We start from the raw sequence: 71,208 nt of genomic DNA on the forward strand, positions 1-71,208 counted from the left end.
AACATCATTGTGTCTTGGATATGAAACTTAAAGGCTAGGGTACAGCGCGTTAACTCACTGCTTCTTAATAGATATGACTTCCGTGGTGGTGGGGTTCACAGGGGACTTAATAGTTAGTTCTTTGTAATTCCGACATCTCATTCAGGCCATCCATCACACAATTGAATTTTAAAATTAGATAAGCCTCTTTGTTTAGGAGCATGGCATCGATGTTTCCTCCCCTCGGAGGAACCTTCATGGCTTGTAGTATTGTCCATTTGAAGTCATTTTCATTGTGGTTCTGTTCCACAAAGTGCTGTACCATGGGCGCGGACAGCACTTTGTTCTTGATTCTGGATCTGTGTTGAGCTATTCGTTGGTTGGCTTTTTGAGTGGTTTTTCCTATATACAACTTAGGACAAGGGCACATGACTGCATATATTACATTCGGTGTTTTGCAGTTCGAGAATCCTTTATGTGTCCATTTCGTTGTCTTGAATGAGAATTCATCACCTTCAATTGTATTGGGGCAGGAAGCACACGAACCACATTTGTGGTGGCCTATTACAGGTGGTAGTTTCCACAACGTACGTAAGTCAGCTTTGACTTTACTTACTCCCAGATCGGCTCTTACGATGCGCTGTGCTATACTTCTGTTTTTCTTTAGGGCAAACAAGGGCTGCTCCATCGGGACTTCTGAGTTTTTAATCAAACGCCAATTCTTTAAGATAATGGATTTCAACTTGTTGGTGTATGGCCCAAAAGTGGTAACACATACCGGCCTTTCTAAGGGTTTAGTGTCTATGTTGGTTCTCAATAATTCTTCTCGTGGAGTGTGCCATGCCCTAGTGGTTGAGTGTTTTAGTAATTTATGGGGATAACCCCTCCGTTGTAATTGATCACTCAGTATTTGGGAATGGATCAAAAAGTCTTCCTTCCTGGAGCAATTCCGCCGGATTCTCAACATTTGTCCGTACGGCAAGTTAGATCTTAAGCTTTTCGGATGATAGCTCGCATAATGCAAAATAGTGTTCTTGTCTGTGTCTTTACGATATAAAGTGGTAGTCAGTTCATTTTCATATGGAAAAACCACTACATCTAGAAAAGTGAGCGATGTTCTGCTGAAAGTCATTGTAAATTTTATATCTGGGTGTCTGGTGTTGAGCCACTGATGGAACTGGGCCAGCGTTTCTTCTGACCCATTCCATTGGCACCAGATATCATCAATGAAACGATACCATTTGGTTATATTTTGTTGAAATGGATTATTTCGGTAGATGAAGCGCTCCTCATACAGGGCCATGAAGAGCACCGCCATTTCTGGGGCATAAGGACACCCCATGGCGGTGCCCTTCACCTGCACGTAGAACGTGTCCATAAACCGAAAGTAGTTCCTTTTGAGTGCTATTCTCGCTAGGTCAATAATAAAGTCTGTGGGGACTCTATGTGGTCTGGGTCGCGTTTCTAGAAAATACTCCATTGCTTCTAATCCCTCTTGTTGGGGGATTTGAGTGTATAGGGAGGTGACATCAAAGGATACCATCACCTCTTGGTTTCCATCAAATGCAGTCCCTTCAATTTTGTTAATGAAGTCCCTAGTGTCTTTGAGGTATGATTTTACTTCAGACAAAAAAGGTTTTAGGAACACATCCACGTATTTTGCTAGTGGTTCCAGTACCGAATCACATCCGGAGACAATTGGTCTTCCGGGTGGTTCCAATAAGCTTTTATGAATTTTTGGTAAAAAGTAGATTACCGGAATGCGCGGACTTTTTTTGTCTAGATATTGGAACTCCTTCATTCCTAATATCCCCTTGTCCCGACCCTCAGTGATTATAGTCTGAATTTCAGCCTTTATTTGTGGAGTTGGATCCTCTTTGACTTCTCTATACCACTCGGTGTTTTTAATTTGACTATTGGCTTCAGTAATGTATTTGTCTCTGTCCCAGACCACCAGGGCTCCCCCTTTGTCTGTGTCAGAGTGAATGAACCCTCTAATCTCTCCAATAAATCCACATTTGTACCTCCAACATATACCATTCCAAAGGAAATAGTAGCCTTTGAACAAATCGTTCTATCCTCCATCACACAATTAAGTAAACAAAAAATGTTCCTCAAGAGGAACATCACTAGAGACCAAGAAATGGCTTTGAACAGTTTACGCAATGACTATTCTATAGTGATAAAACCCGCAGACAAAGGGGGAGCCCTGGTGGTCTGGGACAGAGACAAATACATTACTGAAGCCAATAGTCAAATTAAAAACACCGAGTGGTATAGAGAAGTCAAAGAGGATCCAACTCCACAAATAAAGGCTGAAATTCAGACTATAATCACTGAGGGTCGGGACAAGGGGATATTAGGAATGAAGGAGTTCCAATATCTAGACAAAAAAAGTCCGCGCATTCCGGTAATCTACTTTTTACCAAAAATTCATAAAAGCTTATTGGAACCACCCGGAAGACCAATTGTCTCCGGATGTGATTCGGTACTGGAACCACTAGCAAAATACGTGGATGTGTTCCTAAAACCTTTTTTGTCTGAAGTAAAATCATACCTCAAAGACACTAGGGACTTCATTAACAAAATTGAAGGGACTGCATTTGATGGAAACCAAGAGGTGATGGTATCCTTTGATGTCACCTCCCTATACACTCAAATCCCCCAACAAGAGGGATTAGAAGCAATGGAGTATTTTCTAGAAACGCGACCCAGACCACATAGAGTCCCCACAGACTTTATTATTGACCTAGCGAGAATAGCACTCAAAAGGAACTACTTTCGGTTTATGGACACGTTCTACGTGCAGGTGAAGGGCACCGCCATGGGGTGTCCTTATGCCCCAGAAATGGCGGTGCTCTTCATGGCCCTGTATGAGGAGCGCTTCATCTACCGAAATAATCCATTTCAACAAAATATAACCAAATGGTATCGTTTCATTGATGATATCTGGTGCCAATGGAATGGGTCAGAAGAAACGCTGGCCCAGTTCCATCAGTGGCTCAACACCAGACACCCAGATATAAAATTTACAATGACTTTCAGCAGAACATCGCTCACTTTTCTAGATGTAGTGGTTTTTCCATATGAAAATGAACTGACTACCACTTTATATCGTAAAGACACAGACAAGAACACTATTTTGCATTATGCGAGCTATCATCCGAAAAGCTTAAGATCTAACTTGCCGTACGGACAAATGTTGAGAATCCGGCGGAATTGCTCCAGGAAGGAAGACTTTTTGATCCATTCCCAAATACTGAGTGATCAATTACAACGGAGGGGTTATCCCCATAAATTACTAAAACACTCAACCACTAGGGCATGGCACACTCCACGAGAAGAATTATTGAGAACCAACATAGACACTAAACCCTTAGAAAGGCCGGTATGTGTTACCACTTTTGGGCCATACACCAACAAGTTGAAATCCATTATCTTAAAGAATTGGCATTTGATTAAAAACTCAGAAGTCCCGATGGAGCAGCCCTTGTTTGCCCTAAAGAAAAACAGAAGTATAGCACAGCGCATCGTAAGAGCCGATCTGGGAGTAAGTAAAGTCAAAGCTGACTTACGTACGTTGTGGAAACTACCACCTGTAATAGGCCACCACAAATGTGGTTCGTGTGCTTCCTGCCCCAATACAATTGAAGGTGATGAATTCTCATTCAAGACAACGAAATGGACACATAAAGGATTCTCGAACTGCAAAACACCGAATGTAATATATGCAGTCATGTGCCCTTGTCCTAAGTTGTATATAGGAAAAACCACTCAAAAAGCCAACCAACGAATAGCTCAACACAGATCCAGAATCAAGAACAAAGTGCTGTCCGCGCCCATGGTACAGCACTTTGTGGAACAGAACCACAATGAAAATGACTTCAAATGGACAATACTACAAGCCATGAAGGTTCCTCCGAGGGGAGGAAACATCGATGCCATGCTCCTAAACAAAGAGGCTTATCTAATTTTAAAATTCAATTGTGTGATGGATGGCCTGAATGAGATGTCGGAATTACAAAGAACTAACTATTAAGTCCCCTGTGAACCCCACCACCACGGAAGTCATATCTATTAAGAAGCAGTGAGTTAACGCGCTGTACCCTAGCCTTTAAGTTTCATATCCAAGACACAATGATGTTAAAACGCGTGAATAGTCCACAAAACTACAAATCCCACAATGCCTAGCTGCATACATAAACAGGAAACCGTGTTCCACCCGGTGTTGAAACTAAACCAGAATAGCAGCACTCTGAGTGAGAATTGTGATTCGTGCACAGAACCCCAAGCGCAGCAAGAGACCCTTAGACAAAGGTAAGAACGCCTCGCGTAAACTAAAATAGAAGGTACATCTAGCAAAGTATCACCGCTAAATAAACACTAATATTGGCTTGGTTCCTCCCCCAGAACTAAGAACCGAAGCCTAACTGCCAAACAACGAGAAGAGCCTGGGTCGCCAGCCGCGCTACACAGAAGTAAGCACAAAACCACAGACCCAAATTGAATTCGAGCCATTGTTTGATTCCCGGATTGATTTCTATTTTTAATTGCACAGAACGAAATCACCGCGGAACGCTCCATTGACTTTTAAGAAAACTCTGAGATAGAGAATAATCTGACAACAAAAACAAGTAAGTGTCAGCGCAGCCTTTACATACACATCACAAGCACAAACAAACCTGAGAGCTCAACATATTCATTATATTCGCCTATCCTTAACCACGTTTAGGTAATGGTGAAAATTCAAGTTTATCTGATGCCCCGTTTTTGAACAACAGCAGTCAGCAAATCCGGTACACAAGGTAAAATTCCACAGGCTTAGCCTGCATATGAAGCAAGGTTAAAAATCTAGGAAAAAAGGAGAAACTAAGGGCCCGATGTAGGTAAAAGGGAATTTCCGATTCCAAAATACCGAGGCGGGCCGATTCGGTATTCTGAAATCGGAAAACGAGATGTAGGAAACAAACAGCGAAATAATAGGGAATCGGTCGGCATCGGTAATGTGAATCGGTACGTACCGAATCAGCACGGACCGAATCGGAAAGTACCGAATCGCCTACCACCGATTCGGAACTAGCCGAATCGGCTACCACCGAATCGGAATTAGCCGAATCGGCTACCACCGAATCGGAATTAGCCGAGTCGGAAAAATCAGAATCGGCAATTACCGAATCGGAGGTATGAAAACACACCCATGGCCAAAAAGCCCATAGGAATGCATTGAAGAAACCGATTCGGCTATCTCCGAATCGGATGATACCGATTCGGATTTTACCGAATCGGTAATATCCGAATCGGAGATAGCCGATTCGGTAAAAGCCGCTTCAGCCAATGAGGTGGCTCCCCCTCCCCCTCCCAAACAGGGAGTGGCAACCCTGGCAGGTGCAGCCAATTAAGAACTTTCTGGAGAGCCAGCCTGAGCTGAGCAGTCACAGTTAGCAGCAGTGGGAGTAGGAGGTAGTGAACTGTTCAGACCAAGATGGCAAACCAGAGTGAGAGCCAGAAGTCCAGCCAGAAGAGGAAGCCTAAGTTCAGCAGCACCGAGCTGCAGGTGTTGGTTGAGGAGGTGGTGAGGGTGCACCGGCAGCTATTCGGAAAGCTGTCCCTCAATGTGCCAGAAAGCACCAAGAGGAGGCTCTGGAGCGATATCGGTCAGAAGGTCAACGCTGTGGGTGTCACCCCCAGGTCCCTGGATGAGCTGAAGAAGCGCTTCTACGACATCCGCAGCCTGACCAAACGGAAGATGGCAGAGATCCAGAAGCAGGCTGGAGTCACTGGTGGTGGCAGGAACCCGGCGCCACCCCTCACCGAGCTGGAGGAACTGGTCTCCAGCACCATTGAGAGGGAGAGCGTGACCGGAATTGGGACCCTGGACAGCTCAGCCAGAGCTACAGCTACAGGTAAGAGGCATGCGCATCAGGACACACCCTACCAGACACCTCCCCATTAGACACAATGCATAGCCAAACCCCAGCACAGTACTGCAACCAACATACAAGAGACAAGCATCATGGTACATCCAGTCAGCAGTAGGTATCAAAATATGGCAGTGCAGAATCACAAGACATGAAACAGTGGAACACATTCTACGGAGATGCTAGGACATGTGGAATGCTTTAATTGTACTGACTGTAATACATCGGTACTCTATTTACAAATGCTTCTTTGTACCTAGGGGCACCATCAGGCGGACAAACACTGCCAAAGGAGGCAGCAGCACCATCTACCACTGCACTCGCAGGGCCGAGCACGAGTCAGGCTGCCGAGGAGGAGGAGGAAAACACCATAGGCCTGGATATTGAGGGAGACCTGGAAATTGACTTTGATGCACTTAACTCCCCACAAATGCAAAGCACACCCTCCTTGCAATTCTCCCCAGAGAACTCCCCGACAAGGGAGCTCTTTCCACCTACACCAGCTCCTGCCACTGTGGCTCCAGTACACCCTGTCCTGGGAGCAGGGGCTCAGGCCCCGGCCAGCACCACACCCCCACCAGTGGCACCCCAGCCCACGCAGCAGGCGGGCAGCAGCAGTACCCGGCGCCGTGCCATTCCCACCACTGCAGACCCAGCACGGGAGGCCAGTGTGTTCCGGGGCCTCGAAGGCAATATGGTGAAGATCCAAAGGCAGCAGGCGAAATCCATCATGGCATGCCAACGCCAGCTCCTGCAGCACAACCTGCAGATGGGGGAAATGGTGAAAGGATTTCAGGCCTTTGTGGCTTCCAACAAGGAGGCAGTAGCAGGTTTAGGCAGGCTAACCACTGCCATCACACAGTTATGTGGCAGAATGGAGGAGCAAGAGGTGGTGCGCAGGCGGGATGCCCGGGTGCAGAACCGCTCCTTGAGCCGCCTTGCTGCAGCAACGGCACAACTCTGTCAGCGTGGTGCCAACATGGAGTCTAGTCTCGCTCAAAATACCGCAGAGTTGACAAGGGGAATGGCCCGCATCACGACAGCAATGGAGGCCTTGATCATCTCTAACACTGCCGCAAATCCTGCCCTGGACCTGGGGGATGCTGGGGACAGCAGCAGCCGCAGCAGCCCGGCCAGCGCTGCGTCAGAGCCACGCAGGAGCACCAGGCGCTCCGCAGATGCCGCTGGTCATTCTGAAGGGGGTGAGGGACACCACAGTGGGGCTGCAAAGCGCTCAAAGAAATAGCCTAGCAAGGGCGGGTGAGGCAACCTGGACCCTAGACTTTTGTTTTCATTGACATTACACCTTTTTTTTGTTGCACATCAGTGCAGTAACTGTGTAGCAACAGTATTAAAAATTGCTTATTCAACACAACCATTCACCTGTCTGTGCATTTGTACTCACTCAGAAATAGTTTGCTGTTATCTCCTCACGTCTATATCTTCCATCACTTGGCGTACACACCCCAGCTGGCTGTGTTAGTGGCACAGCTTCGTCGTCATCATGGTCCTCGTAGTCACTCAACTCCACCTCAGTGCCCTTCTTCACCGCAAGGTTGTGTAACATTGCACAGACAGCTATGATTTTGCAACAGGTGATGGGGGTGTACTGCCTTGCACCTCCACTCTTGTGCAGGCATCTAAACCTGCTTTTCCAGATGCCGAATGTCCTTTCCACAACATTCCTGGTGCTTTTGTGGGCACGGTTATACCTCCTTTGGCTGGGTGTAGAGGGGTTGAGGTAGGGGGTGAGAATGAATGAACGGAGGGCATATGCACTGTCGCCTAGAAGGAAAAGGGGTAAAATTACTTACATGCATACATGTATTTCACTTTGCTGTTTTTGGTTATGGGGGGCTGATGATGTGTCTCACCTAGGAGGTATCCTTCTCCAAATTCCCCAGCCATCAGCCGTGCATAGATGCCGCTCTGTTGGAAAATGTAGGAGTCGTGGGTACTACCCGGAAATTTTGCTACCAGGTCTGTGATGGTGCATTTCGCATTGCAGATCACCTGTACGTTGATGGTGTGAGTGGACTTCCGATTGCGGTAGATGTATTCTGTGTCAGATGGTGGGCAAATCGGAATGTGTGTGCCGTCTATGCAGCCAATGATGTGGGGGAATCTTGCCATCTGGTAAAAGTCTGCTTTGGTCTGTACAAGTTCTGCCTGGGTTGCAGGGAAGGAAATGTAGTGGGCCATCCTCTGGATCATGGCATCAAGGAACTTGTGGAAGAACCTTGACAGGCTGCTCTGGGTCACCCCTCCTGCCACAGCGACTACACTTTGGTAGCTGCCAGACGCCAGCAGGTGTAGGCAGCATAGCACCTGCACCTGCACAGGGATTGCGTGTGCCCTTGGGGTGGGGTGCTGCAACAGGGGTTGGAGGTCCCTAATGAGGTCTGTGATGGTCTCTGAGTCCAGCCTGTACCGCTGTAGGATCTCTGCATCTGTCAGCATGACCAGGGTGATACGTTGTCTGTATACCTGCTCCTCTCTTTGCCATTCCCTCTCTCCTTGCTGCTGTAGCCGTAGCCGCCTCGCTATGACATAAAAAGCTGCCATCCTGCAAGTTGCAATGCATTTTGGGGCTGTTTTTATGGGTTGGAGTTGGTTACCACCTGATCGTAATCCATGGTAATTGCCGAGTGGATTCTACCGATTTTGAGCCAAAATCGGTGTTTCTGTGTCTCCCTACATCTCCCCATCTGTCCGAAGCGGGGATTTTCCCGATCGGTGAATCTACCGAATTGGTAGGTTCTCCGATTTGCCTTCTGTCCGATTCGGTGTCTCTACCGAATCGGTACATGCACCGAATCGGCTTATGTCCGATTCGGTGTCACTACCGAATCGGTACATGCACCGATTCGGCTTATGTCCGATTCGGTGTCACTACCGAATCGGTACATGCACCGATTCGGCTTATGTCCGATTCGGTGTCACTACCGAATCGGTACATGCACCGATTCGGCTTATGTCCGATTCGGTGTCACTACCGATTCTGTACATGCACCGATTCGGTGTTTGCATCCGATTCGGTGTGTTACCGATTCGTACTGTATCCGATTTTCGGTATGTACGTATCGCATTCTTTTACATTCGGTAATCATTCCGATTCGGTTTTCGCTCCGATTTGTACTTTTTTTTGTGCCCTACATCTCGATGCCAGTATACCGATCGGTAAGGGCCCAGATTCGGTATTTTCGGCCGTTACCGATCGGTAACGGCCTACCTACATCGGGCCCCTAATGTCCCTAATTTTGCACCACAGGTACACAGCCCGGCCCTGAAGAAAAACCCGAAAGATTAAAGGACGGGTTTGGAAACGCGTCGGCTATTTGGCTGTTTAAAAGAGGCACACGATAGCATAGGGCAATGTAATCATAAAACTAACATACCCAAACGAATTTTGGTGCATATGATTCAATGCCTGTTTTATGAAAAAAATGAAAGTTTAATTGTTTATAAATTTTCTTCATTTATTTTTGCTTGTACATATTGCCTTCAAATGTATGAAATGTTTTCATTTGTATCCCCAGTGAAAGGGATGTTTTCACCTTCTGTAGATTGAATGAAGAAGTAAATCTGTTTTGAAATGTATGAATAATGACAAATGCATACCTTCTCGAAATAATGTAAAGAAGGCACACACCAGCTAAATAAACTAGCCCTGGTCTGTTCAACTCGAGCCCTGGCACCTTTTCTTCTTTACTAACGTATCTTGTCCAGCCAGGACCCGTAGGACAAAACCCCTCTACTTATAGACGAACCGAGAGCAGTGGGCAGCCGACTGTGACGCGGAGTCCCGGGGCCATATAGCTGTGTGTGGGGCTCGGGCGCTCCCAAATTGCAAAACGGCAGACGGGGAGGAGAAGAACGGCCCTTGAACGTGGAGACCTCACTGGTTGGTGCGTGTGGGGTGCGTCAGCCTGACAGGCGGAGTGGCGGTGTCCCGGATGAGATGACTGGGGAAGCCCTCGTGGAAGAGAGTTGCTGGAGATCAGAAGACGGTGTTGTTGACAAGGCGACCTGCCTGGTGTGTTGATGGTGGTGCCATATGAGGTGATAGAGGGCTGTTAAGCGGGCGAAAATACTGACTCAGAGCCGGCTGGTTTTCTGGATCTCTAGCAGAAAACGTCGGCGGTGCAAGGTACTCGGAAGACCCCGGGAAGGCCCGGGAACTGAGGTGCTGAGCCCGCGGCGGATGCCCTGTCCGCTTGCCCGGCGTTGGCTACCCGTGGAGTGTTGGCGGTGAGTCGTCCCAAGCACTGAGGAGTTGGTGAGAAGCCCGGACCCGACCGGGCTGGGGGCAAGAAGACCTCGTGAACGGGCGAGTGGGCTCGCTGGCTCGGAGACATAAAACCCTGCGGGCAGGCATTTGGAACGTGGTGGAATCGGGGGCTGGTGCGGCAAACAGTGCGAAGAGACCTCCTGTTATGGGACGGTCGGGGTGCTTTTAAGGCGGCCGACCCGTTGTGGAACGGAAAAGTTCCGAGGGCAGATTTGTGTGGTCACAAGAGGCCGTTGGTCACAGAGTGAAGCCATCTTGTCGCCCGGGAAACTTGAGCGGGTGAGAGGACCGCTGGCCTGTGGGGGGTGGAGACAGCCAGGTGATCCGGAATATAGACCCAGCGGTGGAGAGACAGGCGGTCTCAGAGTTATCATTCGGGTTTCGGAACTCACCGCCTGGGGTCCCTTGGGGAAAAGAAGACGTCGAAACCGGGGAAGAATAGAACGCCCTGTTGGGGGAGGAATCTGGTATACTTGTGGTTCTAGACGGTGGAAGCCCTGGTGAGGGGCAGAATGGCGACTAAACCCGAAAGCGAGAGATCGCAGTCGCGGTCCACTAAAGGGTCCTGTTATGTACAAGCTAATAAACTGGACAGGTACACTTTGCCCAGAGGTTCCCCACCTGACTCAAAGAAGACACAAGACCCGGGAAGAGATTCGACTGGCCCTCAGACAGAACTTACATTGCTGAATGTGATGGCGGCCATAGATGGAGTGCAAAAATCTTTGGGACAGAAAATGGAGTCACTTGATCAAAAACTGGATACAATGGCTATAGAGGTTAACCTTATCCGTGCAGATCTCACTAAAACCAGTGAAAAGGTTAAGTCCCTTGACGTTAAAACTGCCAGCTTAACAGACAATGTGGCATCGCTGAAGCAGGAGGTGTGGGAACTCAGGGGAGCTGGCGACCTCACGAGCCGGAAGCTGGACGAATACGAGGGGAGGGCCCGGAGAAGTAACGTCTGAATTATTGGTGTTCCGGAAAAGGCAGAGGGCCCAGCCCCAGGATCTGGTCATGGAGGACCTAGTTCTCAAGCACCTTAAACCCAAGGGACTAAGTAATTTCTTCACTATAGAACTGGAGCATAGAGTCCCGGGTGGTAGGCCAAGGCCCGGGCCCCCCCTCGACCAATGATTGCGAAGGTACTTAATTACAGAGACCGAGACTCTATCCTGCAGGCCTCCAGGTTGGGAGGCCCTCTGAGATTCGAGAATATCAGTCTCTCCTTTTTCCTGGATTTCACGCAGGCGGTACAGAGGCAATGCCAGGGATTCCTGGGGGTTAAGAAAAAACTCAGGGAAAGAGGTCTGAAATGTGCCATGATGTTCCCGGCCCGACTGAGGATTGAGGTCAACGGTTGGAGATGCAACCCCAGCCGGGGTGTGAGAGACCCGGAAGAGAGGAGAAGGGAGATGAGCCAGAACAGGAGTAAAAGGCGCCGCTTCAGAGACTGCAAATGGGGATGTCATCCTGTTTTCGAGACCTGTGACCCTCTTCAGGCGCAGAAATAGGTGATACGGGGGTGAGGGGGGGTTAATGGGGGCTGCCTTCCTCCAAATTTCTACTTTTAGATTGTTAGTTAGTAAGAATATGGGGCAGGGAGTGTCTGTAGAGGGGCAGGGAGTGTCTGTAGATGGGCAGGGAGTGTCTGTAGAGGGGCAGGGAGTGTCTGTAGAGGGACAATGAGTGTCTGTAGAGGGGCAGGGAGTGTCTGTAGAGGGGCAGGGAGTGTCTGTAGAGGGGCAGGGAGTGTCTGTAGAGGGTCAGGGAGTGTCTGTAGATGGGCAGGGAGTGTCTGTAGAGGGGCAGGGAGTGTCTGTAGAGGGTCAGTGAGTGTCTGTAGAGGGGCAGTGGGTGTCTGTAGAGGGTCAGTGAGTGTCTGTAGAGGGTCAGGGAGTGTCTGTAGAGGGGCAGGGAGTGTCTGTAGAGGGGCTGGGAGTGTCTGTAGAGGGTCAGGGAGTGTCTGTAGATGGGCAGGGAGTGTCTGTAGAGGGGCAGGGAGTGTCTGTAGATGGGCAGGGAGTGTCTGTAGAGGGGCTGGGAGTGTCCATATAGGGGCAGGGAGTGTCTGTAGAGGGGCGGAGGGTGTCTGTAGAGGGTCAGGGAGTGTCTGTAGAGGGGCAGGGAGTGTCTGTAGAGGGGCAGGGAGTGTCTGTAGAGGGTCAGGGAGTGTCTGTAGAGGGGCGGGGAGTGTCTGTAGAGGGGCAGGGAGTGTCTGTAGAGGGGCATTGAGTGTTTGTAGAGGGGCAGGGAGTGTGTGTAGAGGGTCAGGGAGTGTCTGTAGAGGGGCAGGGAGTGTCTGTAGAGGGGCAGGGAGTGTGTGTAGAGGGTCAGGGGGTGTCTGTAGAGGGGCAGAGAGTGTCTACAGAAGGGGAAGAAGCATGAGAAGGCATGGGGTGTCAGGATAGAGGGAGGGGATGTCACTAGGTGGGCAGGGAGCCATTACAGGGCTGTCTCATAGGACTCTTGGCTGCTTCACGCCACAGCTATCTGTGTAAAGTCCTTTCACTTCCAGAGTGACCTCCCTTACCCCACAAACTCTGCATTATAACCCACATTGCACTCCAAACAGCACCCGCAGAGCCCCGCTGACCCTGCTGTAGAAGGTGAACCTGCCCTTAACCATCGGGGCTCCGTGATGAGATCCAAGTATGTTACTGTACCGCAAGGAAGAAGCCACAAGTTACGTGAGCATTCCGCTCTTGGAACCCGGACGCCCATGGAGCTGGCAATTACCGAGCTCTACGTTTTTTCTTCCCAGACACAGGAGAAGATTACTCCACTATTTTAATTGGTCCACAATTTTGTGGTTCCAGATTATTCACAGATCGAGGGCAGGGCACGCCTTAGCGTGTGTGCACCACCCAGGTCTTTTTGGTCCAGACGAAAACAGACAATTGCAACATGGTTGAAACATGTAGACCTGTATTTTAACCACATAGCACACGTCTCAATTTTAATACACTATACTTCTCTTAACACCAAAGCCTACTTAATTAGACATAGGTGTTACATTTGCTTTTACAGGGAGTTCAACCACTCAGGAATAAAGTCCATGAGTGAATAGTGTTGACTCCTTTTTAATATCACTCACTGTATCCTTAGCACTGTACATATAAAAAAAACAATATCCCGCTCCACTGTAGTCAGGTGTCGTAGCACACCCTGTTGGCACTCGGCCTTCAGGGTGGGACCCCGATGATGAAGCATGTCACCAACTAGGTTGGTGAGTGAGGGGTCTTCTAAAAGGATGAATGTTATCCTTTAATTGGTTGGGCTCACCATTTCCTACTGCAGAAGAATCTCTTGCAGCAGAACCCGAGGGGACACTCCTCCATTTTGTTGTTTGAACCTGCCCTTAAAACAGTGTCACCGGGTCTGGCTCCTCTTGACATGGGTAAAGCCTCGCCCACGTGCCTCAGATCTTCCTACCTCCAATAAGGGTCTTCTGCTTGTATCTGCCCCTCATCGGGGGTCTTTGCTCGTATGACACAATCACTCCAGCACTCAAGAGACGTCCACTGGGTCCCACTCCCCTCACGCATCACCATTGAGACCCGGTGCCACCCTTACACAGCTGTCAATACCAGCGGCGACCCACCACACCTGGCTGCAAAGATAAACACCTGCAGAGGGAAACACACAACATGCAACCGTAGCATCACCAGGCCGGCAGTGAGGGCAAGAAGGAAAAGATCCAACCTTCTCCAGAACCTCCCTCAGAGTATCAAATCCAGCAGGACTCCCCCCCCCCTTTCTCCACTTCCGGTGCCATGGCAGGGAGTACAAGAAGGAAGAGATACAAACCTTCTCCAGAACCTCCCTCAGAGTATCAAATCCACAGGACCCACCCTTCCTCCACTTCCGGTGCCAGGCCGGCGGTGTTGGGCCCTTGCTTATCTCTAGGAAGTGGGTGCGAGCAGTTAAATCTTACTCCAGGAGTGAGAGGTTGATCCAAACTCAGATAGTATGGCACAGTAGTGTAGTTCCTGTATCCCTGAAAGGCTCTGCGCATTGGAATAATACACACTATAGAATTGACATAGGACTGAGGTCAGTATGTCTCTATCGAGTATATTAAACTTAATTGTGTGTGCCAGCTAACTCAGAGGTCACTAGAAACTTCTCGAATAAACAAGAAGGTATTAGTCTCTGACAACCGCATAAACCTGACAACTTTGTTTCCCTTAGAGTCGGAACAATATCTTCAGAGTCGTGGATACAATAGATTACAGTTTCACTCAGTCAATCGTGCATGTTTCGTTTCTACAGAGTAGCACAGAAATAGTGAGATGGGCGTTTCATTAAAAGGGTTTATTGAACAGTCTTATTTTTCATGCAAGAGATATGAACTGCTACAATCGTAAGACAGAATGCGAAATAGAAGATGTACAGCGTTAGCAGTAATATAAAATAATATTGTAATAGCATGGTTTTGTGGCTATCACATATTCATTAAAATGCATACATAAATAACATAGGCTAAAATACGCAACCAGTGCTTCTGAAATAATTCTACCCCAGTGTACCTAACCTAGGTCTAGTACGAGGGAAGAAGTAAGTATTGTCTTTTAGTTATAGTTTAGTTTTGCCGAGAATTGCCAAAGGTTTCTCTGGGTTCTAATCAGCTCCATACCTTAGAATGACAGAGGTTGGTATCTCTTTTCCGGGTCTCGATCTCTAACACCCCGCAAGGGGAGTCAGAAACACTGGAGCTGAATTCTTGGCAGGAGAAGGATAGCTTCTGGTCAGTGCGTCAGCTGGAGAGTTGCATTCCTTCGGCACTTGCTGTAGCGAGCTGCGTCGTGCAAGTATGTAATCGAACTGCAGCAAACCACACCGTGCTTTGCCACAGCAAGTGAAGGTATATTTATACCTTGGAGGTGTTTAGGAATGCCAGTATTGACATAAAGTCGGGCATATGAACGTCATGAATGAACCCCTAAGGAATAGATATTCATGCATAATAAATGAGTTCTTGGAGAAATCAATATCCAGGCAAGGGGAAGTCCCTACAGCTTAAGAGTCTGGTTTTCCAAGAAATCGCTGTGACGTAGATGAATGGATAGAAGTAGCCATGCCTGTATTTAGGTAGCATGGGCTATGCCTAAATAAGGGCTGAATTTCTATGCCTATATAAGGGCAATGTGGATTGTACCTTCATAAGGTCATGAATCGGAAAAATTCATTCGAAATCTAAATCGATACACAACAGCAGAGTAAGTGACACTCAATAAATTTGATGTCCAGTAAGTGATTCATCTTTGAAAAAATAACTTTATTAGATAAATAAATCAATTGGAATCCTTATCATCCTGTGTTTGTGCTCTCGGCGCCTCTCGGATGTAAGGTTTGCCCCCGTAGCAGCTTGGTATTGACCTATTTATTGCATTACTCACTGTCTACCACCGGTCTGTGATTATGACAATAACTGTTTCATATCCTTATCTGATATCTTTACTGGAGCTGTATTCTTCTCTTCTCATGATGTATCACTTGTATTTATCTTTGGTTACTACACCTGTTTGGCATTCTTTTGTTATCGATGCTAGAGTATTACTTTACCTTCTTGATATTGTAAAGCACTCTGATATCCCTTGGGATCTGGTTCGCGCAATATATAAAACTTTATAAAATAAAAATAAAAATAAAAAAATATGTGCAAACAGCGCTTTACACAGACTGTATATAACTTATAATACAAAGCCAAGGAGCAATAAGGCTATTTTATTAACACCAGGCGACCGCCTAGTCTGATCAATCACTCAGCATATGTAAAGTGCGTCTACTCACCTGCCAGGGTCTCATGGCGCTGTGGGGGCACAGAGGATCAGAATAAGTGCTGAATTCACCTTCCACCTTCTAAAGACTCCCATATGAATGGTGTAAATGGTCAGTAGCAATGGTCAGAACCTTGACGTGGTGCTACTGCTCACTGGTTGTAACACAACTGGTGCTAATCTGACTTTTGTGTGCATGGAGTGCAGCTGGAGTGTCCTGGGTGGGGATCCGTTTGTCACGCTCTTCTGTAGGCACCTGGAGGCGGAGCTTTAGATGACCCCGTAGGACATCACCCGTCACACTGGTTGTAGGTAAGCATGGGCGTAAAATCCGTTCCGCTCGCGGATTTTGCGGATTTTCGGCAAATTCGCAATCCGCGAACTCTCGCGAACTTGCTGAAAATTCGTAAAATCCGTGCGAAGTGGATTTTTTGCTTGGTCGCACTTGCCAAATAGAATACTATACAATTTCGCGGGAGTAAACACTTGCGAACACGTAGATGCGGCGGGCAGCGACAATCTCGCAATTGCGAGATTGCAAAATTTGCAATTTCGCACAAGAAATCCACCAGCAGGCAGCATAAACCTTGAAAATTATGATTTTTATCAGATTAACTCCTCAGGTTGACATTTGCCTGCACTTTTTCTTTGCAAGGAGTCCATTTTGGGGGGGGGGGGGGGAAGGAAGTGTCCCACAGTCTCCAACTTCCTGTTCCTGTCCAGCAGGCTCCTCCCAGTGCTTTCTTCATGTGCTGGTCACTTTGATTTGGATCTTGACCTGGAAGGATTACTTTTTGTGGATGCTGCTGGATATTTGGATTTTTGCAACACTGAAAGCACTCAGCAGGTGCAAAAGTTCAAACTCATCATTAGTAACCATTCCCTGTAGTGCTTCCTGAGGGGCCCCTTCAGAGTTCATTTGCCTACTTGCAACTATTCTATGGCCCTGCTCTGACCCTCACAGCAGGCTAAGAGAATAGCTACAAGTATACAACAAAGGTCCTGTTAAAAAAATTACACTGCAACAGAAAGCAATTACAGACAAAACTGAAAGCACTCAGCAGGTGCAAAAGTTCAATTTTATCATTAGTAACCATTCCCTGTAGTGCTTCCTGAGGGGCCCCCTCAGAGTTCAGTTGCCTACTTGCAACTATTCTATGACCCTGCTCTGACCCTCACAGCAGGCTCAGAGAATAGCTACAAGTAGGCCACAAAGGTCCTGTGAAAAGAAATTGCACTGCAACAGAAAGCAAATTACAGATAAGGAAGCAGGTGCCAGCCAGACTGGAAGTTTAAATTCAGTGACACATTAATCAACCCCAAACCAGAGAGTGGCAGTGATGTGCCAGAGGGTGGCATGGGTGTACCAGAGGGTGGCAGTGGTGAAACAGAGGGTGCTGTGAACCTGTGATGATGAACCAGACGTAGAAACAACATAGTCGCGGCCGTTGCGAGCCGACAAGTAAGTTCGCAATTGCGAACTGGTACACAACCCTCGCGAACTGGCAGAAATCCTTGCGAACACAAAAAAAAATCCGCAAATTCGCGAGAGTTCACGGATTTTGCGGATTGCGAATCCATAAATACGCAAGTTCGCGGATTGCCACTTCGCAAAATCCACCCATGCTTAGTTGTAGGATCAGACCGAGTGCTGAATTCATCTGAAGAGCCAGCTCTTGAGGTTGATGTGCGACGGGTGGTCCCACGGGGGCATCTGAAGCTCCGCCTCCAGGTGCCTACGGAAGAGCGTGACCTACGGATCCCCACCCAGGACACTCCACCTGCACTCCATGCACACAAAAGGCCATATTAGCACCAGTTATGTTACAACCAGTGAGACGGGTGTTCCCACTGGGTCATCTGAAGCTCCGCCTCCAGGTGCACACGGAAGAGCGACCTACGGATCCCCACCCAGGACACTCCAGCTGCACTCCATGCACACAAAAGTCAGATGAGCACCAGTTGTGTTACAACCAGTGAGCAGTAGCACCACGTCAAGGTTCTGACCATTGCTACTGACCATTCACACCATTCATACTGGGGCCTCCAACACACCCTCCCCCTCCCCCTGGGGACCTTTTTTTTTTCCTTGGACACCATGCCCCCACCCTCCACTACCTAAACACCCCCGTATAAATGGTGTAAATGGTCAGTAGCAATTGTCAGAACGTTGACGTGGTGCTACTGCTCACTGGTTGTAACACAACTGGTGCTAATCTGACTTTTGTATGCATGGAGTGCAGGTGGAGTGTCCTGGGTGGGGATTCGTTCGTCACGCTCTTCCGTAGGCACCTGGAGGCGAAGCTTCAGATTACCCCGTTGGACACCACCCGTCGCACTGGTTGAAGGATTCAGACCGAGTGCTGAATTCATCTGAAGAGCCAGCTCTTGAGGTTGATGTGCGACGGGTGGTCCCGCGGGGTCATCTGAAGCTCCGCCTCCCGGTGCCTACGGAAGAGCGTGACGAACGGATCTCCACCCAGTACACCCAAGCTGCACTCCATGCACACAAAAGGCCAGATTAGCACCAGTTATGTTACAACCAGTGCGACAGGTGGTCCCGCGGGGGCATCTGAAGCTCCGCCTCCAGGTACCTACGGAAGAGCGTGACCTACGGATCCCCACCCAGGACACTTCAGCTGCACTCCATGCACACAAAAGGCCAGATTAGGACCAATTGTGTCACAACCAGTGAGACGGGTGTTCCCACGGGTCATCTGAAGCTCCGCCTCCAGGTGCCTACGGAAGAGTGACCTACAGATCCCCACCCAGGACACTCCAGCTGCACTCCATGCACACAAAAGGCCAGATTAGGACCAATTGTGTCACAACCAGTGAGACGGGTGTTCCCACGGGTCATCTGAAGCTCCACCTCCAGGTGCCTACGGAAGAGCGTGACCTACCGATCCCCACCCAGGACACTTCACCTGCACTCCATGCACACAAAAGGCCAGATTAGCACCAGTTGTGTTACAACCAGTGAGATGGGTGTTCCCACGGGGTCATCTGAAGCTCCGCCTCCAGGTGCCTACGGAAGAGTGACCTACAGATCCCCACCCCGGACACTCCAGCTGCACTCCATGCACACAAAAGTCAGATTAGCACCAGCTGTGTTACAACCAGTGAGCAGTAGCACCACGTCAAGGTTCTGACCATTGCTACTGACCATTCACACCATTCATACTGGGGCCTCCAACACACCCTCCCCCTCCCCCTGGGAACCTTTTTTTTTTCCTTGGACACCATGCCCCCACCCCCCCACTACCTAAACACCCCCGTATAAATGGTGTAAATGGTCAGTAGCAATTGTCAGAACTTTGACGTGGTGCTACTGCTCACTTGTTGTAACACAACTGGTGCTAATCTGACTTTTGTGTGCATGGAGTGCAGCTGGGAGTGTCCTGGGTGGAGATCCGTTCGTCACGCTCTTCCGTAGGCACCTGGAGGCGGAGCTTCAGATGACCCAGTCGGACACCACCCGTCGCACTGGTTGTAGGATCAGACCAAGTGCTGAATTCATCTGAAGAGCCAGCTCTTGAGGTTGATGTGCGACGGGTGGTCCCGCGGGGTCATCTGAAGCTCCGCCTCCCGGTGCCTACGGAAGAGCGTGACGAACGGATCTCCACCCAGGACACTCCACCTGCACTCCATGCACACAAAAGGCCAGATTAGCCCCAGTTCTGTTACAACCAGTGAGACGGGTGTTCCCATAGGGTCATCTGAAGCTCCGCCTCCAGGTGCCTACGGAAGAGTGACCTACAGATCCACACCCAGTACACTCCAGCTGCACTCCATGCACACAAAAGTCAGATTAGCACCAGTTGTGTTACAACCAGTGAGCAGTAGCACCACGTCAAGGTTCTGACCATTGCTACTGACCATTCACACCATTCATACTGGGGCCTCCAACACACCCTCCCCCTCCCCCTGGGAACCTTTTTTTTTCCTTGGACACCATGCCCCCACCCCCCCACTACCTAAACACCCCCGTATAAATGGTGTAAATGGTCAGTAGCAATTGTCAGAACTTTGACGTGGTGCTACTGCTCACTTGTTGTAACACAACTGGTGCTAATCTGACTTTTGTATGCATGGAGTGCAGGTGGAGTGTCCTGGGTGGGGATCCGTTCGTCACGCTCTTCCGTAGGCACCTGGAGGCGGAGCTTCAGATGACCCCGTGGGACACCACCCGTCGCACTGGTTGTAGGATCAGACCGAGTGCTGAATTCATATGAAGAGCCAGCTCTTGAGGTTGATGTGCGACGGGTGGTCCCGCGGGGTCATCTGAAGCTCCGCCTCCAGGTGCCTACGGAAGAGCGTGACAAACGGATCTCCACCCAGGACACCCAAGCTGCACTCCATGCACACAAAAGGCCAGATTAGCACCAGTTATGTTACAACCAGTGAGCAGTAGCACCACGTCAAGGTTCTGACCATTGCTACTGACCATTCACACCATTCATACTGGGGCCTCCAACACTCCCTCCCCCTCCCCCTGGGGACCTTTTTTTTCCCTTGGACACCATGCCCCCACCCTCCACTACCTAAACACCCCCGTATAAATGGTGTAAATGGTCAGTAGCAATTGTCAGAACCTTGACGTGGTGCTACTGCTCACTGGTTGTAACACAACAGGTGCTAATCTGACTTTTGTATGCATGGAGTGCAGGTGGAGTGTCCTGGGTGGGGATTCGTTCGTCATGCTCTTCCGTAGGCACCTGGAGGCGGAGCTTCAGATTACCCCGTTGGACACCACCCGTCGCACTGGTTGAAGGATCAGACCGAGTGCTGAATTCATCTGAAGAGCCAGCTCTTGAGGTTGATGTGCGACGGGTGGTCCCGCGGGGTCATCTGAAGCTCCGCCTCCCGGTGCCTACGGAAGAGCGTGACGAACGGATCTCCACCCAGTACACCCAAGCTGCACTCCATGCACACAAAAGGCCAGATTAGCACCAGTTATGTTACAACCAGTGCGACAGGTGGTCCCTCGGGGTCATCTGAAGCTCCGCCTCCAGGTACCTACGGAAGAGTGACCTACAGATCCCCACCCAGGACACTTCACCTGCACTCCATGCACACAAAAGGCCAGATTAGCACCAGTTGTGTTACAACCAGTGAGATGGGTGTTCTCACTTGGTCATCTGAAGCTCCGCCTCTAGGTGCCCTCGGACGAGCGTGACCTACGGATCCCCACCCAGGACACTCCACCTGCACTCCATGCACACAAAAGTCAGATTAGCACCAGTTGTGTTACAACCAGTGAGCAGTAGCACCACGTCAAGGTTCTGACCATTGCTACTGGCCATTCACACCATTCATACGGGGGCCTACAGCACCCCCTCCCCCTGGGAACCTTTTATTTTTGGGACACCATGCCCCCACCCCCCACCCCATAAAGACCCTCATTCACACCATTCATAACCCAAGGACTCAGGCGTACGCTGGGGAGCCCCCTAGGGACCCCCCAACGTATCGCGGCAGATCCAGGACACAAGCTGGGGCCCTGAGAGGGTGCGACAATGCAGCGGGGGCCAAGGTGAGCCCCTACCTGGCCCCTCCCAGGGTGGAGGAGAATCGGCGGGGGGCCGGAGGGCGTACCCGCACTCAAACCCTGCACACACCGAAGCCCCCCCGCAGCCTGTTCCCTCACTGCCCACCACTGGATAGAATATAGTTAAATAAATGTATAAAGTGTAAAATACTCACCCTCACATGTCTCGATAGGTGGAGACATGTGGTGCAGCGGCCAGGGCAGCTGACTTCGGAGCACAGGGTTCACGGTTCGAACCCCGGCCCGGGCGGCAGCTAAGCTCAGCACCATGTGATTCTGAGCGATAGCTCACTTAATTTCCACGACTGCCCCAGCGCCTTGAGACCCGTAATCGTGAGTAGTTCACGCTTTACTAATAAAGATTTGGATTTAGAAATAAATCTGTATTTGTAGAGCTCGAACTACTCACCATTACAGGTCTCAAGGCACTGGGGCCGTCGTGGAAGTCAAGTGAGCTATTGCCCAGAGTCACACGGTGCTGAGCTGAGCTGCCGCCAGAGCCGGGGATCGAACCCTGAACCTTGTCCTACAGAGTCAGCTGCCCTGGCCGCTGCACCACACCTCTCACTGCCCCCTCTGGTTATATAGGCTTGCAGGAGTGACATCACAGAGGAAGGGGGGGGCAGGATATGCAAGCAAGGGGGAGTGACATCACAGACAAAGGGGGGGACAGTATTTGCAGGCCAGGGGGAGTGACATTGATGCAGCAAAGCTCCCTAACAACCATCAACCTCATCCCACCTAACTCAGGAGCAACTTATTCCAACTCATCGGTGGGGCCCAGAGCACCGCGAGTCACACATTCACACAGCCCCTGAATCAGTGAAAAAGAAGGCGAGCTGCTGGATAGCGGGGTACCTCATTCACCTAAATTCTATACATTATATACATTTCAGAAATCACTCAACTGTCATAAGGAAAACAAAACACCAAGGTACGCCGCTATTTGGTTGATGGACCAACTAGTAGAAGTCAGATGATGGCGACTAAGACCAGCTCAATCACAGTGTTCCTGTACATTTTTTAGCGTTTAATTTTGTCATGACTTTTATTCTAATAAAAATAGACTCGAGTTTATATTTTCAATAGTTTATCTACTTTTCATTTAGGAAGGAAATTAACATATTCTTTAGACAAGCACAATTCTAAGCATTAATTTAGTACATTTAAGAAGTAAAAATTAGAACAGCATATTACCAATCTCTCAATGGTCGATGACAGAACCGCATTGAACAGGTTCCCAAGCTGACTGTCTTTCTATTCTCCTCAATGTCTCCCTTCCGACATAAAATCTTGGCGATCAATCATTTTCTTCGCCCCATCACAGTTAAAGTCCAACATTTTTCAAAGAGTTCTTGCACCATAAAAATCGTTCAAACCGACAGCGTGTCGCGGTGCAAAATAAAATCCATGGAACCAACCCTTACCACCTTCACGCAAGCTCTTTAGACCCTTTTTACTAACTATCTAACTCAAATTTGAAACTTTTAGGGTCCGTATTCCTTTCTCATTGGTTCATTAGAGGGGGGGGGGGGGGGGGTGATGATCACCTCATGTCCTCCTTGTTTAAACCCGTTTTAAATGTTGCCCTGTCACTCCCAAGGCTTTCCCATGATTTAAGATTCACACTTTGTACTTGTCGTTCACTCCTTGTATCTTTTGTACGTAATAAAGTTTCATCGGCTTCCTTTCCCGGGCTTTTAAGTGCCGGCATCCTGTGGCACATCTCCCGTTCATAGGCCGAGCTGGCCTTGACATCTCTCGCTCCGAGCAGAGGCCGTTCACTCACACTTCTCATGTGCACTGCGCATGCGTGGCGGCCATCTTTCATTCTTTCACTTAAACAGCCATTTTCAGAATAGGCCGCGCAGGCCTCAATGGGAACTAATGCGAAAATAAACACAACAGAGATTAGATTTTAGAATTTTAACCCTTCTGTTTACCTCCCACTATTCTAATGTTCCCGGTTACATGTTACCTAGCAAAAGCAGACACATAAGCATCATTTTACTCACCATCTGCATTCTTTATTGCCACAAAAAGACTTCTAATATAAGCACAAATCCACACGTTCATTCAGTTAAATCTACAGTACTACAGCTCTATAATAGTATCACTTGTTTGATTTAATTAGTATATTTATTTCTGCAAAACAGCAATTAGTTTTCCCACGTGTTCTGTCGACTTTACGTGCATGTTGTTGATTAGTTTACATGCTTCACTCTATTAGTATTATTATGGGTATGGGAGACTAACTTTACAAGGGGTACACAAACATTTTTGTCTCTCCCCTGCTCCATCAACATCACAGACGAAGGGGGGGACAGGATATGCAGGCCAGGTGGAGTGACATCACAGAGGAAGGGGGTTAGGATGTACAGGCCAGTGGGAGTGACATCAGAGAGGAAGGGGGGTTAGGATGTACAGGCCAGGGGAAGTGACATCACAGCGGAAGGGGGGGACAGGAAATGCAGGGCTGGGGGAGTGACATCACAGCGGAAGGAGGGGGGGCAGGATGTACAGGGCTGGAGCCTTTCTTGGCTGCGTCCTTGGGTCTGGGGCCCTCAGTCCGGCCTGCTGTGTCTGTGAGTTGTTCTCGTCATCACCAAAAGTAAAAGACAAAACAATGACCGTTGATGTAAAACAGGAGAGAGACCCCTCTGGTGGCAGAATTTCAGAATGTGAAACCAGATAACCTGGAATCAATATTGTGTGATCCTAGGCAAACATTATATTTCACTGGGCCTCCTCTTTCTTTAGTATCACGCGAGGGCGCTTTTAAATACTTGCGTTCAGGTTGTGCGTTGTTCAAGTACTTCTGATGCTCAATGTAAGAGGCTACAACAGAGATCTTCAAACCTGGCTACACGGGGCCCCCCCTTGAGCAAAATGTTTCAGCGCCAGGCCCCCCCAAACCTCTGAAGAGGTAGATTGAGAAAAGGGTAAATGGGTGGATTTATAGTTTGTGAAACGTTTCAAACACAGGTGTTGGGGGGCAGCGTCCATGCTTGTCCAGACCCAGGCCTGTGCAGGTCACTCTGCCGCAGCTTGTTTGCCGCTGGGATGGTGGTTTTCTTACTTTACAACACTTATTTATTTGAGTTTTATATAGCGCTGGCTAGACCCGGAGGTATCAGAGCGCTTTACATAAGGATCCACAAAACAACATCAGTTACAAATTACATCAGTTACGAGAAAACATTTCAAGAGCGACGGAAGATGGAATAAATGGAGCTTAGAAGGGTAAAGGGGTGGGGTAAAGACGTACGATGGAAGAAAGATGGAGGTAGGATGGATGGAGAGACGAAGGAGAGTCTGCCCAAAGTCCGGCTGAGTAGGTGACGGCCGAGGGGGAAGTCCACAGCCCATCTCCTCTATAGCCATCAGGTAGCTTGTGAGAAGTTGGCCTGGTAGGGGATGTTTCCAATTCTGGAACCACCTACTACCTGACCAAACAATCCCCTTATGGTGTCTGGTTGTAAGTCAACCTTATTAGACAAGCTATCCTAGGGGTAGCATGGACTAAGCAGCCTAAAGGCTTAACTTAAGAGGTCGTGTTAAGCGAGCTGTTTTACCACATACAATCCTGTAATACCAAATGAAAGGACACCACACAAGTATATATTATAAAAATATATGTGTTTATTACTAAAAACAATCCCCAGTATTCTTTATGAATAAAGGGGCACAAGCGTTAAATCAAAAGCACTGTTTAAACATACAAGTTGCACAATTATGGATGAGGGCAGGGGGCCACTCGAACCATATACTAAACAAGTGGTATAAGAGAGGCCACTCGAACAGTGGTTAGGCCTAGGGCCTAGGGAATCGCTGGGAGCAGTCAGGACAAGCAATGCTGAAGTCGGGAATGGCCCTCGGGATTCGGGAGATGTGCGGAAAGCGCACGCATGCACCAATGTTAACCAATGGTGCGTAAAAGTCAAATAGTTAAAGTTTAAGGACACTTCCGCTGAACCTAGAGGAACAAAACTTAACACACAGACCCTAGAGGTGTGCACCAGTGTGGGAACACCGGCGGAGCAAAGTTACCTCACCCACAGGAAGTGGGTGCACAGGGTCGAAGTGGCGTCGGGTTTTGACACGCAGGCTCTTGGTGCTTGAAGCTGAAAGGGCTGCAGGCAGGGTGAAGACGAAGTGTCCGGTGGAGTCCAAGGGTGGACTCAAGTTGTAGAGTACCTGAAAGCAGAGGGGACAGAGTCTGGGTCACTCAGCAGTGACCAGGGTGGAACCAGGACGGAACCAGGCAATGTCGGGCGCAATCAGGTGGTCGTCGAGGCGCTTCTCTTCGCTGTCACGTGGGCTCTGGGGCATCTGCGACGTCCAGGAGCAGGTCACGATCTGTCCCACGCAGGCTCTCACCGTCGGTGCAGTCGGCTTCCGGTTTGGAGCAAACAAGCCTTGGTAAGAGCAATCCACGCGGGATTGGAAGATGGCGTCTCACTCGGACCAGGAAGGTCAGAGTCGGGGCTCCCTTTCAGGGGAGCTGGTGTGGATCTGGAGCAACCAGAATCACAAGTCTTCTTTTGTAGTTTGTCGGCACAGGGACCACAAGCCAGCTGGCAAGTGACCGGGCCAACGCGTTGAGCCAAATCGTGCCAAAGGGCCCCACGCAGCACTCGTCGAGTGTGGAGGGCTGAACTTCGGCTCAGGAGTAGCTCAGGGTGGGGGCTTCTCAAACCCCGGTGTACAGCTTCGAGGGTCACTCGTGGGCTGCACGGTCAGCGTCTCGTGGTCACTTCAAGATGGCGTGCCCCACGCTTCCGGTCGCCTCCACGGGTCTCAGCTTTGCAGGGACTGTGGATCGGGCTGTTAGAAGCTGGGCAGGCTTGATCTCGTCGATCTCAGTCGCTCGAGTTCCGGCGGGAACTGCGACTAAGTAGACGTCGAGGGCTGGATGGTGCCTGCTGCTGCAGGGTGGTCACTCCTTGACCACAAGGGAGATTCTTCGGGCTTCCACGTTGAGATGGAGGGCGAAGGGTCCAGAATATCGTTTCAAATGTTTCTTCCAGGAAATCTGATGTGCATTGGCACTGCTCCCACTCTTATTCGAATCTGGGGGGCGTGATTACCTGCTAGGTCCCCTCCTATGGGTGGGACCCAGGAAGTGGGTGGATACACCCCCTTCCTTTGATCCAGGCCGCCCTGGCACGAGGGCTGGAGTGCCCCAGAACCGGTTTGGCCGGATTATGCAAGGGGCAGCCTTGTGCGCCCCAGGCAGTGTCTGGTTTCTTTCAAACCTCCCTGCTACAATACACTATCTCCTGTCTGGAGGGCGGTGACACCCTCCTGTGACAGGAAACCCTTTGTCCAGGACCCCCTTGACTGGGTTTCGGTCAGCTCCAGGGGTCCAGACATTTGTCTGTGGCAGAGGCATCCATTTTGTGGATCTTAAGGCCTTTGGAGAAATCAACCGCATTAAAGTGAAGTAACATGTCTTACCCCTCTAGAGGGGTGGAATGCCATCCCCGTCGCCAGAACTGGCGAGGGGATGGTATTCCAAAGCGTATGACACCTTACACGACATGTTTTGATAAAGCCAAACCGAAGTTGCTAAATAACCGCGAGGATTATAAGGCACTTAATAGTATATGGTATGGCATTATCCTGAAACAGCTTAGGGATTTGTTCCCGACGGCTGCAGACAGGCTCAGCTCATGCTAGAGCTCCATCTCACATAAAAACCATGCACCCAGCCTCCAGGATTGGTGAGGCCTGTCTATAGGAGTGGCTCACAGGTTTACATGTGTCCAGATATAGGTTTAGACATAGGTATACTATATCTAAGCAAGGGGTGTGTACACCACCTTACCCCAGCTGAGTGATCAGCCAGTTGTGTCAAATTAAGAACCAGCCAGGGGTGGCAAAAGATATGCTGCAGCCCCTGGTAGGCCTTAGTGGCTCCTGTGCCCTGTGCACCTATAGTGCATTCTACAGGGGCTGACAAGGAGTCCATTTCCAATTGGTATGTGCCTATAGCACATGTGTCATTAATTTAGTGAGAGAACAGCAGGCTGGGGGTCTGATCAGCAGGCCCACAGCCTCAGTAGTCGAAAACCAGTGAAGCAAAAAGCAAAAATTTGGGGTGACCATAGGATAGCAGACCCTACTCTCCTACACAACCCCCCCCCAAACGCAGGGACATTAAACTAACCTTGACCAGATAAGTCTTCATGTTCTAAGTGGAAGTACCTGGAGAGACCATCTGCATTACCATGGTCAGTCCCTGGGCGGTGCTCCACTGTAAAGTCCATCCCCTGTAGGGAAATGGACCACCTGAGCAGTTTGGGATTTTCACCCTTCATCTGATTAAGCCATAAGAGGGGCTTATGGTCTGTTTGCACCAGGAAGTGAGTTCCAAACAAGTAGGACCTCAACTTCTTTAATGCCCAAACCACAGCAAAGGCCTCCCTCTCAATGGCTGACCAACGTTTTTCTCTTGGGGTTAGCCTCCTGCTAATGAAAGCAATTGGCTGGTCTTGACCATCTTGATTAAGTTGTGAGAGTACAGCTCCCACCCCCAACTCAGAAGCATCTGTCTGAACAATGAACTGTTTGGAGTAGTCAGGACTCTTTAGGATAGGTGCAGAGCACATGGCCTTCTTCAGGTCTTCAAATGCCTTCTGACAGCTAACTGTCCACTGAACCTTTTTTGGCATCTTCTTGGATGTCAAGTCATTTAATGGTGTCACTATAGACCCATAGTTTTTCACAAACTTTCTGTAATACCCAGTCAGGCCCAAGAAGGCTCTGACTTGTGTCTGGGTAACTGGAGGAGCCCAGTCCTGTATGGCCTGGATTTTGCTTTCCAGTGGCTGAACCTGGCCTCCACCTACTAGGTGGCCCAGGTATACAACCTTACTCTGCCCTATCTGGCACTTTGTGGCCTTGATAGTTAGGCCTGCCTTTTGCAGGGCCTCCAAAACTTTCTTCAGGTGGATCAGGTGATCCTCCCAGGTGGAGCTAAAGACAGCAATATCATCCAGATAAGCTGCACAAAAGTCATCCAACCCAGTAAGGACTTGGTTCACCAACCTTTGAAAAGTGGCAGGTGCATTCTTCAAACCAAAGGGCATTACCACAAACTGATAATGCCCACTAGGGGTAGAGAATGCTGTCTTGGCCTTTGACTCCTCAGCTAGTCTGATTTGCCAGTAGCCAGCTGTCAGATCAAATGTGCTCAGAAACTTGGCAGAAGCCAATCTGTCAATGAGCTCATCTGCTCTTGGAATGGGGTGAGCATCTGTCCTAGTGACAGCATTGAGACCCCTGTAATCCACGCAAAACCTCATTTCTCTCTTACCATCTTGGGTATGAGGTTTTGGCACCAGGACTACTGGGCTGGCCCATGGGCTCTCTGATGGCTCAATCACTCCAAGCTCCAACATCTTTTGCACCTCAGCCTTGATGCAATCCCTGACATGATCAGGTTGCCTGTAGATCTTATTCTTGACAGGCAGACTGTCACCAGTGTCCACAACATGGGTACACCAGTCAGTTTGGCTGGGTGTGAGTGAAAACATTTGCCTGTGAGCCTGCAAAACTTGTCTGCAGTCCCTCTGTTGCTGGTCAGTGAGGCTGCCTGCCAAGGCTACTCCATCAACTGAACCATCATCAGGGTTCTGGGAAAGCAGGTCTGGGAGAGGGTCACTCTCTTCCTCCTGTTCCCCATCTGTGGCCATGAGCAAGCTCATGTCCTCCCTGTCTACAAATGCTTTCAAGCGATTCACATGGATTACCCTGTGAGGGCTCCTGGGTGTTCCAAAGTCTACCAAGTAGGTGACTTCCCCTTTCTTCTCAATAATAGGATAGGGTCCACTCCATTTGTCTTGGAGTGCTGCTGGAGCCACTGGCTCCAGTACCCATACCTTCTGTCCTGGTTGGAACTCTACCAGTACAGCCTTTTGGTCATGCCAAGCTTTCTGCAATTCTTGGCTGGCCTCCAGGTTTTTGGATGCTCTTTCCATGTACTCAGCCATCCTGGAGCGGAGACCAAGTACATAGTCCACTATGTCTAGTTTGGGCTTTTTGAGAGGTAACTCCCATCCTTCCTTCACCAAACACAATGGACCTCTCACAGGGTGGCCAAACAAAAGTTCAAAAGGGCTGTAGCCAACCCCCTTCTGTGGGACCTCTCTGTAAGCAAAGAGCAGGCAGGGTAAAAGAATGTCCCATTTCCGCCTGAGCTTCTCTGGTAATCCTTTTATCATGCCTTTAAGGGTCTTGTTAAATCTCTCCACAAGCCCATTGCATTGTGGATGATATGGGGTGGTAAACTTATAGTTTACTCCACATTCCTTCCACATTGCTTTTAGATAGCTGGACATAAAATTTGTCCCTCTATCTGATAGTACCTCCTTAGGAAAGCCCACTCTTGAGAAAACTGCAATGAGGGCTTTTGCCACCACAGGGGCTGTGGTGGTCCTTAGGGGAATAGCCTCTGGGTACCTGGTGGCATGATCCACTACCACCAGTATGAATCTGTTCCCAGATGCTGTTTGGGGGTCCATTGGACCCACAATATCAATTCCAACTCTCTCAAAGGGGACCCCCACCACAGGTAGTGGTATTAGGGGGGCCTTTGTTGTGCCACCTGACTTACCACTGGCTTGGCAAGTGACACAGGAGCGACAAAACTCCTTGACATCCTCTGACATGTGAGGCCAGTGAAAGTGTGGAACAAGCCTGTCCCACGTCTTGTTCTGGCCTAAGTGTCCTGCAAGGGGAATATCATGGGCCAAGGTAAGGAGGAATCCCCTAAACTGCAGAGGTATCACCAACCTCCTGGTCATGCCAGGCTTGGGGGCTCTAGCCTCTGAGTAAAGGAGTCCCTCATCCCAATACACAGTATGGGTACCTTGGGCATCCCCAGCAGCCTCAGCAGCAGCCTGCTGTCTGAGGGGTTCAAGGGAAGGGCAATCTAATTGAGCCTGCCTCAGGTCTGCCCTTGAGGGTCCCCCTGTCCCCAGAAACTCAACCTGGTCAGGTTCAAGCTCCTCAGAGACAGTCTCCTCTTGGACTGCAGAATCAGTTTCCTCTGAAACCTGATCCTCAACCTGGGGCAAGGTGGAAGGCGAGGCCTTTCCTCTCTTGCTCCTTCTCTTGGGTTGTGGCTGGTCTATTGTCTCAAGATCCACCACTGGTTCAGGAAGGCACTTCTTAGCCTGAGCCCTTGTCATGGCAAGGACATGCTCTGAAATCCCTAGCATTTCTGCATGAGTCCTGTACTCCACTTCTGACCATGCTGAGCTTTCAAGGTCATTGCCTAACAGACAGTCTACTGGTAGGTCTGCACTCACCACAACTTTCTTTAGGCCATCAACCCCTCCCCAGGAGAAGTTCACAACTGCCACACTATGGGAGGTAGTGGAGTTGCTTGCATTGGTTACTAGGTAGCTCTCTCCTAGTACAATCTGTCCAGGGTCCACAAAGCCAGGGGTCACCATGGTGACACTAGCACATGTGTCCCTGTAAGCTTGAGCCAGTTTCTCATTTATTAAGGGAGTCTGCCTGTATTTGCCCAGGTTAGTGGGGCTTACTGCAGTGGGCAACTCAATGTCCACATCATACAGGAGAACTGCCTGTGTAGGGACTCTGACTAGGCCAGATCCTACTTCAATACCCAGGGTCAACCCAGCTACACCCTTGGACTGTGTTCCACCACTGCTTACTGTACTTGGGGTTGCAGTTGCTTTAGGAGCTGTAGTGGTGGGAACTGGATTTGCCTTGGTGCACTCACTGCCCCAGTGTGAAACTGATTTGCAGGTATTACACCAAGGTGTCTTTGGACCTTTGTTCTTCTTCTTCTTGTTACCATTTTGGGAACCACCCTCCTTACTATTAGTTTGGGGGCCTGAAGACTTCTGGTCTTTTTCTTTATCTTTCTGATTCTGATTACCACCCTTCTGGTCTGTTTTCTTCTGGTCACCACCTTGGTTCTGGGGTTTCTGCTTAATCCTTGTTCTGACCCATTTGTCTGCCTTCTTTCCCAATTCTTGGGGAGAGGTCAGATCAGAGTCAATAAGGTATTGATGCAACAGCTGGTTTGTACAGTTATTAAGGATCTGTTCTCTCATCATAAGATTGTACAATCCTGTATAGTCTGAAACTTTACTTCCCTGTAACCAACCCTCCAAAGCCTTAGTGGCACACTCCACAAAATCAGTCCAGTCTTGAGTCTGTGCTTTCTGGGTGTCTCTGAACAACAACCTGTATTGCTCAGTGGTTAGGCCATACCCTTCAATGAGAGCACTCTTCAAAACAGAGTAGTTTTTGGCATCCTCAGGTCTAACTGTGAGGAGCCTGTCCCTCCCTTTCTCAGAAAAGGAGTACCACAAAATTGCAGCCCACTGATTCTCAGGAACCTGCTGTACCATGCAGGCTCTCTCAAGAGCAGTCATCCATTTGTGGATGTCATCCCCTTCTTTAAAGGGGGGCACAATTTTGGTCAGGTTTCTATTATCATAGGCCCTGTCTTTTTCTCTTGGAAAATTGCTGCCACCAGTGACATCTAAGCCACTTAATTTCTGCTCTCTTGCCAAGGCAAGTTTAGCTTGAGCTAAGGTAAGCTTAGCTTGACTCAGGGCTACCTCCTCTCTCTCTATCTGGAGTCTGACAGCCCTCATTCTAGCCCTATGCTCAGCTTTCTGAGAAGCACTCATGCCTCTCTCTGATTCTCTGGAGGCACTAGAAAGATGAGAGTCCCCTGAGGGAGATCTCACTCTTCTGTTGCCTGGGAGAATCACATGTTGGGTTCTGGGGAGGTGCTGGCCCTCTCCATTCCCCAGTAGGTCCAAGTTGGCCTGGCTAAGCCTACCAACTGGAACCTGGCTACCCTGATCCTGTACTTCTAAGTCCCCAGCATCTGAGTCCTCATCCAAGTCATCATCATCCTCCTCTTCAAGGGGATCAACTGCAGGGGGGTTCCCTCCAGTTCCTGTATCTAGGGAAGCTGCTTTTGCCTTCTCTAAGTCATCCTGTTCTAGGATTTCTACCAGGATTAGGCAGGTGGGGCTTCTGCCCCTTTTTAACCCTCTTGCTTTGCACAAGGCAATCAAGTCTCTGCGGGTTAGTTTGTCATATCCAAAAGTTGCCTGGGTAGGGTCAACTGTCACAGGACTAGACCCTGAGGCCTTTCCTGTGTCAGACATGGTTACTAGTGAGGTGTAAGTGGTGCACTTACCTACACTAAGTGTTTTCCTACTGGACCTTGCTAGTGAGTTGTAGTCAGGGGTGTGCTACTCCCTTCAACCTACAACTACTAAGTTCAGTAGAACTTAATATGCTAAGCTTTTGATTTTATATGTACCTAGAGGTACTTGATGTGATCTTTCAATTTGATATAAAGATTGCAATGGTAAAACAACAGCAAGCTCAAATCCGCACCGCTGCTCACCAATGTGAGAAGTTGGCCTGGTAGGGGATGTTTCCAATTCTGGAACCACCTACTACCTGACCAAACAATCCCCTTATGGTGTCTGGTTGTAAGTCAACCTTATTAGACAAGCTATCCTAGGGGTAGCATGGACTAAGCAGCCTAAAGGCTTAACTTAAGAGGTCGTGTTAAGCGAGCTGTTTTACCACATACAATCCTGTAATACCAAATGAAAGGACACCACACAAGTATATATTATAAAAATATATGTGTTTATTACTAAAAACAATCCCCAGTATTCTTTATGAATAAAGGGGCACAAGCGTTAAATCAAAAGCACTGTTTAAACATACAAGTTGCACAATTATGGATGAGGGCAGGGGGCCACTCGAACCATATACTAAACAAGTGGTATAAGAGAGGCCACTCGAACAGTGGTTAGGCCTAGGGCCTAGGGAATCGCTGGGAGCAGTCAGGACAAGCAATGCTGAAGTCGGGAATGGCCCTCGGGATTCGGGAGATGTGCGGAAAGCGCACGCATGCACCAATGTTAACCAATGGTGCGTAAAAGTCAAATAGTTAAAGTTTAAGGACACTTCCGCTGAACCTAGAGGAACAAAACTTAACACACAGACCCTAGAGGTGTGCACCAGTGTGGGAACACCGGCGGAGCAAAGTTACCTCACCCACAGGAAGTGGGTGCACAGGGTCGAAGTGGCGTCGGGTTTTGACACGCAGGCTCTTGGTGCTTGAAGCTGAAAGGGCTGCAGGCAGGGTGAAGACGAAGTGTCCGGTGGAGTCCAAGGGTGGACTCAAGTTGTAGAGTACCTGAAAGCAGAGGGGACAGAGTCTGGGTCACTCAGCAGTGACCAGGGTGGAACCAGGACGGAACCAGGCAATGTCGGGCGCAATCAGGTGGTCGTCGAGGCGCTTCTCTTCGCTGTCACGTGGGCTCTGGGGCATCTGCGACGTCCAGGAGCAGGTCACGATCTGTCCCACGCAGGCTCTCACCGTCGGTGCAGTCGGCTTCCGGTTTGGAGCAAACAAGCCTTGGTAAGAGCAATCCACGCGGGATTGGAAGATGGCGTCTCACTCGGACCAGGAAGGTCAGAGTCGGGGCTCCCTTTCAGGGGAGCTGGTGTGGATCTGGAGCAACCAGAATCACGAGTCTTCTTTTGTAGTTTGTCGGCACAGGGACCACAAGCCAGCTGGCAAGTGACCGGGCCAACGCGTTGAGCCAAATCGTGCCAAAGGGCCCCACGCAGCACTCGTCGAGTGTGGAGGGCTGAACTTCGGCTCAGGAGTAGCTCAGGGTGGGGGCTTCTCAAACCCCGGTGTACAGCTTCGAGGGTCACTCGTGGGCTGCACGGTCAGCGTCTTGTGGTCATTTCAAGATGGCGTGCCCCACGCTTCCGGTCGCCTCCACGGGTCTCAGCTCTGCAGGGACTGTGGATCGGGCTGTTGGAAGGCAGGCAAGCTTGATCTCGTCGATCTCAGTCGCTCGAGTTCCGGCGGGAACTGCAACTAAATAGATGTCGAGGGCTGGATGGTGCCTGCTGCTACAGGGTGGTCACTCCTTGACCACAAGGGAGATTCTTCGGGCTTCCACGTTGAGATGGAGGTCCAAGGGTCCAGAGTTTCGTTTCTAATGTTTCTTCCAGGAAATCTGATGTGCATTGGCACTGCTCCCACTCTTATTCGAATCTGGGGGGCGTGATTACCTGCTAGGTCCCCCCCTATGGGTGGGACCCAGGAAGGGGGTGGATACACCCCTTTCCTTTGATCCAGGCCGCCCTGGCACGAGGGCTGGAGTGCCCCAGAACCGGTTTGGCCGGATTCTGCAAGGGGCAGCCTTGTGCGCCCCAGGCAGTGTCTGGTTTCTTTCAAACCTCCCTGCTACAATACACTATCTCCTGTCTGGAGGGCGGTGACACCCTCCTGTGACAGGAAACCCTTTGTCCAGGACCCCCTTGACTGGGTTTCGGTCAGCTCCAGGGGTCCAGACATTTGTCTGTGGCAGAGGCATCCATTTTGTGGATCTTAAGGCCTTTGGAGAAATCAACCGCATTAAAGTGAAGTAACATGTCTTACCCCTCTAGAGGGGTGGAATGCCATCCCCGTCGCCAGAACTGGCGAGGGGATGGTATTCCAAAGCGTATGACACCTTACACGACATGTTTTGATAAAGCCAAACCGAAGTTGCTAAATAACCGCGAGGATTATAAGGCACTTAATAGTATATGGTATGGCATTATCCTGAAACAGCTTAGGGATTTGTTCCCGACGGCTGCAGACAGGCTCAGCTCATGCTAGAGCTCCATCTCACATAAAAACCATGCACCCAGCCTCCAGGATTGGTGAGGCCTGTCTATAGGAGTGGCTCACAGGTTTACATGTGTCCAGATATAGGTTTAGACATAGGTATACTATATCTAAGCAAGGGGTGTGTACACCACCTTACCCCAGCTGAGTGATCAGCCAGTTGTGTCAAATTAAGAACCAGCCAGGGGTGGCAAAAGATATGCTGCAGCCCCTGGTAGGCCTTAGTGGCTCCTGTGCCCTGTGCACCTATAGTGCATTCTACAGGGGCTGACAAGGAGTCCATTTCCAATTGGTATGTGCCTATAGCACATGTGTCATTAATTTAGTGAGAGAACAGCAGGCTGGGGGTCTGATCAGCAGGCCCACAGCCTCAGTAGTCGAAAACCAGTGAAGCAAAAAGCAAAAATTTGGGGTGACCATAGGATAGCAGACCCTACTCTCCTACATAGCTCCACTGGGCATCAGCCAAAAAGCTAGGTCTCCACGGTCAGAGGTAGGTTCACAGATTCCGTATCCTGAAGGATAGGCCAGATGGGGGATGTGTTTGAGGTCTCATAGAAGTTTGTTTCTTTTCCAGAGGAACAGCACGACGTGGTGGGGAACCTAGTGGCAGCCATTTTGGGGTCAGGCAAGGGATTAGCAGGTAGTAATAGGTAGGGTTTAAAAACTTGCATTGCCAAAAGATCATGGTGGCCCACATGCCCCTCATTGCTGACCTGGCCTTGGGAAGCATTCATAAAAAACCAAACGTATGTAGCAACAGCTCAGCGAGTGAAACATGGACAAGCTCGAAATATGTAAATTAGAAGGGAGCCATCGCTATTTTAAGATCAGCAATTATGGAGAGGCAACCTCCACACTGGCGTACACAGCCACAAGCAACCTCAGTTATTTAACAAAAAATCAGCATTGGGCTGGAGATCAAGCAACACTGGGCACTTTTAAGGCGTTCTCAGGCGGCGTTGAACAGGTAGGTGGGCGCGTTATTCACTCTGCGAGCCCCGAGCCGGTCTGGCTGCATTCACAAAGACAGTGAATTTCTTGTCCCACTGATCTCCTATGTTAGTCTCGACAATCAAGCACAGCATTGCAGGGAGCGCCTCCGCCCAAGTCAGCTTAGTAGGGCATCAGCACGGCGGAAAGGGAAACATTTCACAGGTATTAATGAGCAGTTCTATCCTCGATAAAGAGGGGAATGCAGTCTCTGCTCCCCCATTTTGCTGCTGCACTCACATCCATTTTTGTATCGGTAGCGGCGCCGCAGTAGTCCCTTTCACGGTATTTCACTACCCAGAACAGGCAGCCCATCATCCACGCTTCCTCCGCTCACGGCTACAACGCATCCAGAACGCCTCGGCACGACTGATCCTCGACGTCCCCCGACGCAGCCACATCACACCCCACCTGAGAGGCCTGCATTGGCTCCCCGTCGACAAGAGGATTACCTTCAAACTCCTCAGCCACGCTTCCTCGGCTGCACCTCCATATGCCGTCAGAACCTTAAAGCGGTTAGGATGCCAACCCCCGCAGCCGCTTTCGTCACTCCTTACGGATGACCAAAGCTCCGTGTTTCAATCTAAGATATGCCCCCGGGAGACAGGAGGCAACAGATAGAGCGCGCCAATACCGCACAGTTACACAGAGACGGTGGGGCCCTCCTCCGTACTCAGTGCGTGCAAAGCCCCTTGTTCGTACCTCCGTCCTCCAGTATTAAAACTGTCCGCTTGTCCATAGCCCCGAAGTATTTCCCGGGCTGGTTTCCGGCTGCTCCATCTCTTGCAGAGTTTCCCTCATTAGTTTGGGTCAGCTGCTGAGGGACGGAGTTCGCAGCACTTGAGTGTATTTGACCAGCACTTGTCTGGCCCCGGCCAGTGAGTGTCGCATCTTGGCATCAAAGTCTGTCCGAAAACAAGGTCAAGCGGCGATTGCAACTAGTAGTATTTTCTTTAAAATGGAAACAGCAGTTTTGGAAGCCTTTCCATATCTAAAACAATCTTCGTTGTTTAAGCATTAGACCTCGGGCTCGGTTCATTTATGAATCCACAGATCAAGAAGAGGATATCGGAGAGAGGGGTTCGATGAAATTTGGTTTGGTGCAAAACGCACAGGGCTTCATCTAGGGCCACATTTACAAAGAAGTGATGCGGCACGCTGCTGCAAGCCATTTGGCTGAACGCGCTGCGTTACTGTTAAAAAGATACCAGGCAGGTAGCTGGATAACTTCTTCTTTATTTACGACCTCCACAGTGCCACCAGAACAGCTTACAAAGGCACTTCATGACATCGCGCTCTTCACGCAGAATGTCCTCACTGTTAACATTCTAAAGCAGCCTCCAGGGACAAGGAACATTCCAACAAGGAAGGAAAGGGAGGGGTGAGGGAAGATACCAAGTGCTGCATAACAATATATATATAATTATGTACATAGATGCCTATAGTAACCATTGTAATGCACAGTTAAGAACAGGAAATTATAACAGTTACTTCCAAAGCAAAGGGATGCGTTTACAACAATTTAACATATCCCTGATCTCTTCCCTGCGCTGGCGCACAATTGGCTGCCATGTGCCAACGCTGACACCCTTGCATCATGGTGCAAGAATCCTTACATTTATTTATTTATTGAAATTTTGCACATATCAGCTCACAGCAGACATATTAGACAATGAGCATAATATTGTCTTTTCACAGACTGTTACATGCAGTACAGCCATATCAAATCAACTGTAATGTAATATTCCAGTACCATAGAATCGAAATACAAAAAACCAGTAACAGTCAGCGGACCACCTCAGGGATATATAACCCTTGTCGCATATAGAAAGAAGAGCTTAGGGTATTGCTTAAGAAAACCCATGGAGACCGCCAGGATACAGGTCACGTCATTATGTAGGCATCAGATAGTAATAGGTATTACGCAAGTCGCACACTAAATTGCACGGGGAATCATGCATCGCGACCATTGTCTGCAGGATATTTCAAAAGATATGATTGGAGCCGGCCCCAAATGTGTCGGGGACGTGAAGTGGTCGGGAGGAGTTCAGAGTATATGTTTGTTTGTTCTTGCCAGAGATTGTTATTGTTATTGTTATTTTTGATTTGTAGCGCGCTCAATCACCTACAGGCCTCTAAGCGCTCGGGAATCGATGGTAAACAACAACTTTGACAGTACAGAGGGCATCCACTGGCCTACGTGGCTCACAGGACTCTCCTGAACAACAGCGTTTTCAGCCCCTTTCTGAAACGTAGGAGGTTTCCTTCCTTTCGTAGTGGCTCAGGTAGTGTGTTCCATAAATGCGGAACCAGCACCGAAAAGGCTCTACCGCCCTTGGTGGCAAGTTTGTACCGAGGGCAGACTAATAGCTGAGAGTCTGAGGACCTAAGAGCTCTCTTTGGGCTATACATTACCAGGCGATCTTTGATGTAAGCAGGTGCCATGCCATAGATGGCTTTATGGGCGATGCACAGATTTTTAAATTCCACTCGCTCCTTAATAGGGAGCCAGTGGAGGCTTTGTAGCAGGGGGGATGCTTTAGTGTGTCTTGGCTGTCTGAAGATAAGACGAGCGGCATCATTCATCACCACCTGTAGCCTATTTATCAAGGTTTTTGGTAGGCCAAGGTAGAGGGCATTTCCATAGTCTATGCGTGAAATCACAGTAGCTGCGACGATGGAACGTAGCATAGATTGGGAAATGATAGGCACTAATTTCCGTAGCTGTCGGATGATATTAGTACAGCTGCCCACCACTGAAGAGATTTGGCTGACCATAGAGAGGTCACAATCCAGTTTGATCCCCAGGCTCTTCACGTTCAAACTTGGTTTTGGGGCTGGACCTAACTCTGCGGGCCAGTAGAGGTCACACCATGGTGAGGTGGTAGATGAAATAACCAAGACCTCAGTCTTGTCTGGATTGATTTTTAGGAGGATTCATGTCCCCAATCCATTCCTTAAATTTGGGAGCCCTACCCCGACCCCATCTGCAGGCCACACGTCGCCGGTGCAGTAGCGGACTAAATGAAACAAACTTATTTGCTTGGTATATCCAAGTAACGCCAGGAGATGAGACGGTGGAATTGTCGTGGATGTCATCAGGCCCAGTGCTGCAAACACCCGCTGCCAGGAATTATGAACCTGGTAACAATCCCAAGCCAGATGTAGGAAATCCGCCCCATCTGCCTTGCACCTGTCACACCTATTTGTGTCTCACAGCCCAAATCTGTGTAGCCTAATCGGGGTGTAATAAGTGCGCTGCAGAAATTTATAATGTATGATGCGTAACCGGCTGCTGGAGGAGGCCAATTCCGTCTGTTTACAGCAGAATACCCATTGTTGATCTGTGAGATCCTGCCCGAGTTCAGTCGATCATTTATCCCGAGCAGCGCATGGGGATATTCAGTGTCAGTGTATAGGTTATGATCGAGTGTAGAGACTAGGTGAGAGGCAGTACTTGCCAGTAGCGTGTGGTTCAAGCGGGGGACCACTGGGGGTTCCTGAGGGTATGCGGGGGTACAGGCTTTAATCCCTTGGCACATTCAAACATACAGGAAGGTTTCCATTGCGGAGGGTGGGGGGTCCAAACATAGTTGTTGGAGCGTGCAAAATTTTCCATTCGAGTAGAGATCACCCCAACATTGTATATGGCGCTGAAGTTTAACTCTTTTAAAAACGCCTTCTTGCAATAGGGACAGTTTCGGATGATCGGTGAGCGGGAGCAGCGGGGAGTACAGCATGGGAACTTGTAGATGGTGAGAAATGCGATTCCATGCCTTAGTTGTGAATTCAACAGAGGGCGGGCAGACCGCACAGGGTATGGTGTGGCCAGCAGAACCCCATCCAGAGGGATCCGGTCCGCAAGCCAATGCTCGGTCGCAACATGAGCCGTATATGCAGGAGGGCGGAACCAGTAGTGGGCAGAATGTGTCTGGCCACACACATAGTACATTTCAAAGTTGGGGACATCAAAGCCACCTTGAGAGTACAGCCGTGCAAGTGTGTCCCATTGAACACGCGGTTGCCTGTCACCCCACACGAGTCTGGATCATTTCCCGAGTCTGGATCATTTCCGTTCTAGTCACGTAGCATAGCATATAAATGAACAATATTCTCAGATGCTTTGAAAAAGCAATTTTACATGCTTAACAGCATATAACCAACTCACACAAATGAACTTTCACAATGAAAATATCAGGTAATGAGAGAGCTGATGATTTTGGGGGCCCCCCTAACCTAGGGGGAGCACCAAGCAGATGCCTTGAACACAAAGAGCATAAACAAAAAGCACATTTTGTTGAACTTCAGTGGTGATCCCATCATTTTAGGACCACCCCAAGCACAGTTATTGGCAAAAAACAATCCCAACCAAAGGCCCTGCAAAGCATTATGGGACAAGATTAGCAGTGGCAGTGAATATTATAGTATCCAATATCAAAATAATTCTACAAAGAGCTGAAGTTCCACTGGTCGTCCCTAGATGTCCCACACGAGTCAAATGTAAAGCATTGAAATTATTCTTACATCAAGTTGCAGTTCCACTGGTCGTCCCTAGATGTCCCTCACGAGTGAAATGCAAAACCACTGAAACCCTTTCATCAAGCATTTGCATTTGACTCGTGAGGGACATCTAGGGACGACCAGTGGAACTGCAGCTCTTTGTAGAATTCTTTTGATATTGTATACTATATAATATTCACTGCCCACTGCTAATCTCATCCCATAATGCTTTGCAGGGCCTTTGGTTGGGAATGTTTTTATGCCAATAACTGTGTTTGGGTTTGTCCTAAGAGGATGGGACCACAACTAAATTGTTCAATAAAATGTGCTTTTTTGTTTTCAAGGCATCTGTTTGGTACACGTGTACTACGCAAAGTTTAAAGCATACTACGTGAAGCTATGTGTAGTGCTGCTATGCAAACTACGCCCAGGCTTAGTGAAATACACATCTGTCTCATATATCATGTGCCATTTGACTAAACTTAAGTCGTACGTAGATTTACCAATGGTATCATTCAATTTGAGACGGTGAATATCATTTCCCCAATTCAATATTCAAAATATAGCCATGGTTATAGTATCAAATGAACTTTATAAAGCTGATCAACAGATAATAGCTCATTATTTCATTTCAGAATATCTCTGCACCTCATTGAAGTGGATTGGCTCTGTGGCGCAATGGATAGCGCATTGGACTTCTAGGTGAATGTATAAAAGATATTCAAAGGTTGTGGGTTCGAATCCCACCAGAGTCAGTTTTATCCCTGTTTATTTCATAACTGTTTAAAAGAGTAATAAACAATGCATGCATGCTTCTGCTTCACCAAAATAATCCGCCAAAAAGGCCAGTGAAAGGAAGTCTATTTTAAATAGATACTATTCAAATTGCGCAATCCATGCAGAAGAGGAAATTGGCAGCTTTACTTATGAAAATGTAATTTACTCAGAAGTAAGATTTTGAGCCCTTCCTTAATTTTACAATGTCAATAAAAACATAAGAATTCTAAGTCAGCAAAAAAAATGAGATAGTAGCAATTTCAGGACTTACAATAAGGTTAAATTTACTGAAGAGATTTCAAATGCTTGAAGTATCAAATCATTATTATATTCTGCGTATTTAATACTTAATACCGGCAACCATCTCAAAAAAACGTAATGATAGTTGGGACACTTCCAAATTTTGATAAGGTCATTTTGAGGCCTGGTGTCTCAGAGCCTGGATAGCTCAGTCGGTAGAGCATCAGACTTTTAATCTGAGGGCCCAGGGTTCAAGTCCCTGTTCAGGCGTCTTGGTTAAAGAAAAGGTACATCAATTGCATACTCTTTTCAGGATCCAATGAATGGCGAGTCCTATTACAGATGTTTCAAAAGAGTCTTAATCGAGTCATTACATACCCATCTGTCGTCTACTTTCTTTGACAAGGGTTAAGAAGACTTACCCAAACTGTATCATGTAATTTGACATGTTGATTATCTTTTACCCAATTCAATGTTCAAAATGTAAGGTAGTGTCCGATTAACTTGATAAAGTTGGTCAACAGCTGATAGGACATCTTTTTATTTGTGAATCTCTGATCACCTTGTTGAATCAGGTCGGATCTCTGGTGCAATGGATAGCGGCTTGGAGTCCTAGACGAATGTAGCAAAAGCATTCAAAGGCTTTGCGTTCGAACACCAGCTGGGTCAATATTATCCCTCCTCTATTTTATAACTAATTGACACAGTAACAAGCAATGCCTGCTTCTGCATCACCAGAAACGTTTACCAAAATGGCAGTGAAAGAAAGTCTACTTAAACAGAGACTGTTTGCTTTGAAAACATTGCATAATCTATGCCCAAGAGGAAATTCCCAATGATACTGCTGAAAATGTAATTTAGTAGTCAGTAATAGTATTTGGCCCTTTATTAATTTCACAATGTCATTTTAGACACATGGGGGCAGATTTATGAAGGCCTTGCGCCGCCGGTGCGTCACTTTTTCCCATGTTAAAAGTGACGCACCGGCGGCGCAAGGCCTTCATAAATCTGCCCCATGATTTCTAAGTCAGCCGAAAATGAGATAATACAAATTTCAGGATTTAAAATGGGTTACGTGTGCTGCTGAAATTTAAAATGCTTAAAATATAAAAATTCATCATTAAACTCTACAAATTTGATTGCTAATATATGTAACGATATTAATACACAAAGTGTAGGTCAGTGTAAGCATGCAAAGTTTGTACTAATTCCAAATCTGTGCTTAATCGCGAAGCAACTAAATGAACAATAGCCTCAGGTGCTTTAAAAAAGCAATTTGACATGCTTAACAGCATATAACAAAAATGAACTCTTACAATGAAAATGTTAGGCATTGAGAGAGCTGATGATTTTGGGGTTTCCCCTAACCTAGGGGGAGTGCCAAGCAGATACCTTGAACACAAAGAGCATAAAAAAAGCACATTTTGTTGAACTTCAGTGGTGATCCCATCATTTTAGGACCACCCCAAGCTGTTATTGGCAAAAACAATCCCAACCAAAGGCCCTGCAAAGCATTATGGGACGAGATTAGCAGTGGGCAGTGAATATTATAGTATCCAATATCAAAATAATTCTACAAAGAGCTGCAGTTCCATTGGTCGTCCCTAGATGTCCCTTACGAGTCAAATGCAAAGCATTGAAATTATTCTTACATCAAGCTGCAGTTCCACAAGTCGTTCCTAGATGTCCCTCATGAGTCAAATGCAAAACCATTGAAACCCTTTCATCAAGCATTTGCATTTGACTCGTGAGGGACATCTAGGGACGACCAGTGGAACTGCAGCTCTTTGTAGAATTCTTTTGATATTGTATACTATATAATATTCACTGCTCACTACTAATCTCATCCCATAATGCTTTGCAGGGCCTTTGGTTGGAAATGTTTTTTTGCCAATAACTGTGTTTGGGTTTGTCCTAAGAGGATGGGACCACCACTAAATCGTTCAATAAGGTGTGCTTTTTTGTTTTCAAGGCATCTGTTTGGTACTCCCCTAGGTTAGGGAGGATCTCAAAATCATCACATCTCCCACTGCTTGACAATTTGTCAGTTTCACCATTGTAAAAGTACTATATGCTCTTTAGCATATAAAGATAGAATAGCTTATTTTATCATATCTGGTCCTGTACAGGAAGTTTTTTGCATTTAGTTTGCAATTTTAGCACAGTACAGACAGTGAAGCTACGTTTTGGAAGGATCACCATTTTAATAAGGGGCAGTGTGACCCGCCATATTGAGAGGAAATGTTATACAGCTCATCACATGGTTCAGAGTTTGCCCGTGTTGGACTTGGCCCTTCCCCCCAAAATGTTTCGCTTTGCACCCCCCTACTTTAGGATGTCTCCCCCATGGTAATAAAGCTGTATAGGCCATGTGAGGTATGAGATGCCCTGTGTAATGTTAAATGCAATGCAATGGTGTGCGGTTATCAATCCCCCATTATATAAATGTACCCTGATGGAATGCCATGTTCAAAATGGATGCCATGGCTGGGCGTTATGCCACCTGACTGCAGGAGGTTAGCGGTCTAGATGTTAGGTACACAGCCACCCCAGCATTTGGAGGGAAAGCCTGGCCCCCAGGGTACTCTACTCCTCCCCCTGAGCCAGTTTAAACCAGTTCGCCAGAGAATTCCAGAAGCTGCTGGCACTGTCTGGGAGGGGATATATATAAGGGGGATGTGCCACCATGTGCAGAGACAGAGCTGGGACAGGAACGTGAGGGGACCTGCTGCAAGGGGATACCACCACTTGGGCCTGTGTGCTGGACCCTGCACCCATCTATCACCCCTCTACTGTCCCTAGGGCTAGTGGAGCCCCACTGCAGGAGTTCAGGCTGCCGTGTAGGAGGAGGGCCACGCTGCAGTGGGGATGGTGAAAGCCTACCGCCCTATTTTGATGAAGCCCCCACTGACTGTTGACCTGGCCCAGTAGTGCCTTCTGCTCTGTCCCCCGGGCCCTTGAAGAAGGAGGGCCCTCCTAGGTCCCTGATGCTGCCGGGACCTTGCGCCACACAAACGCTGCACCCAGAAGCGCCTAGAAGGGAAGGAGCACCGTGGACTGGACCCCCACCACCAAGGAGGTGAGAAGTGTTACCCTGGTGCTTGCTACTGGGACTGTCCACCTCCCTAGCCCTGTGTTTGCTGGAAGCGCTGTGCCCCTGTCAAGCACTATACTGCCTGGGACTGCAAAAAGCATTGAGCCTCCAAGAGCTGGGGCTTGTGGAGCTGTCTGCCCCCTAAGTGCCCTGATCCTAAAGTGCTGAGCTGCCCGCCAAGCGCTATGATCTTGAAGCTGTGCCCCTGTCAAGCGCTGTGCTGGTAAAACGCTATTGTAGCATAGTGCTGCCTGTTAATGCCCCCCTTTGGTGGGTGCCTACCCCGCAGAATTGCCGCCCAGTAATCACCGCTGCGGCCCGGAGATCCCTAGAAGCGTCGTGAGGGAACTGCGGGGCTCCCTGGTGGATAGGGAGAGCCCTGCGTGAAGGCCTCGAAGTCCCGTGCCCCTTGGAGCGGGACCCGGTTGAAGTGGAAGCCCGAGGAGGTCGGGAGCCTACCCCGCCTCCCCTCGATCATCGGGAGCGGGAATCACCGCCGCGGTCCGGCGTTATAGTAAAAGGAGGGCCGCTGCTGTTTGCGGCCTCCGCTGTGGCCCCCGGAGCCAAGAGAGGGCCGCGGCGGCATTGAGGAGGCCCGCTCTGGGCCTAGTGAAGCCGGAGCGGGCCGCAGCAGGGGCACTGGCCACCTCATCGGCCATGCCCCCTTACCGCTGTGCAGCCATTGGCGGAGGCTGCCGTGCCCCTGCAAGCCGCGCTGGAGTTGGCAGTTGCAGGCGCGCCCCCGTCACGCAGTGCTGAGTGGCCGCTCTGAAGACACGAGAAGAGGCTGACGAAAGCCCTGGGTCCCAGGAGGGAACCCGGGTGAAATCAAGGGGGTGCGGGGCTCCCGTGGTCAGGAGGGAGTCCCATGGAGACAACAGAGCCAGGAGGGAGCCTACCCCGCACTAGACCGGCGGCCCCAAAGAAGCCTGCATCCTCGCATGGGGTGGACCCGAAGTCCCGGGTCCCCCTGAGGGAGGAGGGGCCCAGGTGAAGCTGGGAGACGTGTGGTGCGGGCCGGAGCTCCAAGGAGCCTGAGGAGGGCCCCTGAGACCGGCAAGAGGAGTCACCGCCCGTCAGGAGGAGCCAGAGTGAGAGGCCCCGGACTGCCGGTGAGTGGGGCCTCAACTGTGTAGTGTGCTGGGGGGGTGTCGGGGCACAGGGTCGGTGCCCACCCCCGGGACTGGTACGTTGTGGAGGGGGGCTCATCCCAGGCCCGGACTTAATTCTGCAGGACACCACTGCCCCGCTGGACAGTGGGCTGTGGCCGCGATAAGGGCCACTCCGTGTTGAGCCTCAAAAGGCCTAGAGTGGTGTTGGAGCTAATTGTGCTTTATGAACTAGGCTCCTGAACCGCCCTGGTTACTGCTGGATTGTGCCCAGGGTTAAGTAGAAGGTGTTCCCCGCCTCCGGGGGAATGCCACTGTTGATAGGGTGACTAATGTTTCCCCCGCTAAGGTCCTGCATAATGTTTTGATGCCTAGTGGTTCCCTGTTGCCTTTTTATGCCTAATATGCGGGAGAGCCTCCTGCATACCTGCAGAAAGTTACGCCCAGGGTGTTTAGGCCGCCCTTATGGCGGGCGTTCCTGCCTGATGTTACCACGGATGGTTTCCATGCTAAAGTGTTGCTCTTGGGCCGCAATATCATTTATATCGAAGGCCTCCAGAGTTATATCTTCTGATGTTTTAGGCCTGATGTTAAGGTTTTACGCCTATTGGTTGAAATGATGCTGATGCCGTGCATGAGGGGTCTTCACGCCTAACGTTTTATTTATGCTTAAAGCCTACTGCTACGGTTAGGCCAAGGATTAAGGCCTGTGTTTTCCCTGCAATACTGATCTTGTGTTTCATGCCAATTAATAACGTTCTTTTAATTTCAGCCTGGAAACTAATGGACTCACCTTTTTCTTGCTTTGGCCATTTTCCCTGTAAATAATCCCCCTGGTATCCATTGCCCTGGCGCCCGTTGGCGCCCTATTGTGACTACTGGGCTTTACTGTATCTTACCTTTGCAGGTTGGATCTAATACAAAAGTTATTATTTTTCCAACCAGAAGCGGCGTCGTGTCTCTTTTGTGGTGTGCCTGGTGTGTCGTCTGTGGTTACTGTGTGGATGCTTCACACATGTCCTCAGGAGTTTGGCCTGCCCGCTCTACTCCATGCTACCCCCGTAGAATTGGCAACCCCATTTCTAACAGCCCATAATTTAGCCTCATCAATTCTTTGCGGTCTGCAGTAATATATATACCCAGATATTTGACCTCAATCACGGCACCATTCTATGGGGTAGTCTGTGTCGAACGGTGCCACCGAGTCAGTTAATGGAAAAATCTGAGATTTTGTCCAATTCATGTGGATACCAGAATGTCCGCCAAATCTGACAAATTCCCACAGGAGCGGGTTAAGGTTCTGCTGAGGATCTTTTACATATAGGGTAACATCGTCAGCGTAGAGTGAAATGAGAATCGTGAGCAGGAAGCAGCGAAGCCTTTTTCGTGATGGTGTTGTCGGATCTTGGCCGCTAAAGGCTCTATGGCAAGGGCAAACAGGAGAGGGTATAAAGGGCATCCCTGCCAGGTGCCTCAGGAAAGAGACAACGGGGGGAGACATGACCGTAATAAGAACTTTCACCATCGGGGGGGGTGTAGAGGAGGCAACTATTAGCCAAAAACACATTGGGCAATCCCATGCACTGCAGAATAGTAAAGAGGTATCCCACCCAACCGGATCCAATGCCTGTGTTGCGTCGAGGAAGGATGCCACAAGGGCTAAGTTTGGATCTACATTTTGGAGACTAGAGAATAGCGTCTGAAGAGTTTTGCAAGTATTTTTGCACCAGTATTGATAAGCGAGAGGGGGTGGTAGGAGTCGCAGCGATCCCCGGTTTGCCAGGATTCCGAGGCGAGGTAATAAGTGCCTCCCTCATTGACGCAGGTAAAACTTGAGTCTCCTGGGCCTCCAGAAAGACCTCTTTCAGCACCGGGAGTAGTTGGTCAAGGTATGTTTTGTAAAACTCTATGGGGAGCCCATCTGACCCCGGGGCCTTTCCTGATTCCATCTGCATCATAGCTGCGCTTAGTCCATCATCCTCGAATGGGGCTGCTGAGAATTCCGTCTGGCCATCGCCCAACCAGCCCGGAGCAACATCTTCAAGATAGTGAGAAAGATCTAAGGGAGAGGTTCTGCGAGAACTGTAGAGGTCAGTATAGAATTTGCTAAACGTACGTAGGATCTCAAGACTGTCCCTGTGGCGAATCCCTGCCGCATCCACCACTTCTATTATGTAAGTAGAGAATCGGGGTAGGCGATTTTCCGTTGCCAGAGCCTTTCCGGGTCTTGACCCTTCCCCATATCGTCGAGCCGTAAAGTACTTTCCCCAGAATGTGGCTTCCCTGTCAGCCGTGGCGGTATAGTCAGTGAGTTTTTCCTGAAGTAATCCTCGCTGTGCTCCCGATGTTGTGTTCCAAAGATCGTTCTCAAGTTGTTTCACTTCCCCTTCAAGACGTCGCAAGTTTCGACTGATATCTCGAAGGACTCCAAAATGTCATGACATACAGGTACCACACATCGTAACTTTGAATGCCTCGCAGACCGTGCCCACATGAGCCTTTGTTAGGAGCAAAAAAGTCTGAGATCTCCTCACCAAGCTCCATCTGGAAGACAGTATTCAGCAGTGCCTCGGGCCCTAGCCTCTAGCAGCGTGGGGTCACCAGCAAATTAGGGGGCATAATCATCATACAGACCGGGGCATGATCGGAAAAATTTGAGCCATATGTGTTGCAGAGAGGATCCAGGGGCCAACCCCCGGATGCAAACCTAGTAGTCTAGGCGCGACCAGGAAGAATGTGCTGTTGTGTAGTAAGTGCCTTCTCTTTCAGCCGGGTGAACCTGATGCCATACATCTATGAGTCCATGGTCGAGAAACAGTCGGGATAGCGTGTCATCCAATTAGATAGCTCAGTAAGGCAACTGAGCAGTCTGTTTTGGGAGTCCTCTTCACCTTTGTGGGCAACCATTAGTTGCGTATCATCTGCGTATGAGCAGATGCTAATGCCCCACTTTTTCCCGATGTTTGCTAAGGATGATACATAGACATTAAATAATGTCAGACTTAGTGACGCCCCTTGTGGTACTCCATATTTGATCTTTCGAGGGTGGAAGTGAAATTGCCTAGTCGGACCGGTTGTGATCTTTCAGACAGGAAGGATTCCAGCCAAGACAGGGCTTTTCCCTGTATGCCTTTTGCGGCTAGCATTCTTAGTAGAAGGTTGTGGGATACGGTATCAAATGCCGCTGATAGGTCTAAAAGTATCAGGGCGACCGTTTTACCCTCATCAACCTGTGTTCTTATGTCATCCAGTACTGCCAGGAGTGTTATTTCGGTGCTGTTGTTGGCCCTAAAACCCATTTGTGAAGCATCCAGCAGGTTATTAGTTTCCAAAAAGTCAGATAGCTGTATATTTACCAGTTTCTCCAGCACTTTTGAAAGATATGGTAGCTGTGAGATGGGTCGATAGTTGGTGGGATTATTTATATCGGCACCAGCTCTTTTTAGTAGGGGAGTGACTACTGCATTTTTCCATGTAGCTGGAAATTCAGCTCGGTCAAGTGACAGATTTAATACTTGCGTCACTATTGGACTAATAAAAGGTGTTAGTTGCGAAAATATATGATGTGGACATGGGTCCAATGAGGATCCTGATTTAGTTTCCAACATCATTTTACTTACTTCCTCCTCTGCAAAAGGGCCAAAAATTGAACAGCTGACTGATGCGGTGGATTCCAAGTCTAAGTGATGCTCAGCCTGTTCTTGATTATTATTGGAAAAAGACGTGTAGATTTTATCTATTTTTTCGCAGAAGAAATTACTTAATTTATTACACCCCTCTTGTGTGGGAGTTAGGCTAGATGTAAGACTGGGGGTTACAGAGTTCTCTAACGATTTTAAAGAGCTTTTTGGAAGAATGTCTGTTTGCAGATATCTGCTGGGAAAAATAGTATTTTTTTGCCTTTCTTATGGCTGCATTATCAGTTTTCAGCTCTCTTTTGTAGACTAGTCTAGCGTCCATGGTTTTGCTTAGCCTCCATTTGTGTTCCAGTGTGGTACATTTTCTTTTTAGAGTCTTTAAGTCTGGGCCGTACCATTTCTCTGACAGTGTTCGTCTGGAGTTGTGGCTGGTACCATTTCTTGAGCAATGTTCAAGTGCAGTCCCGATGCTTTTTTGCAGGTGGAGTATTTCCTGCTCAGTGGAGGATCCCGGATCAATATTGTGGTGAAAATGCAGCTGGAATTTCTCTACCGAGAATGTTTTCCAATTTCTAGCTGTGGCTAAGGTCTGTACAGTTGGTCTCATATTTTTAGTGGGTAGAGTAATAGTGAAGTCAATCCTGTAATGGTCAGTCCATGTCAAGGGCATTATATTATTGATGGTGGTTTTTTCTAAGTTCGTGAAGATCAGATCCAACCTGTGTCCCGCACTGTGTGTGGATTGATTAACTTTTTGTGTTAATTGCAGAATTTCCATATTATCTGCTAGATGTTTAGCAAGTGGATTGGTACATGATTCATAGTGGATATTAAAATCACCTAATACTAAAACATTTTTGTGTTTTAGACAGGCTGGAAGAATTTGAGCGAGGAGCTGAGTGCTAAAATCTACTGTGCTCCCCGGCGGGTAATAAATGATTGCACCTCCCAACAGTAAGTGGGTGTCTAAGGAGACTGAAAAAAATCATAACTTCGTGTTTGCTTTCTTGTGTCAGTATTTCTTGAATACAGGTGAAAGTTTCTTTAAATAGTTTAGCCACCCCACCTCCTTTCTTGTTTAATCTGTTGAGATTTAAGATTTTATCCCCAGTGGGAAGTGCTGCTGCAATATCTGGGGTACTATGGGTGTCAAGCCAGGTCTCCGTGAGGAATACTAAATCAGGTTTGATTTGATATAGAGTGTCCCAGAGTTCAATAGAATGCTTGGGAAGAGATCTTGCATTGAGGTATATGCAGGAAAAATCGAGGTTAGGGGAGTGTCTGTGAGCTGAGCGATCTATGGGATTGCTATCCCACCTACAAATCCGACAGGCGAAGGGGCCCATGGTGTTTGCGGGCTCCGCTTTGGCGCATCGCATGTGACCGTGTGGGACTTTGGTGTTAAGGGTCATAAGGTTACCTCTAGAGTAAGTCAGTCTGGGTATACCTGACTTGTCGCTGGTTAATGAGGCAGGGGTTGTGGCCCCTGGTCCCGGCCGGGCGCGGCCGGGCGCAGACGGGCTCGTCTTTGGCATGCCTTTGGCGCGCCCGCTGCGCTCGTCCGCTGCGCTTCCAAGATCGGGGGTCCATTTTATGATATCGAGGGCGGAAGGGGCCGAGCACTAGTCTGCTCGCCCTAATCCTCACCCAAGATGGCGGATCGTATTCCGGACCCCAGGCAGCACCTAGTCGTCTGCGGAGGGGCAGTCCGGTGAAACAAAAGGTGGCGAAAATGATGCGCTATTGCAGATCAGCGCCCAAAAATCCAAGGTATTGTGCAAATAAAAATTTCAGTTCTGACTACTTATTTTAAAAATGATGTGAGTGCCACCATAAATCGGCGATAAGTGCAGGTTAAAAGTAGCAGAGATTACTTGCCACACGCACACACCAGGTCCCGGCTCCCGCCTCAAGACCACACTCATACGCAATGACAATCGAGTGCTACAAGCGTATTCTGGGCTATTATACTATCGAGGGCGGGAGGGGCCGAGCACTAGTCTGCTCGCCCTAATCCTCACCCAAGATGGCGGATCGTATTCCGGACCCCAGGCAGCACCTAGTCGTCTGCGGAGGGGCAGTCCGGTGAAACAAAAGGTGGAGAAAATGATGCGTTATGTCAGATCAGCGCCCAAAAAGCCAAGGTGTTGTGCAAATTAAAATTTCAGGTCTGACTACTTATTTTAAAAATGATGTGAGTGCCACCATAAATCGTCGATAAGTGCAGGTTAAAAGTAGCAGAGATTACTTGCCACACGCATACACCAGGTACCGGCTTCCGCCTCAAGACCACACTCATACGCAATGTCAATCGAGTGCTACAAGCGTATTCTGGGCTTTTATGCTATGGAGGGCAGGAAGGGCCGAGCACTAGTCTGCTCGCCCTAATCCTCACTCAAGATGGCGGATCGTATTCCGGACCCCAGGTAGCACCTAGTTGTCTGCGGAGGGGCAGTCCGGTGAAACAAATGTGGCGAAAATGATGCGCTATTGCAGATCAGCGCCCAAAAAGCCAAGGTATTGTGCAAATTAAAATTTCAGGTCTGACTACTTATTTTAAAAATGATGGGAGTGCCACCATAAATTGGCGATAAGTGCAGGTTAAAAGTAGCAGAGATTACTTGCCACACGCACACACCAGGTCCCGGCTTCCGCCTCAAGACCACACTCATACGCAATGTCATCTTGATCTCGATGTCCTCAGATAGAGCCAGTAACCACTCACGCTCTGAAAGTGCATCCTTCGCAGTGTCAACAACAGCACCAACAGCACACACAATGTCGAGATCCTCCTCAGGAAATTCACTGATGTTTTCGACAAAGGGTAACTGGGATAAACAGTCAGCTAAGTTGTTTTTAGCCCCTGCCACTTCCATCAACTGATAATTAAACTCCTGTAATCTGTATTGCCATTTAGCTATCCGTGGTGTGGCACGGCCGCCACCCTTGGTAGTAAAAAGATCAACTAGGGGCTTATGATCGGTCCTGAGGACGAATAATTCATGACCCCTCAGAGAATTTCAAAAGTACTGAACACCCCACCATAAGGCTAATGCCTCTTTCTCAATGGTTGAGTAAGTGCTCTGAGCACCTCGAAGAGACCTGGAGGCAAAAGCAATGGTCTCCTCGTGACCATCACTTCTCTTTTGCATAAGAACAGCGCCCAACCCAACGTTGCTGGCGTCGGTAGAGACAATGCACAGGTCTTTAATATTAAATCATTTCAGGGGGCGTGCCTGCACAATTTACTTTTTGAGAAGTTTAAACTGATCATTACACTTGTCACACCACACAAATCTGGCATTTTTCTTTATAAGTTCACACAAACAGCAAAACTTCCAACAAATTTGGAGTAGTACTCCACTAGCTCTAGGAAGGAGCGAAGTTGATCTTTGTTTGTAGGCGCAGGTGCCTTTTGAATGGCATCCAGAATTTTCATCTTTTCATTACAAGAAATGTGGTGACTGAGATAATCCACACCCTCTAAGAAAAACTTGCATTTGTCCCTCCTTAAAGTCAGGCCATGCAACTTCACAGCATCCATAACATGTTTGACTCTGCAGTCATGCTCCAACTCAGTTTGTGCATGAACAAGTATATCAACTTGAAAAAACGCAACTCCCACAGTGTTTTTGAACAAGTTGCCCATGAGGTACTGAAACACTGCAGAAGCCGACGCCAAACCAAAGGGCATGCATTTGTAACGGAAGGCTCCTTCCAGTGTCACAAAGGAGGTAAGGTGTCTGGAGTCTTTGCTTAATTCAAACTGGTGATAAGTTGAGGAAATTTCGAATGAAGAAAAATACTTGGCTCCATCTAACATTGCCAGCATTTCATTTATATTGGGCAATGGCTGACGATCAACCCAAATGTTAGCATTAAGATCACGCAAGTCCACACACATTCTAATGGACTTTTCAGCCTTGTGTGCTAAAACTATGGGGGCTAACCATTATGACCCCTCAATGGCCTTGATTATGTCCATAAGACACAAATGTCCAGTTCACACTTTAGTTCAACACGCAAACTCAGGGGTACTTTGCACACCTTGTGTTTAACTGCCTTCGCACCATTCTTAAGGATATTGCGGTGCTGAAAACCCTTCAGTTTGCCTAATCTATCACTGAAAACTTCGGGATACTTCTGTATCCACTCCTCACCAGATATGTGCCCCACCATCACTGTACCAGACGGGTTGGAAGATGAGGATGGGTTGTAAAATTTACATGCTTCACATCTTGACAAAAGCATGTCAGGATGGTTGGGATGGAGAAAGATGCCAAGCTCTCCCTTCTCCTCCCACTCCTACAGATTAGCACCATCCTCAGGAATATACACAGTTCCGGTGGCAAAACCCCCACCAAACTCCAAATTGGCCTCAAATTTGCAAAGAACGTCCACTCTTTTGCCCTCATATGCAAGAATTCTAAATTAGACTGGTGTACTTGAATGTCTTCTAACCCGCCAAAATCCTTAGCATTGCTAAAAGTAAATGGAGAACCCGAATCAGCCAAGAAACTCACATTTTTTCCATTCACATAGATAATATATGCAGGAGATTTCATTTTGTGTGTACCAACTAGAGATGAAATCTCAACCATTCCCTCGGATTGCAAGGACGAAGAAGACAACATTAATAAAAGATTTTCATTCTCATCACTTGAGTCAACAGTCTTCTTCATAAACCTGACAGTTTGTGTGGTACCTTTGTTTAACCCAATGGCTTTATAGACATGTGCAAATGTCTTTTTTTGCCACACTTGAAACAAGTTTGGTTTAGGGCAAAATAAAAATTAGCATTTCCTGCATGAGATTTGCTCCCACAATGAAAACAAGAAACTTAATCTTGACGTTGATAAGGATAAAGAATTTTGCATTTCCATTGGAGTCTTTGGTAAGCTTGACATTGTGGTTTGCCGAAAACAATCTGACCTCAGCAGGTTGTACAGACCAGCTCATTTCCTTCATGCAAAATTGAGAAGGAGTTAGGGAATTAGCAATAACTCTCTCAGGTGTAAATCAAAATAATGCAGTGTTGTGTAGCATTTTAGAACCCGAATGAAACTGGCATATAAATCATACCCATATTTAGACATAGCCCATGTAGTCCAAATACAGGCATGGCTACTTCCACCAGTTCCAAAAAGCCACAACGATTTCTTGGAAAACCGGCTTTAGCAGTCAGGGACATCCCCTTGCTTGAATATTGATGTATCCAAGAACTCATGGAGTTTTCAAAGAACTGCCATTCCCTTGGGGTTCTTTGATGACGTTATTATGCCCGACTTTACGTCAAACTAGGCATCGTCAAGGTATAAATATGCCTTCACTTGCTCTAGCAAACACACGGTGGTTTGGAGCAGTTCGACTATCTACTTGCCCGACGCACACCTCTACCGCAAGTGCCGAAGGAAGCCCACCCTCCAGCTGATGCACTGATCAAGAAGCTATCCTTTCTCTTGCCGAGAATCCAGCTCCAGTGTTGCCAAGCTCCCCTCGTGGGGTGTTGGGAAATCAAGCCCCGAGATAGAGATACCAGACCTCCTTCATTCTAAAACCAAGGTACGGAGCTGATTAGACCCTAAGAGAAATCTTGGCTGGATTCTTGGCAAAAGAAAAACTAAACCTATGCTACACTACACTTACTTCTTCCCTCGTACTATACTTAGGTTAGTTACACCGGGGTAGGCATATTTTAAAGCACCAGTTGAGTACTTTTAGCCATTGTTATTTATGTGTGTATTTATCTATGGTTTAGAAACCATACGATGCTTTTACAGTATTATTTTATAATACTCTTCTTACTGTACGTATTATACTTTGCAACCAGTATTACGATTGTAGCAGTTCACTTTACTTGCATGAGAAAGAAGACTGTTCAATGAACCCTTTTATTGAAAACGCCCGTCTCTCTATTTCTCTGCACCTCTGGTGAAACAAAGCATGCACGATTGACTGAGTAAAATATCTATCTATTGTTTCCACGACTCTGAAGATCAGTTGTATCTTGGGGAAACAAAGTTGTCATGTTTATGCAGTTGTCAGAAACTAATCCCTTCTTGTGAACTCGAGAAAGTTTCGAGTGACCTCTGAGCTAGCTGGCACTCACAATTAAGTCTAATATATTCGATAGACCTAGTCGACATAAGTCCTATGTCAAATCTATAGGATATATTATTCCAATGCGCAGAGCCTATTGGGAATATAGGAACTACACTACAGCAGGGATCAACATAAGGTACACCCGAAAAACAAATATACAGTTAGGACCAAATGTAGTTCAACAGGATGACGGGCAGAGTCTGTCTCCAAAGTGTGCTCACAGTCAGTTGTATACGTTGCATCAGCAGTTCCAGAGTAATGCAAATGTTTTAGGGCCCTGTCTAGGACAACACATTTCAGAAAACTGATTAATTTGTGAGATAAATTGCATGGTACAGATTAAAATAGCCTCTCCTGCTCGTAATAAAATCCCACTCAGTGAAATAAATGTCACACCTAAGTAAACATGGACATGTCACACATAAGCCAACAAAAACACGGCACCTATCCATTACACGTGAGCACTTAACTGCATGCCCTTTGACCTGCAGGTAGTCACTTCACACGGTGTGCATTCCACCCTTCTAGAGGGAGAAGACATGTAGTTACTGCTTTACAGAGCCTCAGCATCACAAAATGGATGCTGCTGCTACAGATACGAGTCTGACCTCCTGTTGCTGGACGAAACTCCGGCGGGGGAGGCCTGGACAATAGGTTTCCTGTCCAAGGAGGTGCTGCCACCTCCCCAGACAGGGGGTTTGTGTATTGGGACAGGGAGGGCTGCATTCAGTGAATGCTTTCCAGACACTGCCCGGGGCACACACGGTGCTCCATGCATAGCCGGTTTCAAACCAGTTGCTGGGGCACTCTAGCCCTGCTCTGGCGCGAAACTGGACAAAGGGAAATGGGTGTAACCCCCCCTTCTCAGGTCCACCCATAGGAGGGACCTAGTCAGATAATCCAGCCCCCATCCTTAGTATAAGTATAGGAGCTGTGTCCCTGGGACTTTAGAATATCCTGGACGAATCTTTGAAAGACATATCTTCGACCTTCGACATTCGATTCTGACTGGAATACGGAAGACATCTCCCTTGTGGTCAAGGAGTGACCACCCTGTGCAAACAGCAACTTTGCTGGTCTGCAGTTTCAAGGCTCCCGCCTTGAACACAAAGATTCTGCGACTCAAGAACTAGACTTCCAGACTTCCCTGACCCCGACCCACATCCACAGCAAAGCTGAGACCCGTGACAGACACGAGAGATGTGGGACCGGACATCTTGGACATCCTGCATTTTTCGACCTGCACTCCTTTCCTGAAGCCTCAGTAAGTTGTGCACTGGGGTGCAAGAAGCCCCAGCCCCGAGCACCATCTGCACGAACCCCAGGCCCCCACACTCCACGAATTTCCTGTGGGCCCCGCCTTTGCATTTGAGCTCGATGCATCTTCCCTGTTCCTTGCCTGTTGACTAGTGAGCCTCCTGAAGATGCCATCTTGAATTTAACTTGCTTTCCTGTTTGCTTCATGCTCGCTCCATCTTCCCTACAAAGGAGAAGTGCCACAGATCTTGCTGGTCTGCACCGAAGCCAATCTTTGTCGGACGGGTCAGACGAGATGACAGTGACCTTGGAGCTGCAGCTGTGAGGACCAGGCGATGCTGAGGAAGACCAGGAGCCCTGAGCGAGCTGTCCCACGTCGGGTGTCAGTGACCAGGGGGTCAGTGTATGGCGGGAATACCCACAAGCCTTGGTAGCTGCAATTGGTGAGAACGTAAAAGGAGCAACATTGGGAACAGCGAGGTCCAAGGGACTCACTAACAGAAGGATAGTCAGAGCAGGACCAGGGCAAGCAGGGGAGCCCACTGGAGCAAGAGAAGACCCTCCAGAGGACCCACAGGCTGAAGGCACAGGAGCAGGAGAAGACCCTCCAGAGGACCCACAGGCTGGAGGCACAGGAGCAGGAGAAGACCCTCCAGAGGACCCACAGGCTGGAGGCACAGGAGCAGGAGAAGACCCTCCAGAGGACCCACAGGCTGGAGGCACAGGAGCAGGAGAAGACCCTCCAGAGGACCCACAGGCTGAAGGCACAGGAGTCACAAGAGGACCTCGAGCAGCTCACCAAGGAGGAAGGCCCACGGTGCATAGGATGTGGTGCGGATGCTGTACTTGGCAGGAAGAGATGCTGAAGACTGGAGCTTCTTTTGGCCCGAAGATCTCTGGAGTCCAGAGCCAACAAGCCTTGTCAATGGCAAGTCAACATGTTGCACAGGGGTTCGGTTCCAGCTGGCCTCCAAATTGCAAAGAGGACAGGTCAGGCCTCGCTGGGGTTCCAGAACCACCACCTGTGTTGCTGAGCCTTTCGAGGTCTGTGGGACGTCAGGAGCAGCAGACCGGTCAGCTTCGTTGGGGTGCCTGCAGATGCAGGGGGGTGACTCCTTCTCTCCAAGAGAGACTACTTCAGATGTCCTTGCTGCCCACAGGTCTGGTGAAGATCTTGGAAGAAGCACAGACACAAGCGAAGACTTGCAGAACAGCGAGACCAGGAGCAGCCGAAGTCTGCCGTGGTGTAGTCTCGGTTCCAGGAGAAGTCCAGAGAAGTCCAAGTGTCCAGACGGTTGAAGAGGGCCGTGGTTTCAGACTTTACTCTTGTCCCGCAACAAATCCAAGTGACCACACACAGGTAAGCCCTTAAGTACCCTGGAGAAAGGGTTGGAAGGTCTCAGGGGCCTCTCCCAGAGGGGGGCTGGACAGAAGGGAGGATACTCCCATGTCCTTTCTCCAGTTTCATGCCAGAGCGGGAGTGACGGTCTCCCTGAACGGGCTCAAACTGGAGTATGCAAAGAGGGCACCAAATGTGCCCTTCAAAGCAGTCCAGTGGCGCTGGCGAGCGCCCCCACCCGAGCCCAGTACACCAGGTCCTGTCTGGGAGGTGATCACACCTCCTCGTGACAGGAAACATATTCTTCTACCTTCCCCTGCTCGAGCTTGGTTCAGCAGCAGGGGGGCAGAATCGTGTCTGTGGTCGGCAGCGGCACCAGCTGAAAGGCTATCACCGGCAGTACAGTGGGGTACCCCAAGGGAGACCCCAGTACAAGGGATCATACTTCCAACACTGGAATCAGTGTTGGGGCATGACTGGGTTCGGGGCAGCCACTATATAGTTAGACATCTCGTAATGACTGATGTCCATATATGTATTAAAATGTCTGACCGCACGTAAAAAGCCTGGAAAAGTAACTGCGGGGTTTGTAGGGGTGTCCTGCTCATTCAGGGGCCCCCTCACCCTTATAACCAAGCACCCTGCCTTCAGGACTGAATATCCTGCCATAGGGGGGACTTATAGGTTTTAAGTGCTGTGACCTCCGATATAAGAAACGTATATTTGTCATCAGTGGTGCTGGCACCAGCTCACAGAGGCTGCAGTGGCCGGCCTGTGGTCACAGTTTGAGTGGACTCTGATGGGTGGCACAGTATATGCAACGGCCATGGGAGACCCCTGGTGAACCTATGCCCTGGGAAACTCAGTACCATATACTAGGGACTTACAAGGGTGCACCAGTAGCCAATTGTGGATGTACAGAAGTACTTACCATGGTCAGTTTAGGGAGAAAGGACAGTGACTGGGGTCCTGATTAACAGGATCCCAGTCAGAATAATCAAAAACATACTGACACCAAGAAAAGAGTGGGGGTGACCATGAAAACAGATCCTACTTTCCTACAGGCAGACAGTGTCTGTAGAGGGGCAGGGAGTGTCTGTAGAGGGGCAGGGAGTGCCTGTAGAGGGGCAGGGAGTGTCCGTAGAGGGTCAGGGGGTGTCTGTAGAGGGTCAGTGAGTGTATGTAGAGGGTCAGGGAGTGTCTGTAGAGGGTCAATGAGTGTCTGTGGAGGTGCAGGGAGTGTCTGTAGAGGGTCAGTGAGTGTCTGTAGAGGGTCAGGGAGTGTCTGTAGAGGGTCAATGAGTGTCTGTGGAGGGGCAGGGAGTGTCTGTAGAGGGGCAGGGAGTGTCTGTAGAGGGTCAGGGAGTGTCTGTAGAGGGTCAATGAGTGTATGTAGAGGGGCAGGGAGTGTCTGTAGAGTGTCAGTGAGTGTTTGTAGAGGGGCAGGGAGTGTATGTAGAGGGGCAGGGTGTGTCTGTAGAGGGTCAGTGAGTGTCTGTAGAGGGTCAGGGAGTGTCTGTAGAGGGGCAGGGAGTGTCTGTAGAGGGGCAGGGAGTGTCCAGATAGGTGCAGGGAGTGTCTGTAGAGGGGCAGGAAGTGTCTGAAGAGGGGCAGGAAGTGTCTCTAGAGGGGCAGGGTGTGTCTGTAGATGGGCAGGGAGTGTCTGTAGAGGGGCAGGAAGTGCCTCTAGAGGGGCAGGGAGTGTCTGTAGAGGGGCAGGGAGTGTCTGTAGAGGGTCAGGGAGTGTCTGTAGAGGGGCAGGGAGTGTCTGTAGAGGGGCCAGGAGTGTCTGTAGAGGGGCAGGGAGTGTCTGTAGAGGGGCAGGGAGTGTCTGTAGAGGGACAGGGAGTGTCTGTAGAGGGACAGGGAGTGTCTGTAGAGGGACAGGGAGTGTCTGTAGAGGGGCATGGAGTGTCTGTAGAGGGGCAGGGAGTGTCTGTAGAGGGGCAGGGAGTGTCTGTAGAGGGGCAGGGAGTGTCTGTAGGGGGGCAGTGAGTGTCTGTAGAGGGTCTGGGAGTGTCTCTAGAGGGGCAGGGGGTGTCTGTAGAGGGACAGGAAGTGTCTGTGGAGGGGCATGGAGTGTCTGTAGGGGGGCAGGGAGTGTCTGTAGAGGGTCTGGGAGTGTCTATAGAGGGGCAGGGAGTGTCTGTAGAGGGGCAGTGAGTGTCTGTAGAGGGTCAGGGAGTGTCCGTAGAGGGCCAGGGAGTGTCTGTAGAGGGACAGGGAGTGTCTGTAGAGGGGCAGTGAGTGTCTGTAGAGGGGCAGGGAGTGTCTGTGGAGGGTCAGGGAGTGTCTGTAGAGGGGCAGGGAGTGTCTGTAGAGGGCCAGGGAGTGTCTGTAGAGGGTCAAGGAGTGTTTGTAGAGGGGCAGTGAGTGTCTGTAGAGGGGCAGGGAGTGTCTGTAGAGGGGCAGTGAGTGTCTGTAGAGGGTCAGGGAGTGTCTGTAGAGGGTCAGTGAGTGTCTGTAGAGGGGCAGGGAGTGTCTGTAGAGGGGCAGGGAGTGTCTGTAGAGGGTCAGTGAGTGTCTGTAGAGGGGCAGGGAATGTCTGTAGAGGGGCAGGGAGTGTCTGTAGAGGGGCAGGGAGTGTCTGTAGAGGGCCAGGGAGTGTCTGTAGAGGGTCAAGGAGTGTTTGTAGAGGGGCAGGGAGTGTCTGTAGAGGGGCAGGGAGTGTCTGTAGAGGGGCAGTGAGTGTCTGTAGAGGGGCAGGGAGTGTCTGTAGAGGGTCAGGGAGTGTTTGTAGAGGGGCAGGGAGTGTCTGTAGAGGGTCACGGAGTGTCTGTAGAAGGGCAGGGGGTGTATGTAGAGGGGCAGGGAGTGTCTGTAGAGGGGCAGGGAGTGTATGTAGAGGGGCAGGGAGTGTCTGTAGAGGGTCACGGGGTGTCTGTAGAGGGGCAGGGAGTGTCTGTAGAGGGGCAGGGAGTGTCCGTAGAAGGGCAGGGAGTGTCCGTAGAGGGGCACGGAGTCTGTACAGGGGCAGCGAGTGTCTGTAGAGGGGCAGTGAGTGTCTGTATAGGGGCAGGGAGTGTCTGTAGAGGGTCAGGGAGTGTCTGTAGAGGGGCAGGGAGTGTCTGTATAGGGGCAGGGAGTGTCTGTAGAGGGGCAGTGAGTGTCTGTATAGGGGCAGGGAGTGTCTGTAGAGGGTCAGGGAGTGTCTGTAGAGGGGCAGGGAGTGTCTTTAGAGGGGCAGGGAGTGTCTATAGAGGGGCAGGGAGTGTCTGTAGAGGGGCAGGGAGTGTCTGTAGAGGGTCACGGAGTGTCTGTAGAGGGGCAGTGAGTGTCTGCAGATTTATTTATTTATTTATTCAAAGTTTTATATAGCGCGAACAAGATCCTTACAGATATCAGAGCGCTTCACAAAGAAAGGGTAGGGGCAGTAGGGGTGAACAGGGATAATGGGTACTGGCACAATGCGTATGGTAGTCAAAACATGGTGGGGTAATAGTAACATACATAAAACATATCAATATACAATCAGGTAAACAAGTAATATAAGACGGTACAAGTCATTGATCCCACTACAGCGGTGCACCTTGGGTGTGTGGATGGGTTATACCAAAGTCTTAGTGAAGCGAGAACACTGAGTGGGGGCATCTGGAGAGTGAATCAGCGTGAGTCATATATTGGTAGTGACAACATCAAGTTAGAAGTATAGTGCCAGAGGACAAGGTGAACAGTGATACAAAGCAATGCGGAGTCTCGGATACAGTACCACTCATGTTCAGGAGATCTTGGCAAGAAGGATGGTTTTCACCTCTTTCTTGAAGAGTGCAGTGGAGGAGATCAGCCTAGTTTCAGGCGGGAGCGCATTCCAGATCCTGGGTGCCATTCCAGAGAAGGAGCGTTTGTATGTTTTCTCTTTCCGGAATCTACGCGGTTTCAGGAGTAGGTTTTTTGTGCTTCTATTGGACCTCGAACCTCCTGAGATAGACAACTTTTGAGCGAGGTAGTTGGGTGCATTGTGGTGCACGGCCGCGTGTGTCATAACTGCAATTTTTAGCTGTATTCTGGCTTCAAAAGGCAGCCATTTTAGAGACTTTAAGTCTGGGGATATATGTGAATGTTTTCTTGAGCCAGTAATGAGTCTCGCGGCAGCGTTCAGGGAGGCTCTTAAGGGTGCAGTTGTGGATAGCGGGAGTCCACTGAGGGCCACAATTCCGTAGTCTATTCGAGGGATGACTAACGCTTGTACAGCAGTTTGGAAGTCTTTGGCAGGGAGGAAGGGTTTAATTTTCCTCAAAGTGTTGATTTGGAAATTAGCTGCTTTTGTGGCTTTGCTAACGTGCTGTTGCATGTTGAGCTTGGCGTCCAGTGTAATGCCTAGGGATTTCGCCGAGTCCACGATGGTAGGTTGGACATTGAGTGCTGTTAGGTTATTGAGCCACGTTTGGGTGATGGATATTTTCGCCGGGGGTGAGATGAGTAGGAACTCGGTTTTCAGAGCATTTAGTTTGAGGTGATTATCTGCCAGCCAAGATTGAGTGTTAATAAGCGTGGAGTTCAGATGTTTGATATCTTCCGGGGATTGTAGCTTTAGGTAGAGTTGTGTGTCGTCGGCGTACATATGGAATTGGACATTGGAAGCTTGGAGCAAGGTGGCGAGCGGTTCCATGACGAGGTTGAACAGTGTGGGGGAGAGGGAGGATCCTTGTGGAACACCTAGATCTGCAGGCACAGGTGTGGATAGCACATTGTCAATCTTGAACTTCTGTGACCGGTTGTGAAGGAAGGACGAAAACCATTTGAGAACAGTTCCCGATAGACCCATTCTAGTGCTTAGCAGCTCCAGCAGGTTCTCATGTTTGACCGGGTCAAATGCTGACGAGAGGTCAAGAAGGATGAGGAGGCAGGACTCATTACGATCAAGAATTTGGAGGGCGTCATCAATTATGTGTGTCATAGCTGATTCCGTGCTATGTTTAGCTCGGAAGCCTGATTGATGAGGGTTGAGGAGGTCAAATTGGTCAATGTGTTTAGTTAGTTGTAGTTGGACACATTTTTCCAGCAGTTTGGCCAGGGTGGGGATATTGGTGATGGGCCGGTAATTGTTTAGGTCAGACGGATCAGCTGTAGGTTTCTTGAGTATAGGCGTGACTTGCCCCACCTTGAGGTAGTCCGGAATGAGGCCTTGTTGCAGGGAGCTATTGATGATTTTGGTCCAGAGAGGGAGGAGCAAGGGGATGAAGTCTTTTACAGCATTAGCAGGTAGAGGGTCAGTGAGGTGATTAGAGGGCTTGAAGGTGCAGAGCAGTTTGCGTATTGCTTCTTCCGAGTAGGTATCGAAATGCAGCCAAGATGCCTTGTTTTTAGGTTGAGTGTAAGACATTCTGGTGATGTTGGGGAATCGGCTTACATCCATGATGAGGTCACTTCTTATGTTGTCAGTCTTTAGCTTAAAGAAAGCAGAGAAGGCTTCACAGTGTGGGGTGTCGCTTGTTGTGCTGTTTGATTGTAGTGGTTGAGTCTTTGTTTGGGTCTTGATTAGTTCGAACAACTTTCTTGGCCTGTTTTTTGCTTGGTCCAACTGGCGGCTAAAGAAGTCCGCCTTTGTGCGCTTTATTTTCCTGAAGTAGGCGTTTCTCTTGTTCTTAAGCCTTTTGAGGTGTAGTGCTGAAGGGTCCGATCTCCAGGTGCTGATGGGCTGGGAGTGTCTGTAGAGGGTGAGGGAGTGTCTGTAGAGGGTCAGTGAGTGTCTGTAGAGGGGCAGGGAGTGTCTGTAGAGGGTCAGGGAATGTCTGTAGAGGGTCAGGGAGTGTCTGTAGAGGGGCAGGGAGTGTCTGTAGAGGGTCAGGGAGTGTCTGTAGAGGGTCAGTGAGTGTCTATAAAGGGGCAGGGAGTGTCTGTGGAGGGGCAGGGAGTGTCTGTAGAGGGGCAGGGAGTGTCTGTAGAGGGGCAGGGAGTGTCTGTAGAGGGGCAGGAAGTGTCTGTAGAGGGTCAGTGAGTGTCTGTAGAGGGGCAGGGAGTGTCTGTAGAGGGTGAGGGAGTGTCTGTAGAGGGTCAGTGAGTGTCTGTAGAGGGGCAGGGAGTGTCTGTAGAGGGTCAGGGAATGTCTGTAGAGGGTCAGGGAGTGTCTGTAGAGGGGCAGGGAGTGTCTGTAGAGGGTCAGGGAGTGTCTGTAGAGGGTCAGTGAGTGTCTATAAAGGGGCAGGGAGTGTCTGTGGAGGGGCAGGGAGTGTCTGTAGAGGGGCAGGGAGTGTCTGTAGAGGGGCAGGGAGTGTCTGTAGAGGGGCAGGAAGTGTCTGTAGAGGGTCAGTGAGTGTCTATAGAGGGGCAGGGAGTGTCTGTAGAGGGGCGGAGGGTGTCTGTAGAGGGGCAGGGTGTGTCTATAGAGGGTCAGGGGTGTCTGTAGAGGGTCTGGGAGTGTCTGTAGAGGGGCAGGGAGTGTCTATAGAGGGGCAGCGAGTGTCTGTAGAGGGTCAGGGAGTGTCTGTAGAGGGTCTGGGAGTGTCTGTAGAGGGGCAGTGAGTGTCTGTAGAGGGTCAGGGAGTTTCTGTAGAGGGTCAGGGAGTGTCTGTGGAGGGGCAGGGAGTGTCTGTAGAGGGGCAGGGAGTGTCTGTAGAGGGTCAGGGAGTGTCTGTAGAGGGTCAGTGAGTGTCTGTAGAGGGCCAGGGAGTGTCTGTAGAGGGGCAGTGAGTGTCTGTAGAGGGACAGGGAGTGTCTGTAGAGGGACAGGGATTGTCTGTAGAGGGACAGGGAGTGTCTGTAGAGGGGCAGGGAGTGTCTGTACAGGGGCAGGGAGGGTCTGTACCGGGGCAGGGAGTGTCTGTAGAGGGGCAGGGAGTGTCTGTAGGGGGGGCAGGGAGTGTCTGTAGAGGGGCAGGGAGTGTCTGTAGGGGGGGCAGGGAGTGTCTGTAGAGGGGCCGGGAGTGTCTGTAGAGGGTCAGTGAGTGTCTGTAGAGGGGCAGGGAGTGTCTGTAGAGGGGCATGGAGTGTCTGTAGAGGGGCAGGGAGTGTCTGTAGAGGGTCTGGGAGTGTCTGTAGAGGGGCAGGGAGTTTCTGTAGAGGGGCAGTGAGTGTCTGTAGAGGGGCAGGGAGTGTCTGTAGAGGGTCTGGGAGTGTCTGTAGAGGGGCAGTGAGTGTCTGTAGAGGGTCAGGGAGTGTCTGTAGAGGGACAGGGAGTGTCTGTAGAGGGACGGGGAGTGTCTGTAGGGGGGGCAGGGAGTGTCTGTAGAGGGGCAGGGAGTGTCTGTAGGGGGGGCAGGGAGTGTCTGTAGAGGGGCAGGGAGTGTCTGTAGATGGGCAGGCAGTGTCCAGATAGGGTCGGGGAGTGTCTGTAGAGGAGCAGGGAGTGTCTGTAGAGGGTCTGGGAGTGTCTGTAGAGGGGCAGTGAGTGTCTGTAGAGGGTCAGGGAGTGTCTGTAGAGGGACAGGGAGTGTCTGTAGAGGGACGGGGAGTGTCTGTAAGGGGGGCAGGGAGTGTCTGTAGAGGGGCAGGGAGTGTCTGTAGGGGGGGCAGGGAGTGTCTGTGGAGGGGCAGGGAGTGTCTGTAGGGGGGGCAGGGAGTGTCTGTAGAGGGTCTGGGAGTGTCTGTAGAGGGACAGTGAGTGTCTGTAGAGGGTCAAGGAGTGTCTGTAGAGGGTCTGGGAGTGTCTGTAGAGGGGCAGGGAGTGTCTGTAGAGGGACAGGGAGTGTCTGTAGAGGGGCAGTGAGTGTCTGTAGAGGGGCAGTGAGTGTCTGTAGAGGGTCAGGGAGTGTCTGAAGAGGGCCAGGGAGTGTCTGTAGAGGGGCAGTGAGTGTCTGTAGAGGGTCTGGGAGTGTCTGTAGAGGGGCAGGGAGTGTCCGTAGAGGGGCAGGGAGTGTCTGTAGAGGGGCAGGGAGTGTCTGTAGAGGGGCAGTGAGTGTCTGTAGAGGGTCAGGGAGTGTCTGTAGAGGGACAGGGAGTGTCTGTAGAGGGGCAGTGAGTGTCTGTAGAGGGTCTGGGAGTGTCTGTAGAGGGGCAGGGAGTGTCCGTAGAGGGGCAGGGAGTGTCTGTAGAGGGGCAGGGAGTGTCTGTAGAGGGGCAGTGAGTGTCTGTAGAGGGTCAGGGAGTGTCTGTAGAGGGTCTGGGAGTGTCTGTAGAGGGGCAGTGAGTGTCTGTAGAGGGTCAGGGAGTGTCTGTAGAGGGACAGGGAGTGTCTGTAGAGGGACAGGGAGTGTCTGTAGAGGGTCAGGGAGTGGCTCTAGAGGGTCAGGGAGTGTCTGTAGAGGGACAGGGAGTGTCTGTAGAGGGGCATGGAGTGTCTGTAGGGGGGCAGGGAGTGTCTGTAGAGGGTCTGGGAGTGTCTGTAGAGGGTCAGGGAGTGTCTGTAGAGGGGCATCGAGTGTATGTAGAGGGGCAGGGAGTGTCTGTAGAGGGGCAGGGAGTGTCTGTAGAGGGGCAGAGACTGTCTGTAGAGGGGCAGGGAGTGTCTGTAGAGGGGCAGAGAGTGTCTGTAGAGGGGCAGGGAGTGTCTGTAGAGGGGCAGGGAGTGTATGTAGAGGGGCAGGGAGTGTCTGTAGAGGGTCAGGGAGTGTCTGTAGAGGGTCAGGGAGTGTCTGTAGAGGGGCAGAGAGTGTCTGTAGAGGGTCAGGGAGTGTCTGTAGAGGGGCAGGGAGTCTCTGTAGAGGGTCAGGGAGTGTCTGTAGAGGGCCAGGGAGTGTCTGTAGAGGGGCAGTGAGTGTCCGTAGAGGGGCAGGGAGTGTCTGTAGAGGGGCAGGGGGTGTCTGTAGAGGGTCAGTGAGTGTCTGTAGAGGGTCAGTGAGTGTCTGTAGACGGTCAGGGGTGTCTGTAGAGGGGCAGGGAGTGTCTGTAGAGGGTCAGGGGTGTCTGTAGAGGGCCAGGGAGTGTCTGTAGAGGGTTAGTGAGTGTATGTAGAGGGACAGGGAGTGTCCAGAGAAGGGCAAGAAGCTTGAGAAGGCATGGAGTGTCAGGATAGAGGGAGGGGATGTCACTAGGGGGGGCAGGGAGTCATTACAGGGCTGTCTCAAAGGAATCTTGGCTGCTTCACGTCACAGCTATCCGTGTAAAGTCCTTTCACTTCCAGAGTGACCTCCCTTACCCCACACACCCGGCATTATGACCGACATTGCACTCCAAACTACACCCGCAGAGCCCCGCTGACGCTGCTGCAGGAAGTGAACCTGCCCTTAAAACAGTGTCACCGGGTCTGGCTCCTCTTGACATGGGTAAAACCTTGCACACGTGCCTCAGACCATCCTACCTTCAATAAGGGTCTTCTGCTTGTATCTGCCCCTCATCGGGGGTCTTTGCTCGTATGACACAATCACTCCAGCACTCAAGAGACGTCCACTGGGTCCTGCTCCCCTCACGCATCACCATTGAGACCCGGTGCCACCCTTACACAGCTGTCAATACCAGCAGCGACCCACCACACCTGGCTGCAAAGGTAAACACCTCCAGAGGAACACACACAACATGTAACCGTAGCATCGCCAGGCCGGCGGTGAGGGCAAGAAGGAAGAGATCCAACCTTCTCCAGAACCTCCCGCAGAGTATCAAATCCAGCAGAACCCACCCTTTCTCCACTGCTGGTGCCAGGGCAGGGAGTACAAGAAGGGATACCAAGCCTTCTATGGAACCTCCCGCAGAGTATCAAATCCACAGGACCCACCCTTCCTCCACTTCCGGTGCCAGGCCGGCGGTGTTGGGCCCTTGCTTATCTCTAGGAAGTGGGTGCGAGCAGTTAAATCTTACTCCAGGAGTGAGACGGTGATCCAAACTCAGATAGTATGGCACAGTAGTGTAGTTCCTATATTCCCAATAGGCTCTGCGCATTGGAATAATACACACTATAGATTTGACATAGGACTGAGGTCAGTATGTCTTTATCGAGTATATTAAACTTAATTGTGTGTGCCAGCTAACTCAGAGGTCACTAGAAACTTCTCGAATAAACAAGAAGGGATTAGTCTCTGACAACCGCATAAACCTGACAACTTTGTTTCCCATAGAGTCAGAACAATACCTTCAGAGTCGTGGATACAATAGATTACAGTTTCACTCAGTCAATCGTGCATGTTTCGTTTCTACAGAGTAGCACAGAAATAGTGAGATGGGCGTTTCAATAAAAGGGTTTATTGAACAGTCTTATTTTTCATGCAAGAGATATGAACTGCTACAATCGTAAGACAGAATGCGAAATAGAAGATGTACAGCGTTAGCAGTAATATAAAATAATATTGTAATAGCAGGGTTTTGTGGCTATCACATATTCATTAAATTCATACATAAATAACATAGGCTAAAATACGCAACTGGGGCTTCTGAAATAATTCTACCCCGGTGTACCTAACCTAGGTCTAGTACGAGGGAAGAAGTAAGTATTGTCTTTTAGTTATAGTTTAGTTTTGCCAAGAATTGCCAAAGGTTTCTCTAGATTCTAATCAGCTCCATACCTTAGAATGACAGAGGTTGGTATCTCTTTCCCGGGTCTCGATCTCTAACACCCCGCAAGGGGAGTCAGAAACACTGGAGCTGGATTCTTGGAAGGAGGAGGACAGCTTCTGGTCAGTGCGTCAGCTGGAGAGTTAGATTCCTTCGGCACTTGCTGTAGCAAGCTGCGTCGTGCAAGTATGTAATCGAACTGCAGCAAACCACACCATGCTTTGCCACAGCAAGTGAAGGTATATTTATACCTTGGAGGTGTTTAGGAGTGCCAGTATTGACATAAAGCCTGGCATATGAACGTCATGAATGAACCCCTAAGGAATAGCTATTCATGCATAATAAATGAGTACTTGGAGAAATCAATATCCAGGCAAGGGGAAGTCCTAAAGGCTTAAGAGTCTGGTTTTCCAAGAAATCGTTGTGACGTAGATGAACGGATGGAAGTAGCCACGCCTGTACTTGGGTAGCATGGGCTATGCCTAAATAAGGGCTGGATTTCTATGCCTATATAAGGGCAATGTGGATTGTACCTATATAAGGTCATGATTCGGGAAAATTCATTCGGAATCTAAATCGATACACAACAGCACAGTAGGTGACACTCAATAAATTTGATGTCCAGTAAGTGATTCATCTTTGAAAAAATTACTTTATTAGATAAATAAATCAATTGGAATCCTTATCATCCTGTGTTTTTGCTCTCGGCGCCTCTCGTATGTAAGGTTTGCCCCCGTAGCAGCTTGATATTGATCTATTTATTGCATTGCTCGCTGTCTACCACCTGTTGGACTTGGGCCCTTAGGGCAGGTTCACCCCTAGACTTTTTGCGTGAAATGGTGACCTAGTGATGGTGATTTTTTGGGTTCTGCGCACTTTCACTGTGTCCCAGTGGAAAGTGCGTGCACACTGTGAGTGCATGTGCTGAGCTAGGCCTGCCCGCCCATAGGAATGCATGGGGAATGTATGTGTCCCTGGTAGTTCCTGATGCGTGGGGTGTACAGGCTTGAGTCTGGTATGTGTGAACTCGTGAGAGTGAATGCTGCGAGATGGTGTATGCAGCATGTATGTGTCTAGTGGGGAAGCGCCACTTCTAGACATGGCTGTACGTGTGCAGTGAGGGTGCTGGCGTGTGATTGGCTGGAGCTGGCTGGCATGCCAGGCTCCAGGAAGTCTGGATGGGTCTGCCCGGTGGTGAGTGTGAGATTAGCATGAGTGATGTGTGGGAGGAGTGTACCTGTGTCTTGGATGGGCTGGGTTTTCCCCACACAATGCTGGCTCCGCCCCCCTGTGGTGTGTCTAATGACCCAAGCCCTGCCAGTGAATAGAGAGGGTGGTTGAGGTAAACAGAGTACTCAAGAACCAGCTGCGACTGGTTCCGCCCCCACTCTGCACCCTCAGACAAAGGAATGCACTGTATAAAAATGGGGCTGTGTCCCCACTGAAGTGGTTCTCTTTCAGGATCCTGAGGGGGCTGTTGCTGCTGCTGGGCCTGAGGACCGCCACTTGGGGTGTCTCCCTGCCTGGAGACCCAGTGTGCTGGCTCTGGGCCCAGCTTTGCCCCTCTGCCTACTTCCCTGAACTTTGCTGGACTTTGCTTCTGCTAAGCGCCTGGGAGCGCTTTACTTGGGGCCCTAGCGCTTGAGAGCGCTTTCTTTTTGTCCTAGCGCTGAGGGAGCACTTTATTCTGCTCGTAGCGCTAGGAGCGCGCTTTATGCCCTCTAGCGCTTGGGAGCGCTATTGATTGTCCTTTAGCGCTGGAAGCGCTTTACTCTTGGCTTTAGCGCTTGGAAGCGCTTGATTTGGACTAGCGCTTGAGAGCGCTTGATTTTTCTGAGGCCGGTGCCCACCCGGCATTTGCTGTTTACACCCCGCCTGCCTGCCTGAATCGGGCCGCCGCGCTGCCCGCGGTGACCCGGAAGTGAAGGGCCGGTCGGCCAATCCCGACGCGGCCTGACCGGGAGGAGGACCGGAAGTCCCGCCCACCGGCGCCGCAGCGGGAGAAGGGGAGAAAGGGTGGCGCTGCTCGCGGGGCTCCCGTGAGGAGAGGAGAGCCCCGCGCCGGAAGAAGTCAGAGGAGCCGGCCCTGGAAGCACCAGGGGAGAGGAGTCCTCGCTCCAACTACCGGTGAGTAGGGCCGGGAGAAAGAGTGAAGGGAGGAGGGCGTCGGGACACGCTGTCGGTGCCCGCCCTCTCCCCTCCAGCCAGAAGGTCCTTGTTGTGAGCCCTGTGAGGCTCCTGGGCCAAAGTGAATCTCGAGTCCCCAGGGAGGGGACTCCGACGCTCCAAGGGTGCATTTTTTTTGGTGAGAGAGCGGCCCTGGCAAGCAGCGGGCCGCTCCCCCAACACCAAGCACTATTTCCCGAGCCTGAGAGAGGCTCCAACGAGCGGGAGCTTTTCTGTCGAGCCCACGAGGCTCAGGGGGGCATCACCTTTATTTGTTTAGAGCCCAGCGAGGCTCAAAGGTGTCACCGTCGTGTTTAGAGCCCTGAGAGAGGCTCTGGGGGCATTTTAGGCCCAGCGAGTCTCCCGAGCGGGGCTCCTACCTAGCGTGGGCCATTGTC

At 49.6% G+C, this 71,208-nt stretch overlaps 1 protein-coding gene and 2 non-coding genes across 3 annotated transcripts; all 3 read left to right on the forward strand.

Moving 5' to 3' along the window:
* Positions 1 to 5,308: 5,308 nt before the first annotated feature.
* Positions 5,309 to 7,313, forward strand: LOC144761121 (uncharacterized). Its single transcript, XM_078646579.1, has 2 exons — positions 5,309 to 5,882; positions 6,158 to 7,313. The coding sequence occupies exons 1-2, from the start codon at positions 5,462 to 5,464 to the stop codon at positions 7,141 to 7,143; spliced, it is 1,407 nt and encodes a 468-aa protein (XP_078502705.1). The 5' UTR covers positions 5,309 to 5,461; the 3' UTR covers positions 7,144 to 7,313.
* A 34,080-nt stretch (positions 7,314 to 41,393) lies between these two features.
* Positions 41,394 to 41,484, forward strand: TRNAR-UCU (transfer RNA arginine (anticodon UCU)). The gene is given in 2 exon segments: positions 41,394 to 41,430; positions 41,449 to 41,484. It is a non-coding gene; the product is annotated as a tRNA-Arg (tRNA).
* Positions 41,485 to 41,943: 459 nt separating this feature from the next.
* On the forward strand, positions 41,944 to 42,016 carry TRNAK-UUU (transfer RNA lysine (anticodon UUU)). The gene has a single exon. It is a non-coding gene; the product is annotated as a tRNA-Lys (tRNA).
* Positions 42,017 to 71,208: the final 29,192 nt, after the last annotated feature.

Source organism: Lissotriton helveticus, chromosome 5_2 (genome assembly GCF_964261635.1).
Source record: "Lissotriton helveticus chromosome 5_2, aLisHel1.1, whole genome shotgun sequence".
NCBI classification, from domain to species: Eukaryota; Metazoa; Chordata; class Amphibia; order Caudata; family Salamandridae; genus Lissotriton; species Lissotriton helveticus.

Bases quoted from the DNA above. Each gene is read 5' to 3' on its own strand.
- LOC144761121 (XM_078646579.1), top strand. From the start codon at position 5,462: ATGGCAAACCAGAGTGAGAGCCAGAAGTCCAGCCAGAAGAGGAAGCCT. The intron at 5,883-6,157 runs GTAAGAGGCATG...CTTTGTACCTAG, and splicing joins AGCCAGAGCTACAGCTACAG to GGGCACCATCAGGCGGACAA.